The sequence below is a fragment of the Lissotriton helveticus genome, chromosome 2_2 (assembly GCF_964261635.1).
Source record: "Lissotriton helveticus chromosome 2_2, aLisHel1.1, whole genome shotgun sequence".
NCBI lineage: Eukaryota > Metazoa > Chordata > Amphibia > Caudata > Salamandridae > Lissotriton > Lissotriton helveticus.
The window spans coordinates 225,498,943-225,571,031 of NC_136060.1; positions in this window are offsets into that span (position 1 = coordinate 225,498,943).

Consider the following 72,089-nt stretch of genomic DNA (forward strand, 5'->3'; position numbering starts at 1 on the left):
TGTACAAGAAAGACCCGATGATGTGGAATCTCCCTCTCAACCTATGCCTACGATAGAAGTACTGTACTCTACTCTTAAGCAAATGCAGGGGAAGGCTAGACTGGAGAGCCGGAGATCGCTACAAGCCACAAAAAAATTGCAGGGCGCTATGCGTAAAGTAAACATGGTGTGCTCTGAAACGGCAGCAAGGGTCACCCAGATGGAGGAAAGAACTGTCGGTTTAGAGGAGGATGTTGCCAAGCTACAAGCCTTTAAGGAGTCACAGGAAAAACAATCACTGGATATATGTTGGGAGTTGGAAGACTTTGTAAACAGGCAGTGTAGAAATAATGTACGGCTACTAGGCCTTGCTAAATATGTTGAAGGGGAAAATATAATGGCCTTTGTTATATCTTTGCTAAGGGGCGCCTTCCCGGATGTTGCCCAATGGAACTGGAATATGGAGGTGCAGCGGGCACACTGCTTCCCAATGTTTCAGAAGAAAGCCAATGTCGCCAGACAAGGGGAACGACCTAGAGCAATTTTGATATACATAGGAAATGTTCTCCTTAGACAGGCCATAATTGACAGAGCAAGGCCAGATTCCAACAATCATATGAAGTGCACTCTTTCTTCGCCCGCCCCAATTTCTGCCATGCTACGGTAAAGCGGAGTTGGAGATTAAGTCAATTGATAACACCATTTCAGGGGATGGGCTGTGAGGCATTTCTGCTTTTCCCTGCTCGGCTGAAGGTCATCTCAAACGGGAGGGTTCAGATGTTTTATTTTCAGAAATCAAGGCACAGAAGCACCTAACAGAATTGAAGGACGGTACAGGGAAAGGGGCAGTAGGACAAGCGCTGCGAGGGGGTGAACCTGCTGACAGGTGATTCTGAACTTGAATTCCAACACTGTGGTGGGGGTCTGGGTCGCCGACTAACCAAGAAACGGCACTAGTTGGTCTAAGCCAAGCTGAGTTAATTGCTTAATTGTTTGCTATACATGGTTATGCTTATATCTATTCTGAGGAAGCTATGTGGTGTGGTATGTGGAAGAGAAACAGCAGCGACTCAGCTGTCATACATAGGTCTGCTTGACCTATCTGCCTGTATGGGTTGTGGGGAGGGGGGGTTGTCTCTTTCTAGGGGTGGGCGTGGGTAAGGGCACAGCACAGTATTGCATAGTACAGCACATGAGGGAATTTTGGTATTAGGTTATCTAAGAAGGATGAACATGAACTCTGATGGATTCAGTGTGGTTAAATCAAAGAAATATTGGGGCTGCAGGTTAGAAGGAAACTTGTTTGGATAAATGAATCACCGAATTGCTTCAATAAATATTTGCGGGCTAAATGATCAGGGTAAAAGGTTACGGGCTACAATTTTATTTAAATCATTGCGGATAGATATTCTATGCATCCAAGAGACACACATAGAGGGTGCTAGCGGTAAATTAATGGAACAGTTAGATATCAACTTATGGTTAATACCCAGCATGGGACTCGAACAAGAGGGGGTCGCTATTCTTACTCGAATAAGGGACATCTCATTCAAAAGGAAATTGACTGATAAGTGGGGGTGTTGTGCCATGGTAGAATGCTTGATGGGAGGCTAAACCTTTACAGTCTGCTCAGTATATGGGTCTACTGGGGACGACCTGGAGATATTGGAATGCCTGGATTCCGAGTTAGCAACATGGTCTACCCCAGTAATATTGTGCAGGCACTTCAACATAAGTGGGCTGGGTGGGCTGGGGGTTAGTGAAGGCGGTGGGTATACAGGACACAAAAATAAGGTCAACAAGATTCTAACTAACCTAATAAGGAATAACGGATTAACTGACATCTGGCCTTATCTAAAGCCTGAGAATTCTGGCAGTATGTTTTATTCGGACCCTCATAAGACGCTTTTTAGATTGGATTACCTTTTTTTTGTCACAATGTCTGTTCGCAAGGGTTAGGATAGAGAAACATCCCCAGGTGCTCTCAGATCATTACCTGCTAGTGCTTACGGTTGGCTTTACTGGGGGGGGGGGAGAGGCCCAGTCGGGTTTGGACCTTTGAAAGAGGGCTGTTTCAAGAGCAAGAATATATATCTCATATGAAAGACTGGATCAGGGAATTTTGGGAGTTCAATAGAGACAGCACGTGTGTTGGTGTAGTGTGGGACGCATTCAAAGCGGAGGTCAGAGGTGAGTACTTGAGCTATAGTTTGCGTCGGCAGAAGAGGGAGGCCCAGCAAGCGGAAGCAGTATGTAGGATCCTGATCGGGATTGAGGAGGAGCTGGCAACCGCTATACATATGAGTAATCCAATCGAGGATATATTGTCCCGGCTGGCTTTTGCTAAAGCAGAAAAAGGAGAACAAGCAATTGACAAAGCAGCTAAAAGATTCTTGGCTAAAAAGGCACAGTGCTACGAACTTATTGAAAGGGTGGGGCACACTCTTGCTCTTAGGTTGAGGCAAAAGAATACGGCATGGGAAATTTTAGAAAATAGCAGATGATAGTGGGAAAGTAACTGCTGACACCTCCAGAATACGGGAATTGTTCCAACATTTTTATCAGCATCTATATAGTGATGAATCCAAGGGGAAGCAGAATGCAATTCAAGAATATCTAAGTAGAATCCCTCTACAAGGTATGGATTCGGCAGACAGTGAATCCCTGGAGACCATATGTTTCAGGATTAGATTTATAACGCAGTGAGAAATCTCCCTTTTGATAAAGCTGCTGGACCAGACCACATTCCGTTAGAGTTTTATAAGATCTTCTGGTATATGGTGGGATGTGAGATGATGAAGCTCACGTGTCAGGCACATGAGGGTGAAGGGGTGACCCTAATCGTGGGCTGGGGCGGATATTGTAGTTTTTAAAAAAAAAAAGGAAAGGCAGCAAGGGAACCTGGGTCTTATCGGCCAATAGCACTCATGAATAGCGATGTAAAGATCTTCTCCAAAGCCATGAAGACCTAATTATACTGCATTATCAGGAAAATAATCCACCCCTGTCAGCATGGATTTATCGCAGGGAGGGGAACAACACAACATATCCAGCAAGTAATTACCCTATTTGATGCAATGGAGGTCTCAGGGGACCCTATGGCATTGATGCTTTTGGATGCAGAGAAGGCATTCGATAGAGTCTCCTGGGACTACCTCTGGGAAGCTCTCAGATGGTTTGGCATTGGGAGGGGATTTATTAAAGCTTTTGGGACCCTCTACAGGGCTCCAATGGCCCGGCAAAGAATAAATGGGGGATATTCAGCATCATTTGTGATTAAACGCGGTACAAGGCAGGGTTGCTCCTGCTCCCCTCTTCTTTTTGCTATATACATCGATCCTCTCTTGCGATTGCTTGAGTCTAATAATAGAATCAAGCCTGTGATTAGTCAAGGGTTGGAAACAAAAATTCTGGCATATGTGGACGATGTTGCCATTATTACCTCTTGTACGTCAACTGCTCTAGTTGCTGTGGAGAAGGTAGCCCTTGACTTTGGGAAGTTTGCTGTATATGCCTAAACAGACAAAAGACGCAGATTTTTAGGAATGGAAAGATTTATCTGGATGATGCCCGGGGGACGGAAACAGCTGTTTATTTGGGCATTAGTATAACATCTGAGCCGGGGAAGTTAGTCGTAATGAATATTGAGTCAGTTATTAGGAAGGCTAGGTCAGACTTTGATAGATTTAATGATTTACACATGTCTCTTGTGGGACGGTGTAATGTAGTAAAAAGGATGTTTTTGCCCAAAATACTTTACCTGTTCCAGCCATTACCCTTAGAATTTGAAAAAACATTGGTTTGTGGTACTCGAGGGTATAGTCAACAGGTTCATCTGGGCTCATGAACTAGGAGGGCATTTAGGCTTATGTCATTGCCCAGTAATAGAGGAGGCTTTGCCATTCCCAATTTTAAAGTTTATTATTGGGCTGTGGCCCTTCAATACATGAGCAATCTAATGGGCAGGTGTATAGCGATTCCTGGGATGAAGCTGGGTTACCAGATGTGTATAAGCTATTGCTAGGCGGCGAGGCGGCTAACTGTTTTATGAAAATGAGTGAGCCCAGTTACTTTAAGAGAACAAGCTTTAAGACTCTAATGGCAGCTTATAAAATCTGGAACGCGCTTAAGAAGAAAACAGGCATAGGGAGATTACACAGCTACACCCAGCTATATAAAAAAACTTGTGCTTCCTGGAATTTTCTCAGACACAACTAAGGCAGAATGGACGAGGTAGGGTGTCTGGACAGTAGGGGATTTAATTTGGCTGGACGGAATGCGTCAGTTCAGCGATATCCAGTCCGAGTTTGGAATTGATAGCCAAACTTCTTTAAATATTTGCAGGTGTGAAGCTATCACTGTGGGAAGGTGGTACAAAAGGGGGTGGTGATGGACAGAGCATCTGATCCAATCAAACACTCACACCCAGTCAAAAGATCTGGGTGTAATCCACCACCATTCTTTAGCCCACTCTGCCACCCCAGTTCAGACATGGCCATATGCAAATCAGTCTGACCCTGTGCCTCATGGGAACAGTCCAGCCCGAACTGCCAAGTCATGCCTTCCCTGGACCGGAAACAAGCTTCCTAGGACCGGTTTCTGGCATTTCAGCCGTCTTCAGCCAGGCTTGCTTGAATCCAGTGGAAAAGTGAGCAAGGGACTCACGTCTGAGCTTACCCTGCCAACTTATGGCGAACAAAGCGTACAAAAGAGAGAGGGTTTGCCAGGATGCTTGTTTCCGGTCCAGGAAAGACATGGCTTGGCAGCTCGGGCTGGACTGTTCCCATGAGGCACAGGGTCAGACTGATTTGCATATGGCCATGTCTGAACTGGGGTGGCAGAGTGAGCTAAAGAATGGTGATGGATTAAATCCAGATCAGTTGACTGGGGTGAATGTTTGATTTGCTCAAACGCTCTATCCATAATCCCCTTTTGTATCGCTTTGTTTCCCATAAGTTGGCAGGGTATGCTCCGACGTTAGTCCCTTGCTCACTTTGCCACTGGATTCAAGAAAGTCTGGCTGATGATGATTATGAATCCGAAACCGGTCCCAGGATGTTTGTTTCCGGTCCAGGAAAGACTTGGCTTGGCAGTTCGGGCTGGACTGTTCCCATGAGGCACAGGGTCAGACTGATTTGCATATGGCCATGTCTGAACTGGGGTGACAGAGTGAGACAAAGAATGGAGATGGATTAAAGCCAGATCAGTTGACTGGGGGTGAGTGTTTGATTTGCTCAAATGCTCCGTCCATCAACCCCTTTTGTATCACTTTGTTCGCCATAAGTTGGCAGGGTATGCTTAGACGTGAGTCCCTTGCTCACTTTGGCACTGGATTCAAGATAGCCTGGCTGATGAGGATTATGAATCCGAAACCGGTCCCAGGATACTTGTTTCCGGTCCAGGAAAGACATGGCTTGGCAGGTCGGGCTGGTCTGTTCCCATGAGGCACAGGGTCAAATTAATTTGCATATGGCCATGTCTGAACTTGGGTGGCAGAGTGAGCTAAAGAATGGTGATGGATTAAACCCAGATTAATTGACTGGGGGTGAGTGTTTGATTTGCTCAAACGCTGTGTCCATCATCCCCTTTTGTATCGCTTTGTTCGCAATAAGTTGGCAGGGTATGCTCAGACGTGAGTCCTTTGCTCACTTTGCCACTGGATTCAAGATAGCCTGGCTGATGAGGATTATGAATCAGAAACCGGTCCCAGGATGCTTGTTTCTGCTCCAGGAAAGACATGGCTTGGCAGTTCGGGCTGGTCTGTTCCCATGAGGCACAGGGTCAGACTAATTTGCATATGGCCATGTCTGAACTTGGGTGGCAGAGTGAGCTAAAGAATGGTGATGGATTAAACCCAGATTAATTGACTGGGGGTGAGTGTTTGATTTGCTCAAACGCTGTGTCCATCATCCCCTTTTGTATCGCTTTGTTCGCAATAAGTTGGCAGGGTATGCTCAGACGTGAGTCCTTTGCTCACTTTGCCACTGGATTCAAGATAGCCTGGCTGATGAGGATTATGAATCCGAAACCGGTCCCAGGATGCTTGTTTCCGGTCCAGGAAAGACATAGCTTGGCAGTTTGGGCTGGACTGTTCCCATGAGGCACAGGGTCAGACTGATTTGCATATGGCCATGTCTGAACTGGGGTGGCAGAGTGAGCTAAAGAATGGTGATGGATTAAACCCAGATCAGTTCACTGGGGGTGAGTGTCTGATTTGCTCAAACGCTCCGTCCATCATCCCCTTTTGTATCGCTTTGTTCGCCATAACTTGGCAGGGTATGCTCAGACATGAGTCCCTTACTCACTTTGCCACTGGATTTAAGATAGCCTGGCTGATGCGGATTATGAATCCGAAACCGGTCCCAGGATCTTGTTTTCGGTCCAGGAAAGACATGGCTTAGCAGTTAGGGCTGGACTGTTCCCATGAGGCACAGGGTCAGACTGATTTGCATATGGCCATGTCTGCACTGGGGTTGCAGAGTGAGCTGAAGAATGGTGATGGATTAAACCCAGAACAGTTGACTGGGGGTGAGTGTTTGATTTGCTCAAGCGCTCCGTCCATCATCCCCTTTTGTATCACTTTGTTCGCCATAAGTTGGCAGGGTATGCTCAGACGTGTGTCCCTTTCTCACTTTGCTACTGGATTCAAGATAGCCTGGCTGATGAGGATTATGAATCCAAAACCGGTCCCAGGATGCTTGTTTCCTTTCCAGGAAAGACATGGCTTGGCAGTTGGGGCTGGACTGTTTGCATGAGGCACAGGGTCAGACTGATTTGCATATGGCCATGTCTGAACTGGGGTGGCAGAGTGAGCTAAAGAATGGTGATGGATTAAACCCAGATCAGTTGACTGGGGGTGAGTGTTTGAATTGCTCAAACGCTCCGTCCATCATCCCCTTTTGTATCGCTTTGTTCGCCATAAGTTGGCAGGGTATGCTCAGACGTGAGTCCCTTGCTCACTTTGGCACTGGATTCAAGATAACCTGGCTGATGAGGATTATGAACCCGAAACTGGTCCCAGGATGCCTATGTCCGGTCCAGGAATGACAAGGCTTGGCAGGTCGGGCTGGACTGTTCCCATGAGGCACAGGGTCAGACTGATTTGCATATGGCCATGTCTGAACTGGGGTGGCAGAGTGAGCTAAAGAATGGTAATGGATTAACCCAGATCAGTTGACTGGGGGGTGAGTGTTTGATTTGCTCAAACGCTCCGTCCATCATCCCCTTTTGTATCGCTTTGTTCTCCATAAGTTGGCAGGGTATGCTCAGACGTGAGTCCCTTGCTCACTTTGCCACTGGATTCAAGATAGCCTGGCTGATGAGGATTATGAATCCGAAACCGGTCCCAGGATGCTTGTTTCCGGTCCAGGAAAGACATGGCTTGGCAGTTTGGGCTGGACTGTTCCCATGAGGCACAGGGTCAGACTGATGTGCATATGGCCATGTCTGAACTGGGGTGGCAGAGTGAGCTAAAGAATGGTGATGGATTAAACCCAGATCAGTCAACTGGGGGTGAGTGTTTGATTTGCTCAAACGCTCCGTCCATCATCCCCTTTTGTATCGCTCTGTGGGAAGGTGGGCGGGATGAGTGGTTTTAGTAAAGTGAAAATTTTAGACGTTATCAGAGAAGAGAAGGACTGTACTATAAAGAGATTGTATGCTGAACTGACAGTATATAAATAGGACGATAGGGAAAAACAGGCGAGGAAATGTGTTGAGCGACTGGGTATAGAACCGGAGAGCTTTATGGACTCATTGTAATTGGGACAAACAGTGGTAAGCTCAGCATTATAAGAAATTTTTTTCACTCTACTAAACCCCTGCTAAGATCGCCCAATGGGGGGGCAGGTGGGAGTTAGATGCCCCTGGTGTTATTCAACTGAGGCTTACTTAACCCATATTTTTGCGTCCTGTCCAAGTCTAGGGACCCTATTAAATCACATCGAGACATTTCTGAATCAAACCTTAGAAGTAAAAGCTATTCTAACTCCGGCAGTAATAGTTCTAGGGGTTGGTAACAATGGAGAGCGAGATGCGGATTATCGATTTTTATTCCTGGCTATGGCGGTGGTCTGGATTTGTATAGCCTCATCCCGGCTGGACCCAGTAGCCCCAACATTTCAGCAATGGCTTGCCAGGCTGTTGGCTATGATTAAATTAGAAAGAGGTATTTATGAGAGAAAGGGGCAAAAAGCAGAGATCGGCTGGCAGGCGTATATGGGCTCCTATTCTAAGATGGAAGGAGGCTCAGGCAACTGGCTGTCCACAAATTATTAACTCTGGGGTGTCATCTTTGTCCTGGTTCGGCTGAACGGCTTTCATTCTTATATTGATTAATTTGATGTTTACGCCTGCTTTTTTTAAGATGGAAATGTTTATTTTTTTAATTCATATTTTTTATTTTGAAAAGGTATTTCCTATGTTCTTCAATATCATCTATGTATATAGCTCAAATGTTCTGGTAAATATGATTGATCTAGGTGGTCTCTTGAATAGCCCTCATGTGTAAAAGATGTGTAAAGGATTCACTTATTAGAGTGCTGTTATATAAAAATGCATAATACAAATATTTTTTTTAAAAAAGAAAACAAGTACAGCGCTAATGAAACCACTGGCCAATGAGGTCAGACTTTATCTTTCCATATCAACCGGCTCATCCGGTCAGTGGGTATGCTACTTTTGAATCCTGGGTGCCCCTCAAATCCTTGGGGAATATAGCATGGTCACTGTATGGATAGAACCTTCCTCCCTCCTAGCCTGTCTCTTGGCACCTGTGTTTGCCAAGAGACAGGGTAGAATGTCCTGGCCATCACCCCTACAGAAGCAGTGGGTCATCCGAGCAAAATGATTCTGAGCTAAATCCAGCTGGTTCCTTTCCCAAGCTGTCAATTCTCCTGAAAGGACTTGGGAAGGGCATGGATGACAACTCGGCTTACATTAAACACAATGACCCACCGATCCATCTCCACCCAGTGAACATACTCATTTTCAACACATGTATCCCTGACAAAGGCAAAAAGAAACGAGGTAACAGAGACTGCACAAACCTAAGCAGGAGGTAGACAGTAGGAAACGACTCCCTTCTGGTACTAGTGCATATTAACCAATGAATTGTTACTAATTGTGAATTTTTTTTATATTTAACTATCTTCCCACCGTACTCCCCTACAAACACAACAACACACCAATATTGCTGAAAAATTCTAATAAGCTCAAAAACAACATGTTAAACATTTTACAAACTGAATAAAACAACTACATAAAATGCACACACTTAAAACTAACATATTAATACTTTGAACATACAAAATCTGTAGACAATCCAAAATAATGCAAAATCAATAATATATACAACTCTATTAAATAGACTTTAAAAACACTTACAAATATATGTTCTTACCTGTGATGTTCTCTGCCAACATATTCCTGTAACCATGTTATATATTGATGATGTTTGTATTTCACAATATATTTGAGATAATAATAATCATGTGTCTTATTTGTTCAGGTATTGTTTTAAACAAGGCATTAAGGTTGCACGTGTCATCCTTCCAAAGACTGAAACATGTTCTCTTGTGCCTGGACACTGTAATCAGGGAAATTTGCAAATCCGGTTATTCCATAAAAAATTGACGAGAGGGGTATGCACTACAGAACATGTCCAGGAGTCACGGAAAATACTTTATTATGAATGCAGGGTCATCTGATCCATGGAAGTGTATAGGGATTGAGAATTTGCTGGAACCTCTTTTCCAATAAAAGCGTTTTTATTCATTTATTTGTTGGATTTCGTTTTCTCAGCGAGTAAAGTGCATTTAAAGGCAGCCCATGGTCATAGATTCATTGTCTGATATAATTCTCCACAGTTTAACGAACATCAAGAACTTGGAATTAGGATTTGAATGTGGACATTATCATTAAGGATTGAAAGTGATCTCTATAAATATTAGAAGAAAGAAATACAGACTTGGCAAGTGGACACATCCAAAAGAAGGCGTACTGAAGGATGTAGTTGACGTAATGCAAAATCTTTATAGAGGGGCTATTAGATTCAGAAACATACTGTCTGTTACATGCTATTGAAATTTGGAAATGTAGAAGAATTATAGAAGAATATATTTCTGGATTTTACAGAGACAGATTTTAAACCACAGATTCTAAATATTCCTATAACAAGGTTCTGAAATGGAAATTTTCTGACACAAAACTAGCTGTTGTCTAAAGAATGTAATCACTCATGGACAAAAAATATAGAACTGGAGGGGAATTCCACCAATGAAATTGAAGATTGGTTTACTGAGATGTGTAAGCTGGCAGCATCAGAGAGGGCTTGTAAAAAACAAGGGTTCCCTGGGCAAAAGATAAATATAACCCCTAGGTCAGGGAAGGACAGTGTGAGAGTAACAACCCAGGCGATTAATGGGAACTTGTCCACATAATAGTGATAAGACACAGCACCACTTCCGTAAAAGAAGGAGACAGTTTTTATTTAACAATGTTAAAAAATGCGTGGAACAAAATCACAACAAAAAACTTTGAATGAATGAAATTGTGTTGTTGGTATATAATTAACTTCATTGTCATTTTTGTTATTGTTTGTATGACGAGACACTCATTATTTTTCACCCTGTGATTATTGTATAGTTCGATTGAAATTGTGTTGTTGGTATATAATTAACTTCATTGTCATTTTTGTTATTGTTTGTATGATTTTGCATGTAATCCATGCTTTTTAAAGTTTTATGTTGTGATTTTGTTCCACGCATTTTTTAACATTGTTAAATAAAAACTGTCTCCTTCTTTTACGGAAGTGGTGCTGTGTCTTATCACTATTATGTGGACAAGTTCCCATTATTCGCCTGGGTTGTTACTCTCACACAGCATCAGAGAGGGTCAATGTTGAAAAATGGCCCTCTCTGAAGGGACACCCCAAACGTTTTGCCTTCCTCCTCTTCTCTTTTTCTGACTTTTATTTGTTGGTTTAAAGACTCTAGGCATTTTGCCACTGCTGACCGGTGCTAAAGTGCATGTGCTCTCACGTCTAACCATGATGGTGTATAACTGATTGACATATTTGTTATACTGGTAAGTTCCTTGTAAAGTGGTATATTATATACCCAGGGCTGTACTTCAAATGCTACTAGTGGGCCTGAAGCACTAATTGTGTCACCCACCTAAATAGCCTTTTAAACTTGTCTCTGACCTGCCACTGTAGTGCCTGTGTGTACAGTTTACTGCCACTTCTGCTTGGCATTTAAAAGTGCTTACCAAGCTTCAAACTCCCCTTTTATTATACCTAAGCCACCCCTAAGGTACGCACTAGGTAGCCCTAAGGGCAGGGTGCTGTGTAAATGAAAGGAAGGACATGTACTGGTATGTTTTGCATGTCCTGGTACTGACAAACAGACTATTTAATGTTTTTCTATTGTGAGGCTTACTCCTCTCATAGGCTAGCATTGGGAGTCCTGTAATACAATGTTAAGCTGTGATTCCTGCTCCAAGAAGAGTAGCTTTTTCATGTTTCATATGTTTGGAGTGGTAATGACAAATCCTCCTTACTGGTGAAGTTGGATTTAACATTACTGTTTTAGAAATGCCACTTTAGAAAGTGGACATATCTTTGTGCTTAAAATTCTGTGTGCTGTACAGCCTGTTTCCAATACCATGTTCTGGGTTTTGTGACAGCTACACGTTGAACATTCCCCCTAGACAGCCACAAACACAGAAAGGTGAAGCTCTTCTGCATTCTGAGCACTCATCTGCATTCATATGCATTCTGATGTGTCTTTCTGGGCAGGGAGGAATGAGGAGGAGATGACGCCTTCACTTCAAAAGGTAGTGTTCGGTCCACACACAAAGCACTGATTTACCCCCAAGGTCAGCCTGGCAGACAGGACTGGGCTGAAAGGCATTGTGTGCACTTCAGACAGCAGGCTTTGACGTCACCTCCACTTCAAATGTACATTTGCGTATTTGTACTGGGTCCCTGACCCACAAAAATCAGATACTTCTGGATTTTGAACTGAACCTCTGTCAGAAAGACTGATGTGCTGCTTAAAGGACTCAACTGTACTGCTTTTCTGGAGGGCTCCTTTTCTGCTAGTTGACCTGTCCCCTGCTGCTCCCTGATTCTGGAGAAGGAGAGCTGAACTCTGCCGTCCAAGTGATCTCCAAGGACTTGCTAGCTTTCCTCTTGTTTTCTGAAGTCTCAGGGATACAAAAGACTTCCTGCAATTCTGCTGGTGCTGTTGAACTCTGGCTTCTGTAAGAACTACCCGTGCCTGAGGTGCCCTCTCCTAGTTCTGGGCCTCAGAAGTGAGTTTGGCAGTTGGTTTGCTACTCAACTGATGCATCATTCACCTTTGCGCCAATCAGAACTGACACATCGCCCTTCGATGCTGATGCAGAGGCTGTTAGATGACAGCGGTTCTCCTGCCTGGAGGCACGACGACAATGGTCCGCACGGCTCGAAAACTATGCATTACCTTCATCCCAGCTAGGCTCAATGATGCAGCTACACGACTGCGTGGAAAAGATCAACGCATTGATCCCTCAGCATCGACGGTTTGCTCCATCCAGGGTACTTTCTCAGTGGGCCTTGCGTGGGTCCTGTAGCTGGCATGCCCTCTGTCGTGGCAGGTCTGTACTTTGGATTTGCACCTGTGCCTCAGAACCTCAAGTAACCTCTTGAGAGCTAGTGACTTCTAAGCACAGTTTTTGCATTTAATCTTAAAAAATTCATATCTCGACTTCTACTGATTTGTTTGTTGTTTTGGTTTTATTTTGCTCAGATAAATAGTCTCTATTTTTCTCAACATGTGTGAATGTTTTTATTGTGGCATATTCCTTATGTTACTATGTGTGCGTTGCACAAATAATTTACACATTGCCTCCTATATATGCCTGACTGCTCTGTGCCAAGCTACCTGAGGGAGAGCACAGGTTATCTTTTAGAGTGGGTCTAGCTTTCCCTGACTTCATGCCTGGCCTGGGTGCATTCCTCAACCAAACAGGAGTCCCACTTCAAACTGTCACCTTTTAACTGAAAAAAACAGACTACATTCTAAAAGCATTATCTTGAACTGCAAACATGATTCTATGTTTTGATATGTGACATGATTGATTTTGCAACATTTTCATATGTTGTATCCTTTTAGTGAATAAAGAAATACGATTTATTTTCATATTTTAGATATGCTTTCACAGTCATAAAATGTTGTATGGATAACATTGCAAAGCAATCTATGATTGTTCTTACATTTAATTGAAAATATACTAGTGAAACTTGCTATGGTTTCAATATTTGTCATCCCAATGAATGCTCTTCTAAAATTTCTTACGAGCCGTAACATGTTATGATGCTTTTAACTCCCCTAGTAACCACATATTGCTGATGTTTCAATTGAAAATATACAACCACATTTTGATTTCTAAATGATGATATAATGGTTTTCTAAATCTTTGCTTTCAATTATTTTATATTCTTCCACATATCCCACCATATTCACATATCCCTTGCTTGAATTTTAAATTGTTACCTACTTGGGTCCTCATTACGAATGGTCCGTTAATTTTTCTGACAATTCTGGTTACTGGTTGCAATGGGATCTCTGGGGGATGTCAAAACTCTGAAGGTCCATTTTGGAATGGGCACTAATCCAGACAACTGGATTAAAGACATCTGATTCCCCTGGGTCTCCTCATTTTTGTCCAGATTTTCAATCTAAGATTTAATCTGCTTTAAGAAGCCGGAATCTCAGGGCAAACAGTGTCTACAGTGTTTCTTCATTACTTGTAATCCATATTGGCATGGTAACTCCTGCTGTTAGCCTCTTCAAATATTAGAATAACTCACAATAAGGCCCTTACTCTGTAATTAATGATGCACAAATACATTTCAGTTGGTATCAGCACATGTGAATATGTCAAAATATATTTGCTTATGGTAATGATCGAGTCAAATGCCCTAGTTCAGTAATTGAAAATCACACATGAAAATTGATGAGAATACCCTGTGCTTTCAATATATAGAATAACATAGAACCAGCACACATTTTAGGCAAGATGCTGACTTCTAACGGCCGAGGAACGCTGGCAGCCATCCTCTGCAGCGTCGCATTTTCCCTCGATATATGACCTCAAACGAATCGTGCAGAGTGAAAGAAAAGGACCGGTTAATTAATGCCCGGACTCTGACGATCGAGTTTCTCACAGACAAGATTTTAATCTGTTCGGGTGTCTGGTCTATTTTCCACATTCTAGAGACACTTAGGCCAGATGTGAGGCAATGTATAAAAGGGAATCTGTTGATTCTATTTGAACCACGCAGATCATCGGATCTCCGTTTTTATTTAAAGGGGAACATAAATACCATTTTAGAAGATACAAGGTCGATTCAAGACATAGGACAAGAGAAGTGAGTTTTTTTCTGACCCACCCCTTTCTCTCATACGCAACGAAGGGACTACGCCTAGTATCATTAGATGTCTAATGATCTTTTATAAAAAACGAAGCCACATTTTTGAACTACACAGGTGGTCGTGTGGATTGTATCGGTTAGGCCTAGAACCAGCCAAGCATTAATCATAGGCAGCAACTCAACTTTTTAGTGCCAGGTCCTTTGCAACAGCTATCTATCATTTGTGAAGGAATTAAAAGTGGATATCAGCAAGTATAAGAGAGAGAAAAGATAAAAAGTTAAAAAAATATATTTGTGGTTCCTGAGGAAGGCGTTTTTTGAAACGCCGAAACGCGCGTCGAAAGTATTGTTTGCCACTGTTTTTTTCTCTTATTTTAATGTTATGTAACAACTAATGAACTTTGTTTATATTAATTTGTGGGTGTTAATTTGATGAAAGTATTGATTGTCATTCTCTGCCCTTCGTAATTTATTATTATGTTATAATATTTGGTCCTCATATGTAAACTTGATGTAATTTGTATATTATGTTTGTTTTTAACTTGAAAATTTATTAAAAAGAACAGAATTTTATACTGAAATATATCGACAGATTTCTTCTTGCAGTCACCTTTCACTTTATTAGGATTGTGCTTTGTTATATACATACGACTAAATATAATGTGCAAGACATAACTTACATGCAATCTACCAACAAATAACATATTGCATACACCAGTTTCAGTAGGGCCTTCTGCATCCTCCACACACTAATAAGGCTTTAAAGTTCACAAAACCAGCCAAAGGGTCTGATTATGATGTCCATTGGATCAGAACCGATGGCCTGTCACTTGTTATCCGACTGACATCTGCCCCTGCATTCCGCCCGCAGCATTATGATGTGCTAGTCGGAGGCAGCATACGGAGGGACCAACTGCTGCAGTTCTGACAAGCTCAAGGAGCCCATAGGCCGTGGTCAAAACATATTCCCTACAATAAGGGTGGTGCCTTCTCAGACACCCCCATACGGATTACAATGTCCCTTTTGGTCTGCCTTTCTATCATGGTCCGAACTCCATAGGAAGGCAAATTGAAATGGACTTTGGGGATACCTTACAGGACCCGACCCTCCTCGGCCTCCAATAAGAGGATTGGAGGACACCACATGTGCCCCCCCAAACATCCACAAGGTGCATGGATGTTTGCAAACATCCATTTTCCTATTGCGGATTGTGCAACAGCCCTTTTGCTCCCAGTGCAAAAGCTGCATTAGGTACATGAATGTTTACGACCATGCATCCAAATTCATCAGATGGAACCGCCGACTGCTTGTCAGTCGGTTTCCATTCCAACTCGATGCAGGTCAGACTCTCGTTTGACCTGCATCGTAATTACTGCCAAAGTCATCACTCCTCCAGTGAACATGAGCCACTCTTACTTCAACAGAAACTCACAGCCAAAGTCAGATAAAATTGTATTCTCTCAACTGCTCAATAAAAATATAATTGACCAAACTAAAATCCTCTACTCCTTCATGTACATGAGAAATCAAAGACAGCAATCATGTTATCACCTAATAAATAAAGTAATGCTAAAAAATGCACATCAGTGAGGATTTTTTTTAGAGTTGAAAGGTTCTTCAGTGAATATAAAGACCTCATGTATGCCTGCAGACAACATGTTCTTCAAAGAGAAACTCAACAAGTTTCAATGACACAATAACAACACTTAGCAAACCACAACCCCTTTAACAACACATAATAAACCCACATTATTTAACTTAGTGGTGCTCTCAAATGTAGATGTCTCTGGCATCCATATTGTCATCAAGTTTTCTCCTCAAAATCAGCCAATATCTTCAGAATGCTAAAGTAAATCATCAAATCATCAAAAATAACATTATTCGGTTCAAATGGACCATAAAAGTATAGCATACATACAAAAAACTTAAAATGATCATGCCTAGTTCATGCAATATTGTGACTCCTGACTCTAAAACTCTGGGGCAGATTTATGAAGGCCTTGCGCCGCCGGTGCGTCATTTTTAACATGGGAAAAAGTGACGCACCGGCGGCGCAAGGCCTTCATAAATCTGCCCTTCTGTATTTAGTTTTTTTAAAAACACATACTTTTCTTTTAAAATTCATACCATTTCACTTATTGTAAATGCAATTCTAATGTAATTAAGTACAGCAGTGCAAATAGTAGTAGTAGACAAAGAGCGTAGAAAATGAAAACCCTCCTGATAGGTACAACAGCGGATCTCTCTTAGGATTGGAGTAAGGAACCATGTTCTAGGCTCTTTACAAAGTGTGCAAAACAGCACAAAGTGCAAGGTGCTTTGTTGTGCAAGATTATTGCAAGGACAAGAAATGAGATTCTTGCACCATCCCACCTGTTTTGGAAAGGCCACAAGAAAGTGCAATGTGCAAAGATGAAATCTAGTCATGCGAAAGTGTGAGTGGATGGCAAAAGATAACTAAAATTGCTGTCGTAAAGGGGATTGAACTAAATGGCTTTGCAAGCCTGATTGCCCTCGACACTTATTCAACTCAGCACGATAAGCTTCTTTTATAATCGCTTTCATATTTGTATGAATACTAGCAGGGTTATCGTAATAATGCCTCAAACCTATCTCGCTAAATTTCTCTTTGACAAAACGGAGCCATGGAATTGCCAGGGCATTCACAAGGGTCATGCAATGCTTAATAATTTCCCTTGAGTGGGAGCACTTTTTGGGGTCATCAGCAATCTTTTTCTAAACTTATTTTCTAAGATTTGTAGTTGGGTGCTTTTCTGGTGTCCCCACACACCTGCCCCGTAGGTTGCAACAGAAAGTCATTTTGATTTATATAAAGTGATTATTTCCGCTACCGGCTTGTGGCCCAGCTTACAAGCGAAGCAAAATAAACCCTCTACTACTCGGCAAGTATGCTTTACCCTTGCTGTAACAAGATGGTCCTAGTTCAATTTCTTGTTAAAGACATTCCCAAAATATGTAAAATTGGACACCTTCTCAATGGTCTTGCACTTTACAAAACATTTTCTTGTTTAAGTTTGACTGGGGACACACACCATAATAAAAGATATACTAACATTTATTTTCAGGTCCAGTGCTAAAATAAAATCAGTAAAAACATTCAAAGATTTTTGGAGGTTATTGGCGGTTAAGGCCATTCGGACGGTGTTGTCCGCATATGATAACAAAGGGTCTGGACTACCTCCAATTCTAGGGAAGTCTAGTGCCTGCTCTAATAGGGAGGGCTCTAGGCCATTTGTGTATAGAAGGAAGAGAAAAGGAGCCATAATGCATCCCTGGAAAACTCCCTCAGTAGAAACAATAGCCCCAATCCTCTCTCCCCTCAGGCCAAGTTGTATAGCAAATAGTAGTGGACGCATGCAGCCTACGAAAGAGGGTAATGAGAGATTCCTCAAAGCCCATTTTTTCCCCCAGTATGTTGACGGTAATGTCAATTAGGGAAATTGTCCTATAAAAGGCCGGGTCGTCCTTGCTTCCCTTTTTGTACACAGGTAACACAATGGCCTCCTTCCAGGAAGATGGGATGGGGCCAATTATTGCTGCTCTGAAAACACTTGTCGGCAGAGGTGCCCACAGTTGAGGACTGTTTTTAAACAGATCTAAGGGTATTCCGTCATGACCTGGGGCTTTCAGGCAAATCCCCTTAGCCAGGACAACCTTGACCTCACTCACTGTCAGAGAGGAGCTGAGTTGGTATGCAGTGATTGGGTCAATCGGGACTACTAGGCATGGCTCCTGTGGTGTAATAGCATTCTGGTTAAATATGTTTGAGAAATAAGATTCCCAAGCTTTCTCCGATATCATTGAGTCCATACCCCTGCCGCTTTTTGAAAATAGGGGCCGATTTATAACCTCCCAAAAACCCTTGTACCTTTCAGTGTGCTAGCTCTCTCTAAATCTTTCCTAGCTAACCTTCTCAGCTCTTCTTTCCTCCAGGTGATTATACTTTTATAGGCCTGCCTGGTCTCTTTAATCAAGGTTCTGTCATGTGGGGTGGCCTGCAGTGCCATCTTCAAATCTCTTTGTGCCCTAGAGCAGTCTGCAATGAACCACTTTGTCTCCTGGGCTTCCCTTCTGACTATTGACTTTGACAGGCTTTTGGAAATGTCCCTAGTGATTAATTGGAAATCCTGTCTGACCGTGTCTGGGGGAGAGTCTTGATGTAAACATTTCAGAACAGGACTTAAGTTAGCTTTAACAATATTCTCCTCAAATTGGGGAGGATTTATTTTGCTCCATTTCAATCTCACCCCTTGATTTGCGTTAACTGGAGGGGAAGCTCATCACCTTTCTTCTCCTGAGCTATTACGCAAAGGGCGGCGATAAAGGGATAAAGGGATTGTGGTCACTCACATTATTGAGGTCCACCTTAAAATCCACCTTAAAGCTATCAATGCGGAAAGCACATTTTCTAGACATTAACATGAAGTCAATAGCGCTTTCCTTTCCTCCACCCATATAAGTGGGGTAATGTATTTGGGGGCTGCTAACCAGGGTATCAACCAAATATAGATCATTTATCATAATAACCCTCAGTGTCCAGTAGCCCACACACTCGGCGCGGGCTATACCAGCATAAAGTGCAGTTAAAGTCCCTCACCCAGTAAGTGCACAAAGGCTTTATCACAAAAATGGAAGAGGGACGATGAATCTAAGTGATGGTGAGTGAATGTAGGGAAAACACACTGGGTTGATAAAACAGCCCTCACACACAGCAAGTTGTGTCATGCTTCATCATAGGGCTGCTAAGACACCTCAACGCAGACCAACACTGGAGGTGGAGCAATAGAGAGGGGGGAGACAATACAACGTAAAAAGTGGGATCACATGTGAATTTGAATGCACAAAGGCTGCCACTTCCCCGCATTCTTATCAATTTCATCCCTAAGAGTAACGATGATATCACAGCTGTTTTGGTCAAAGATGTTATAATACCAGTTAATCAACAATATCTTGACTTCAAACAGGTTTGCAATTAAAATAGGTTGCTAGCAAGAAGAATCAATAACGGCCTCTGCATTGAAAGACCCATATTTAACAGAAATCAATGTCACCAACCCTCCTTTTTCCCTCCATGCTGGTGAGGCAATTGCGTGGACATTAAAATAGCAGTAACCGTCTAGCTCGATATTCTCCCTATGCCATGTTTCCTGAACACAAATGATATCAAATGCTTTGCCATACTCTAGCCAACCCTCATCCTCTAATTTTAGGTAAATACCTGCGACATTCCTAGGAAGAATTCTGAGTGGGCGGGTTTTGTGGACCCTTGTCACTGTGTCCTCCTGGTTACTTATAGTGGTAAGCCTATCGGGAATGGGTTCAAAATCATGTCCCCCCAATTGAATTTAGGAGGTGGTGTAAATGGGTTAATTCCAGTATCAATATCATGTATATTAGTGTCAGTGATGGTTGTGTTTTGTAAAGGCGAACCCTCAGAATTTACATTCAATCCAGTCCCTATTAACCTGGCCACTACATTATTGTCACTCCCTAATGTTCCGACAGTTCATCCCGTTTTATCTGAGTTACTTGTTTAAAGGGGTAGTCAATCTATATCTGTTAACCCAGAGAGGACCTCGAAGGGGTTAGAGTGAAGTCATGTGGCGGACTGGGGAAGGAGGTATCTATTAAAAAGTTTTGGCCTTAGCTCATGACTCGTAGATGCCCCTTGATAGCGAAGGTAAAAAAAGCCCAGGAGGCGGGCCTATATCTGCTCTGCAGAGGAGTCTCTGAGATGGCACAATGCGAGGTCAGCGCACCTCCTATCATTAAAATTCAACACAACACAATCGCCCTCTCTGTTTTGAGATGTTGCTAGCAACCAACTCACCAGCCTTGCCATGATTATATGTTTATGCCAATTTATCTGGGTCTGGATTTAACTGGTGCACCAATGGGCGGATTTGTTAATAAGACTCTGACAGCTTTCGTGTTGTCCAGGTGAAGGATATGGGACCCCTGTCAAAATCAGGGTTTAAGGTGTGCATTCCAGGGGCAGGTTTAAAATGATGGTCTCACCCTGCCTGCTTAGCAGACTGGGGGGGTGCCAGTTGTAGGCCTTTTTCCTCTCAATAGGTTGTCCCAGCTATACCGAACAGGGTTTGGAGAATTGGTAATCCTTTGTTCCCCATTAGAGGACCACTCGTGGTCAGGTGCCGTAACTTGCGGCATCATTGGATGGCTGGTGCAATTATCCATGTCCGGAGGAATATCGTTGCATGTAACCATTGGCCCATTTATTGCAGCCCACGCACCCTCGGGAAGACTAAGGGGAGCATTCACTCCTCTTTCTCCAATACCCATAGCTAAAGGACACCCTCCACTTTGTTTACTTTGCATGACTGGGTTCCCTGAGCCCAGCACTAATTGTCCAAGCTGCTCCTCTATGCTATCCAGGTGTGACAAAATAGGTTCCAAAGAGTCTGACACAATTTTACCTATTCGGAATATCACCATGTCCATATCAGTGGGATACCTAGTATTCCCCCCTTCCCCACGAGGTCTCCCAACAGTTCCAGGAGGATTTTGCTTTGTTGTCTTGACCCCTGACAATTGGCCAATAGCGCGGTGCTCAGACCCAGTTGGGTCAGTGGGCTCCTTTTTCCCCAACCAACGCTCTGGTCCCCCCAGTTCCCCGTAGGTGGACATGTGACAGCTTCCACAGCCTCTGACGCTGCATCTGAAACGCTCAGGATGATAATAGCAGGTGAAAGTGAAGGTGGAGGTTGTACCTTGGATTCAGAGGGCGTAGCTGGTATTGTCATGTTGGGAATCTCTGTGGAAATAGCAGTCTGAGCTGTCTGCATGGTTGAAACAGCAGAAGGAGGTGGGACTTGTGGAGTTAATGAAAGTCTGCGTTCATCAAGTTCAATTTCCTTGTTATTGGCCCCCACAGCTTTCTGCAGGAAGCCATATAGGGTGGCGTCTGTGCTTTTGGCAGCAACTATAGGTTTCTTTCTCCGCATCACAGAGAAATATTAGATGCAAAAGAGTCACCAAACTTTAAAAGCAAGAGGGGAAAAATAAATCTTTTACGATGTCACAACACCTCCTTGCAGGGAATCTTGCTGCAACATTCGCTGATGGTGCCTAGAGGGGTGCCTAGACCAGCCTCCTCCAGCCACGGACGGGTGCAGACGGGCTCGCCCTTTTCCCTTAATTATTTAGCTAACTGCCTATTTATACTCCACCTGCAATTTATGAGAAAGAAAATAGGAAAAGCTCCCACGTCCAAATACAACATTAAATGTAATGGAAATCATTTTCTACTTGACTATCAATGAAACTCTAGAACACACTGTAGCACAGAGATCCCGCAAATCATGTATTAACATCTTTCTCATTGCAGACATTGGCAATGCCCTGGATCCTTTGGCTCTCCGATGCCTTTTATCAAATCAGTCCCTCAAGCACTCATGATAATCTTGTCCACACATATTTGATTCACTGTCACCAATCTTCTTTGATTCTCATCCTATTTTTCTGAGATTCATTGACATTACGCTACCTGGTAATGGGGAACCTCCAATGGCAAATGAAGCACTGCTTAAAATATCCTTGTATTACCCATGAGCTCCCACTGGTGCAAGAATATATAAAAGAAATAGAAGAAAAAAGCTAAAACAATAACTGGATGAGCCTTAAACAAGTTCAAAATAAGGAGCATATATTTACTACTTGCCCCAACAAATTCAAACAAATCAGTAATGAGAAAGTGGAGAAACTGTGCTTGACTATTTCAATTGAAGCTAAAGTGACCTCCCTTTTAAAGTAGGCTCCTATGAAACTCATCAAAAATAAATAGAAGTTGTGAGTGCACATGGCTAGATAAGAATATTGGGTTGTAACTAATGAACAAACATAGAGGGTTCCCTATGCAGACAACTGCATGTCCGATTTAGAGATGTTTGCCTGGCATGAGCTCTCTACCTTTAGTGCAGTCACCTGTGCAGCAGGTGCACTGAAGGCAGGGGACATTGTATAACAGGTGCCATATTTGTTGCATCCACTTAGTAAAAGATCATGTTTTTCAAATCATACATGGCATGGCACCTTTACTGTGACCTGATGGCCCAGTAGCAGATGGACTATCAGGTCAAAGGCTTACGATCGCAAAGCCAACAGATATTCCGGTGCCATACTCTTTTGTAGTTCCCCCCACTCTAATAAGATGAGGAAATGCAAGTTTTGCTGATGGGGGAATCTATCATTTTTGGGGATACCCCAAATGCTGTATCTTAAATGACTCCCTTAGCTGAGGACATTTAGATCCTGGCCGCTGGCACACCAGGTCAGTAGAGGCTATATCTTCCACTCTCTTGTTGGTGGTCAGACCATCTTTTTAGGGAACCCAACTTTCCTGGTGGGGCTCTCTAAGCCTTAAGATGCAGTGTTTTTTGCACTCATCTGGAAAATGTTTTGTGGATTTCTAGAACAAACCCCCAAAGTGTAAGTTTGTTCTTGAAAAACAAAATTAAAACGATGGTCCTAATGCACTGTTTTGTTTCTGATATTGGGGACATTTATTAATTTTTCTGCTCACGTTCAGGATTGTCATGCTTTGCATGGTGATCCCAAACAGGGCAGTCTAGGGATTGTTGCAGGGTTTCTGTACTCACACAGAACTGTGCACAGAGGAGTGGAACCTCGGCAAATTAGGGTGTCCCAAAACTTACCTTAGCAACCAACTCACCCCTTACCGAGCTAGCTACAGTGTCTCATTGGACATATCAAACTCCCAATGTTTAGACAAACCAGAACATGAACTTACAGTACCTCAGGGTACGTGGGACTCATGAACACTCTTTCGTTATATTATCATTACAAACCAGAACATGGAGTAAAGAAGACACATGTGCATTTGAAATGTTTATTTACTAATGCCGTCTTCTCAGGCGCAGTATCTTAGATAATACAAGTATACTTATTATCAGTATCAAAATTATCAGCATAGTTACTAAGACATAAAAAGCGAATGGTGACAGCATGTTAACATGCTGTAATGAATAAGAGTTAACAACACTTATATCTCACCCTCCCTAACACATATATTATATTATTAGCTAAGAAGGTCTCTTTGGGTTGTTTTAGGGCGGGCCCATACCTTAGTGTCCTAGCATGAAGGAATCACATCAGCATACACCAGCTCTCTCTGCATGTGCACCGCATCAAGTGTGTTAACAATTCTCGTGCAAAGCAATATCAATCCCGCCTCAAGCCCAAGTTGGCAAAGGCTGCACTTGTGTTATGACTATGAAGGCGTGGAGATCAGACCTCATAACAATTCCATATCGTGTTGCTCCTGAAACTTCAGCACTCTCCGTGCAGACATGGTTTATTAAACAAAACTGATATCAGAGCAATAACATATTATTCTCACATACACCACGGCAAACCACTAGGTTGAAAGCTAAGTCAACAATTAAGGGTCGTGTGCAGAAGTTGCAAGAAAGGAAAAATGGCGTTTAAATCTCAAATGTACCTATGCTAACTTAACACGATATAAGGATATATAGGAGCTATACAACACCCCCCCATGATCCGAGAACGGACTAAATAAGATAACAGAAGTGCCATCACATGAGAGCAGAATCCAATTATAAACGAGCATGAATAAAAATTCAATTTATAAAAACTAATGCTAAAAAATAGCCCACAAGTATACTGTGGCTCAAGCCAATAGGCAAGCAAAAATAAAATGTCTTGACCAAAAGTCAATAAAATCAAGGAAATGCTATCAATCAGCATGTCAATTTGAGGCAGTGTCTATGATAAGACTGTATATGAAAAGTAAGCCGCAACAGCCTCCAGGAGGAAGTCACTGTCCTCATCCGAAAACAGTTCAGCCATCCAATTTAAAAGATGAAAGGAACATACGTGATCTTCCAGCACCGGATCCTCTATAACCATCAGAGGACAGCTCGGTGGGTTTTCAAGAAAACTTTGTTCCAAGAAATTTCGCGCTGCCGACAACACATCCCAGGGACCCATTAGTCCATGTGCCACCGCCAAGGCCATAATCCTTTCGTCAGAACAAACCAACTCGTGAGCAATGATAGGACTCATCAGTTGATCAAAATCGACGTCAGAAGATATTGGTCCGCAGAGACACAAATCAATGGCCCAAAGGAAATCACAGGTCAGGCAGCGAAATACAGGCTGGACACAGGTGAAATAGGAGAACCGAAAAGATAATCCAAACGCCGTGCTTAGAGTCGCCAACGGCAGTGTGCCATAATAATCAAGCATGCGGTTGCGAAACCGCGTCAGTAGCAGCTGAGCGTGGTCTTGCACAGGAAGGGCATCCATATTTAAAAAGGCAGAAAACCACCAATGCGCCAGCCGCTAATGCAAGTAAAAACGGGAACCCTCCAAATAAGGATGAAAAAATAGAATGGAAGAAGGCAGGGATGACTCCAAAAATCTTCTCAAAGGAAGTCACGAGACCACCGCTAACAACTTTAAAAAAATGTGCTAGGCCCGTTGTGGAGGATGCGTTAAAGATAGAACGGACCATGGCTCCGAAATGCAAAGGCAAATCAGTATTGAAAAGAGCCTGAACCTCCGTACGGGTGTTAGCAATGTGAAGCACGAAAGTTTCACGGGCCGAGCTCAAGGCCACCTCTTTCTGGGACAATAGAGCTCTTATTCTAGCCATGCCGCTGAATTCTGCTCCCAAGGTCGGTATCTGTGGCCAAATGGAAGACTCCCTATGTTCACGTGTGGGAGGATAAAGAACATTTCTGCAGCAAATAACTCGCTCACTAACTGTTACTATGAAAGCTATACCTTTAATTAAACCACAACAGTTTTCATTATTGAGCATTAAATAACTACCATTCTCTAACAATTTAAACGTGGGGATGATAGCAGGAACTGGCGTGCCCTGTAAAACGCAAGCCATATTCGGTCGGTCCCTGTTACACGAACCGTGTAACTGTATGTGTCTGCACATTAAAGAATGATCTGGCGTCTCAGTACACTCATCCCCTGTTAGATAAACTTCTTGTTCATCCTTGAAACATCTGTATGTGTATGGGAGTGACCAGACCTCATGAAGAAAACCGCTACCTAAGGGTTCAAAACGACCTATTGGCACATATTTCATACAATTTGAAAACTTATATAAAGCAAAAGGCAGTGTTATTAAACCGTGGATAAGCCACGTAGCAGTAGTGGCTTCTGCCACAGAAAAAGGTAAAGATTCCAACCTTTCAATATGGAGCATAGAAAAGGAAGCATCACGCATTGAAAGCAAGCGTTGTTTGTCTGTCAAATTAAACGGTTAAAATAAAGAGGAAACGTTCATGTATCCCCAGGGAACTTTACCCATTTTCAGAGTCTGAAGTGTCCATGCAAACTGCATGATTGACCGTAATTGATTTTGACCATGGTATAATACTGACACTTCATCATGCACAATATCAACAACAGACGACACAATATTATCTAATGTGTAAATTCTAGAGGAAAGCACGTTAATGCTATTGTCAACAACTGCAAGCACTTTCTCAAGATTCGCCTGATCAATAGCCCTAAGGCGTGAAGCGGCCTCAATCTGTGAGAGTTTCCAAATTTCATTGTAAACCCCATATAACCACCTTTTCGACCTGCCACTAGCTGGGCCTTTAATGAAATCATTCAAATCCACGTCTGCATTCAGTTTGGAAAGGTGATACTTAACCGCAGGTAAAGTTGAATGTTTCAGCCAAGCTTGACACAACTTGCCCACAGAGTAAGAGGTGACAGTATGACTCAAATCAAACCGGGGATCAGATCTAACAGTCTTAAAACCGTCAGATATATTCAAAAATCTTTTTGGGCAAGAATCTGCACTACGGTGCCAAAACAGCCAACCCCTGGGATTCATACTGGAAATGTTAAAGGAGGAATTAAGAAGCAGAGCCTGTATATCTTTAATGGACAATTGAGTAAAATTACTCCAATTCTCATATTCCTCCAACTCCGGGAAAGACGGGGTGTTTAACCTTTTAGATGTAGCCAATCCAAAGCATGTGGTCTGGGAAATGGTTTCATTTAAAAACAACATATGATTTGGGATGAGACATGCACGGTGCAAAGCCTCAGTGCCTCGTACCTGCCAGGCCCTTGAACCCCAAACTGATTTAAGGTCTATTGTTTCCTTCCATAACTCATAGCCCCCAGTAACTAATTGATCTAGGAAGGCCTTCGAGTACAACAATTATGTATCGGTAAGTCTAACCTTGGACAGTGGCTGGTTGTGAACTTTAAAATAAAAGGACTCGGGATTGGACTGGTTAAAGTCAGTGAAATAAGTATACTTTTTAAGAAACGTTTCTGAACTCCCTTGTGTAGGAGCTGGGCAATGTTCCCACTGAGTAAAATTAACAGCCTCCCTTCGGGAAGATGTTTTGTGTAAGAAGTGATTGCCATAATGTTGGTAACAGAACAATTCACCATAATTAGCAGATTCTAAATATAAATCCTCAGCATCAAAAGCAGCATAGTATTTCAAATCAGAAAACAAACTTTCCACAGCATTAACATCCCAATCATCAGAACGAATGTTTTGTTTCACCACATCCCCCATATTAACTCTTAGTACATTAGGAACATTAACGACTTCCGTTGGGCCATGAATCTGAAAACGAACTGCATCCCACGCGATTCCATCCAGAACAGGCCATGCTGTGATGTTAACCAAAGTCAAGTCTCTTTTTAATCTGTGTGTAGAATGTGAAGAGGAAAGTGGGTCCAATGTTCCATTTAAATGAGTAATGCAAGTTCTCTCCTCGACATAGTGTCCATTCATAATCCGAAAAAAATAAAACACAAAACCAATTGACATAAAAAGGTAAACCGAAAAAAGGACCAGCCAAATGTATATCCAAGGAGGAATCAAAAAATGTTTTTTAAACAGGCTAGCATATACCGCAATTTGAGAGGGTTTTTTCGAGGCAAGGGAAGCAGAGTCAAATGAAAATCTGGATTCCGTGGCTAAACGAGCTTGCAGGTCAGGTATGGACAAATCAGTGGGGTATGTATAGTCTGTCTCATCCATGTTAGTTCCGGGCAAATTATTTAATAATGGACTGGAAACGGCAGGTAATTCGATGGCCACTTCAGGTTCAATATTAGAGGCAGTGGGCATAATTGAATTTCTCACAATGGAAGGACAGGAAACAGCCGGTGTCATGCTAAGAAGAATCGGCCACTCTGTGTATCTTGACATTGTCAATAGAAATAAACCTGTTTTCCTTACGACCTGGAAGTGGTGGTAAAATGACTGTTCTTGTGCCCTTCACTCCAAGCACTGGGACTGGAGCTCGATAGGAGGGACCAAACTCTTTCTTGTTGTCGATCTTCTCTCGAACCAGTTCTCCAACTTGGGGTAGCCAGCCAACTACCGGGATCTGCAACGCATCATCCGGTGTGGAGGGCAAATGTTCCTTTGCAAGAGTGTCTCTGGTCTTTTGTAGATTCTGCAAAACATTGCAATGTTCATCTGCGTCAAAGGAAGTGGCGCGAACCACAGAGTCTAGACCGTCAAGGTCAGGGACGTACATCTTGATGCCAAAGAGCATTTCGTATGGGGTCCGCCCACCCAGAGACCTTCTAGGGAGATTATTAAGAGCACGCTGCACGCCATAGAGGTGAGCCAGCCAGTTTCTGCCAGTGCCTATAACTCGGGCTGTCAAAGATTGCTTTAAATCACGGTTCATTCGTTCAACTACACTATTACCCTCAGGTCTGTAGGGTGACGAAAACTTGACTTGGACCCCCATCGAAGTCATGGCATCCTTATACGCCTTAGAGGCGAAAGCCGGACCCTGATCCGAATGGAAGGTACCACAGGCAAAAATCCCTATAAAGATACGCAAATCTCTAATGACAGTCCGTGAATCAGCGCTGCGATGTGGCCATACCCACACAAAGCGTGTGCATGAGTCAACTGCTACTAAGATGTACTTATACGCAGTATCAGATGAAAAAGGACCGCAGTGATCTAAATAAACACAGCCTAGTGGCTTATTAGAAATGTACAACTGAGTCTGTGGCGGACGCGTAGCAGTTGAAGGTTTAATCTGCTGGCATATGTCACAAAGAAGGACATAATCACGCGTCTGTTTGTACAGTCCCCGCCACCAGAAACGTTGTTGTAGTTGCGTTACAGTGGCTGAGACGCCCGCATGCGCAGACGCCACACCTCCATGAGCCGCTGTAATCAAGTCTGTTCTGCGATCCGAGTTGGGAATCAGCCGTTCCCCAACATCAGGAATTGTCACAAAAGGAACCTTTTCGGGACTTAAGTGGTATTTATACTTCGAAGGGAATCCAGCAGGATGTTTACTTCCCTTCTCAGAGGCAGCAATCGCTGCCAAGATGTCGCTATCAATCTTGGTTTTAGACCTAGTAACTGCTGCAACTAAGTATGTAGATACTGCTGATTTCGCTGCTTCATCAGCAAGCGAGTTGCCAACAGCGTGAACTCCTACGCGCTGATGACCGAGAGTATGAATCACATAAACGAGTGGCAACATAGCCTTAAGCTCTGCCACTCGAACCCAGATCATTTTATGTTTTATTGTGCTACCCTTGGAATCATGAAAATCATTTTGAATCCAAAAGAACAAGTTTTCATTGTAAGACTGGACACAGTAGTAAGAATCACTTACAATTAGAGTAGTAACACTTGGATCTGCGTACTCCAACGCTAGTAAAAGAGCACGAAGCTCTGCCAATTGTGCGGTGCAGTCTCCCAGGGGCAACGTGTGCACTTCCCTGGAAATGAACTCATCATTCAACATAGCACCGACCACAATGGCGCATGCGGAAACGTAGGCATGTTTAGAGCCATGCGCAACCTGCGCCGACCCATCAGTGTAAATGATGCAATGGAAGTCCTCCAAAGGTCGCATAGCCAGAGGAGCAGGATGAACGAATTCATACTGCAAGTACTCCTGCGACCGTAAGGAAGCGTCAAAAATAAACATGACATCCGTGGATGACAATGACGCAGCCCACTGAATCCACCGAGGGTGCAAAGCCTTTGAATTCGGTACACTGGCTTTCGTGACTGCCTCCAAGTGAGGACAGGGTGTTACCACTAGCATGCGTTTCCCCTGAGACAGTGCTCGTTCTTTTAGAATTGCCATCTGTACAGCAGTTAAAACCTTTTCCACTGTGGGAAACCGCATCTCAGCCGAAGTGTACAAGTGTGACTTGTAAGCAATAGGTACCGTGTCACCTTCATTAAAAGTGAGGTACGTGAAACCCACCGTCCCAGGAATTATTCTTATTACCAGGTTGGTGTGGTTATCACGAGTCAGTAAATATTTAGAAGCGAGCAGATCAGCCTGCAAGGATTGCAAAATGGCTGAATGCTCAGGCAGCCAGCATGATTTCGAGAAAGTTGGTTGTATCAAAGCATACAAAGGCTTGATACGCTGGGCATATTCCGGAATGTAAGTCCTGCCGAAATTCAAAAAGCCCAGTAAAGACTGTAATTTTTTCAGTGTTGTTGGAGCGCGCAATTGTGCGCACTTCTCTAAGAAGTGAGGAGCCAAACCTCTACCTTCATTGTTGAGCTCATAGCCCAAAAACAACACTGTGTGTTCAGCAATGTGCGATTTTGCAAAGTTAAATTTGTAACCCATGTCTGCGAAGTTGCAAACAACAGAATTTACACGACACAGATGCTCCCAAATATCGTCGTCTGTGAGATATATGTCATCCACATACGAAAAAGCATCAGGGTCGAGTGCCTCCAGAATAGAGACAATTCGAGCGGTAAATATACCAGGACTATTCTTGTAGCCCATTGGAAGACGCCGGAATTGCTTTTGGACTCCAGCGCTCGTAAAACTGGTCCATTGGGAGCTAAAGCTGTCCAATCTGTGGGCATAAAAACCATTGGATATGTCAAGCGTTGTCTTGAAACGCTTACGCACGAGACTATCCACTAGGGCAGAGCCGTGGGTATTCTGTACAGCACAGTTACGGCAATGCGAGTTTAAATGCCGGTAATCCAAAACCAAACGATATGATCCGTCAGGTTTGTTCACAGTAAAAAGGGGATTATTCATCGGTGACACACACGTTTCAATAACTCCCTGATATTCCAATTGTTCAAGGATTTCCGCGACGGAAGATTTTGCTTCACGCCGAATGGGATATTGAGGTTGAGGCTGCGGCTGAGACCGCAACGGAATTTCGTGGCAAGGCGACAATCTATCCCAACCACATTGGTTACGGTACAGAGCCGGCGCGAGAGCCCGAGCCCACTCTTCTGCAAAATGCTGCGCATGCTCTTTCGAGACAGTGTTTGCGAAACTGGGTAGGATCACCTCCTCCCCTCGCGGCGCCGCGAGCACAAAAGGTGGGGGCCAGTCAGCCTCCGAAAGTAAAATATCATATGTAGAAGACAGATTCTCCCAAAATACACCTTTAACGGTACGCTGTATGTCACCTTCAATTAACAGGACAATTTCATATAGTCTTTCAGGGGGAGCAAGTCTCGTATCCGCTGTTTCTATCACAACGTAGACATCAGTCGCTGTCACCCTCAGTAGTGGACGCAGCGCCTCTCTGACTATGGTTATCTCCGCCGCGCTGTCCAGCAAGGTCAGAGCCCACGTCAGATTCCGAAGCCGCGTTCTCACTATCTGTGGCATATCGATGCGCTGTTAAGGCTGCGACTTTCTTTTTCGCAAACTGCGGACGCCTAGGCGTAGAATCCTCCTGCTTCACTGCGCCGTCCGTCTGGCGAGACTGACCACGTCCTTGTTGGCCACCACGTCCACGTCCACCCCCTCCTCCTCCACCGGTCTTCGGGGCCGATGTGTCCTGAAAGGAACGAGGAGAGCGTTGATCAGAACCCTGAAAACGATCAGGCGATTTAATCATCGCGCGGTCGCGCAAATCATAAACTTTTTCGGGTGGCGCAGGAGCTTGTATTGCAGGAAAAGTACCCTGAGTCTGCGTTGTCTGCTTCCCCTGTGTCTGTTTTTTAGGCCAATTCGGTTTCTTGGACTTGGGCTGGGCATCTGTCACTGCAGATTGTCCCTGTGGTTGTTTTTTCTCCTTTACTGGAAAATATTTTAGACCTCTACTTGTGCGGCCAATCGTTTTATAAGCGGCCACTACAATCTTTGCTAACTGGCGGGGTTTGTCGGCATCGGGCAGAGCAGCCAAAGCATTCGACACCTGAAAGTTAACTGCATCTCCTTTAACATTGGAGAGAATGAGATCACTTACAATCTCAAAAGAACCACACAGGCGCATACCCAATTCAACCGCTGCCTCTGGACCGTGATCATTCTGAACACGTCTAATGATTTCAGGCAGGGCAGTCATAGACGGGGTGCCGAAGCACCTTGTATAAACTGCCGCAAATGTTTTTCCCCAGCTTTCACAGTCAGCAAGTTCAGGAGTAATATCCTTCGGTAGAGTAATCGTTAACATTCTATGTTTATCAGCAGGAGTAGAATTCGGAAAAACCGCCTCCAGTTGATCAAACTTCTCTGCTAGCCAGAATGGGAAGTCATCGTTGTCAACAGGACGCGCACCAAAAACCGAATTTACCATCACTGGATTGAGACGCATTCCGCCTCGTTCCATGGGAGCGGCCGCACCCCCCTGGGGACCACCAGGAAGATGTCGACCGATGTATTGCACTAAAGCACGAATCACGGAAATGGAAACTACATGTAGCCTGCGAATTTCTGCCAGGGTACAAGCCCCGTGATTCGGGTGCGGGGTAAAGCCACCCAACGCAGGCCAATTAGTACCTGGAATTGAGAGTGGACCTAACCTCGCAGGGGACAAAGAGTGGGGGAGGGCGCCATCAAACCAAACTCGATGCTGCCAATGATCAATAGGTATTTCCAATCCCCTGTACGGCGTATATTCAGCCGGGACATCCGAGGCGGTGTAGGAGTGGAACAAACCAGAATTAGCGTCCACAGCCGGAAACGTAACCCAAGAGTAAAACAACTCATAAGGAAACGCCGGATCTGCACATACCACGAAAATCACAGCCATCCCATCTACTGGGACCTGGTACGTCTGAAGATGGTTGCGTACCGCTACGCGACTATGCTGTGCAATAGCCACCGCTGCCGCCATTACAGAATTGGAAACAAGAAAAAACAAAGAATACTTTGTAGCACAACTGGGTAGGAATTCAAAGAAACCGTTTAGGTAAGAATCAAGCTTGAATAAAGACCTATTTCAAAAAATAGGTAGGTTTCACCAACACCCCGTTTTCCGGAAACGGACGTGAAGGGGTTAAGGCATGAACGATAAACTACTCGAGTGTCATGATATAAGACCACCGAAACCGTTGGGCGCCATGTTGCAGGGTTTCTGTACTCACACAGAACTGTGCACAGAGGAGTGGAACCTCGGCAAATTAGGGTGTCCCAAAACTTACCTTAGCAACCAACTCACCCCTTACCGAGCTAGCTACAGTGTCTCATTGGACATATCAAACTCCCAATGTTTAGACAAACCAGAACATGAACTTACAGTACCTCAGGGTACGTGGGACTCATGAACACTCTTTCGTTATATTATCATTACAAACCAGAACATGGAGTAAAGAAGACACATGTGCATTTGAAATGTTTATTTACTAATGCCGTCTTCTCAGGCGCAGTATCTTAGATAATACAAGTATACTTATTATCAGTATCAAAATTATCAGCATAGTTACTAAGACATAAAAAGCGAATGGTGACAGCATGTTAACATGCTGTAATGAATAAGAGTTAACAACACTTATATCTCACCCTCCCTAACACATATATTATATTATTAGCTAAGAAGGTCTCTTTGGGTTGTTTTAGGGCGGGCCCATACCTTAGTGTCCTAGCATGAAGGAATCACATCAGCATACACCAGCTCTCTCTGCATGTGCACCGCATCAAGTGTGTTAACAATTCTCGTGCAAAGCAATATCAATCCCGCCTCAAGCCCAAGTTGGCAAAGGCTGCACTTGTGTTATGACTATGAAGGCGTGGAGATCAGACCTCATAACAATTCCATATCGTGTTGCTCCTGAAACTTCAGCACTCTCCGTGCAGACATGGTTTATTAAACAAAACTGATATCAGAGCAATAACATATTATTCTCACATACACCACGGCAAACCACTAGGTTGAAAGCTAAGTCAACAATTAAGGGTCGTGTGCAGAAGTTGCAAGAAAGGAAAAATGGCGTTTAAATCTCAAATGTACCTATGCTAACTTAACACGATATAAGGATATATAGGAGCTATACAACAGGATGTTCACCTCATCCTGAAGAGGGCAGAGCCACCTTCATTATGAGCTGGCAGCCCAGACAATCTGGCAGGTCAGAGGGGTTAGCTAGAAGAGCCAGCAGAATCTCTGGTGTAAACCTGCGCTTCACTCACCTTTAATTGAGGTGAGTGAACTGCCAGTTCGGTGGGGCATGCACCGTAATGGATCTGACCTTCTCTATCAAACTTTACTGGTGTCCCCAAGATTCTTATTTTTATCAAGACCATTAACCAGACAAATAGGTTCCAATACATAATTTAAAAGGACATCTGTGAGATTGGGTAAGCTATCTCGGAGACCAGAGTGAAGAAGAAAATATATAAAGTTTACAAAAACACTAGAGACTCTGAGCAAGATGGTGCTCTGTTGCTCTGTTGATCAGCCATCGGCTATGCGGCCTGGAGTCCAGCTTCTGCTTCGAGAGCTGCTGCACCTCTCGCTGTGAGGACACCGGCATTCTTTCCACGGCCAAGAACCGAGTTGCAGCCGCTTGTTCTCACAAGATTATTTGGTGGCTGCTGCGGCTGCTTCAATTTTTCGATTTGGTGAGGCCCAGGAATACAGGCTAACTGATAATGCTAGGGTACCACAAAGGGGGACTATGGCAATGAGTGGGGGAAAGGGCACCAAGACGTGACCCCCGCTGACTAAAGGAACTGTTGGCATGGCTCCCGCGGCTCCGGCAGAATCATCTAATTAAGCTGGTTCTCTGGAGCTACCAGCTAGAAGTAAAAAGGACGATGGCGGAGGTGGTAAAAATGCAACACAGCACGGGACTATGGGAAGTGCATATACAAAAGGGGGAGGCTCCCAACTTTCTATTGCAATTTTTTTTCCCCTTCTTGCATTGCCATTTACAAGGGGAGGAAAGTGGACAATTCTTGCAGTGCTGGGGTAGCCATTGGGTGAGCCATTGAACCTCTAGGGCTTGTGACGGTGACCTCACTTATTACTGATATGCACCCCCTCCAGCACCTATTATGCCAATGACCTGGAACCACCATTAAGCCACAGTCTGGAAAGGAAGATGGATCTGCCTGCAGAGGTTTCAGTGCCCCCGATACAGGAGGCCTCTAAATCTAGTGTGACTGCATCCAACAGGGATAAGACCCTGGATTCAGCAGAATGACCTTTGAAGGACGCAGGCGGGAAGAAGATACCCCTTTTACCCCAATATGTGAAAGTGGTACTACCTCTGTGGGGTTGCAACAACGAGTAGCCCCCTCCCCTGAGTTAGCCGGAGAAATTCTTTTTTTTCATTAACTGACGGATCTGTCGCTTCTGCAGACGTAAAACTGTCTTCAAGTGATGATGCACTTTCAGATTCAAACTGTAGCTGCTCCATAAATGAGACAGGCACTACGCAATGTAGGAGGTCAGCCCAGAACTAGCAAAAAGGGAAGTGGAGCAGGAACCATAGTCATTAAAATGGGACTATTCTGACATGCAGCTTACTTTCTCCAATGGTGATGAGTCACTTAGAGAACCTAGCCAGGACAGAAGCAAGCCAAGAATGGACACGGAAGAACCCTCTCTGTCTACCATTTTTCACTCAATTAAATGTTTTAAGAAGAAGTGCGGAGCAACAATAGCCAGAAACTTCAGGGGGTATCAGGAAGCTGAACAAAACTTGCTCAGACATAGCTGAACGTGTCAACATGATAGAAAATCGTTCCAAGAGTCTTGAAGTAGACGTCAGTGCCTTAAAAACGCATTTTCAAGGGAGCTTGTATGACTGATGTGGAAGTTGGAGGATCAGGAGAACAGGCAGCGCCAGAACAATCTCCGACTTTTGGGGATTCCCGAAAGGGTTGAAGGGGATAACCCCGGAGAGTTCATGGTGAATCTCATAAAATGTGCATTCCCGACCATAAAAACTAGAATTGGGATCAAGAGATACAACAGGCACATCGATTTCCTTTCATGATTAAGAAACATCCATCAACTGAAGGGTGAAATCTAGAGTTAGCTTAGTCTTTTTTGGAAACTTTTTACTAAGACAGTTGATTTAGGAACAAATCAACAAAGTATTTGAAGGGGGTGTCGTTTTTTGTTAAACTGGACTTCTCTACTGCAACAGTCGAGCACAGGTGGCGCCTCTACCAAATGTTTGTCCCTTTACAATAGTTTGGGGCCCAAGTCTATTTAATGAATCCGGCAAAAATTAAAGTTAATCTAAATGGTCTTTCTCGTAGTTTTACTTCTGAAATCAAGGCTCAGGAATATCTCACGGAATTAGGTCCAAAGTGGGCAATGGCCACCTCTCTAGATGAATTTTAATTTGGTGTTGCAGGCTTCCTTTCCTAATAAATAAAATAAAAGGGGGGAAGGGGAGAAAAAAATCCAGGATAATATGAAACTAACCTTGCTTGGTCGAAAGATTGGATTCTTTCTTTGATTAACATGGTGGGGTTGGGTGGCGGGTCACTAGTTAGGCGTGCATCATTCAGGTGAGTCCTGATTGCTCGGTATTTGGAGGGGGTGGGAAAGATGTCGGGCGGGGTGGTTTGGTGAGGGTAGGGTGCATGGAGGAAGGGCTCACACAACAAAGAGGATATGCCTAAGTAGAAGTGCTTTTTTTTCCTTCTGTTTCTGGTTATGTTGTTGTGTATAATATTCTTGCTGCGGTAGGGATTAACCCCTATATGTAAGAATGCCAAAGATAGAGAATTTTAGGATTGGCACCCTTAATGTCTGCAGATTAAACAATCTGCAGAAAAGGCAGAAATGTTCACAGGGACTGTGACGAGCAAATTTAGTCTGTCTGCAAGAGACGCACATTAAAGTGGCACAGCTGGGTCTTTTAAACACATTGGGATATACCTTAATAGGTGTAACAATTTTAGTCTGAATAATTTACTTCAATGTATCCACACCAAGCTGGACCCCCATGGGAGATGGGTTCTAACTGATTGTAGGCCTTTATACATATCTTCGTTTATTTTATGCTCAGTTTATGGTAGCATCGCAGATGACCCAAGTGTTTTTGACTGACTCATTACCGAGCTGGCACACTGGCCTCTACCTATCATAATTTGCGGAGACCTGAATATTAATTTACCTTGTGACTGTGTCATGAATGGCTATCAGGTTTATTCTGATCAGAAACCCAACACTCTGCAGGATCTTAGAGCCATGGATTTGTCAACGTATGGTGTAGCCTGATTCCAATCAACTATGGGTATACTTACTATTCTGCACCACATCAGTCGCATGCCCGATTAGATTATTTTAGTGTGGCTCACTGGTTAGAGGCGGCAGACCTGTAAGCAGAGAACGGCCCGGGACCAGGGTTCAATTCCCGACACGGCAGGGTCTTGAACCAGGATCAACGGACTCGATAATTCTCGCCTCAGTGCCTACTCTAACCAGGGAACACACTCGGTCACTCTGGGCATTAATCTTGCCTCATCTCTACAACGGCCCCCCACAGACGCCGGGGATGCCTGGTTTCACCCTGGAGATACCCAGAAAGGGACCATCTCACAGGGAAAACCAGGGCGGGTTCCCCAGCGGTCTACAGCGCCAGGACACTCGGGTAGAGTAACAGTGCGCTTTACAAGTATCCCACATTTACATTTACAAACCTCAGCAAGAGGGCTTCTGCCTGGAACTTTGAGAGAGCCTTAGTATATAATAAGGTATACTCTGGCCACATGAAAGGGTGGCCACAGCACTGGCTCTGCACAAATAAGGGTGATGTGGGATGCATTAAAGGCATGCATGCAGGGTGAAACGTTTGAGTTCTCATTAAGGAAGAGCAAAGAAGACAAATATTTGCTTATTGGGAAGTCCAGTAAAAGAAAGAAGTGAATTCGGACCAGTTGGAGGTCGCGACTGGTGAGGTAGCAATTGGGGAAATTTTGGCTGAGTGTCAGGAATCAGACCACATGTTCCGTGATGTAGAACATAATGTAAGTGCTTAGTGCATGTCGAGTATAAAGAGTATCTCTCTTTATTGAGACTCCCTTAGTTGTACTCCTGAAATCAAGAGGCTGCATTTATATACACTTTGTTTGTTTCCTGTTCCTGACTTGTTCCCACGCCCCCTTTGTTCAATTATTGACTGACGTGTGTCCACTTGGCCCTGTCTTTCCAGAAATTGACGAGTATCCTGAATGCTTGTGTTTCCCGCCAACCTCGAGAAAGTCTTGCCACATTGTTTCTAGACTGCAGCGAGTTGACTCAATCCTGACCTTCCCTATTCCGACTCTGGAAGTTTGCTACATTGTTTTCAGCTATACACGAGAAAGATTAACTCGTTCTTTGCCGGCTGTCGTGGGATGCTTGCAACATTGTTTCCCACCAGACACGAGAAAGATTGACTTGCCGTTTCTTGCCGGCTGATGCGGGACGTTTTGATACATTGTACCCAGCTGCCAAAACGCCCAAGACTATCTTCGAGATGCGATCTTCTCCAGCCGCGTGTGAGTATTTTGGACTGCAGTTATCCCCGCTACCTAATACGCTCCTGATTTCTTGTTTTTTAAGCAGCCCGTATTGGACCTTAAATCTCCCCCTCATCCTCCAATTTCCCAAGGCTGCTCTGTCCTACTGGCAAACTGCTTCCATTTGTTTATTATAGATTTACTCAGCCACTACAAGTCCTTGCCCTTTTTGGATGACCTTTTTCACGTGTTGGTAAATAAGTAGAGTGCTGTTAACTCTACGCAATTGCTTCATTGCCGCTGAGAGATTTTTATTGGTAAGTGGAATCATATTTATACCGGACATGCACTATGATTGAATGTGGTAGCCTCTACTAGATTAAATAATATAGGGCCTGATTGAATTCTAATTCCCTTTCAGTTGCCGCTGCCCATGCATCATCTCTTGGAGTGACCTGTAATACCTACAAGGGGAAGAGCGAAAAGATCAGTGGCTATTTTCTTACCCTTATCTCCCCCTGAGCAGTGTTCTTAATTGAGAATGGTTCATATCTCATCAGGAGCTGTTTTGGGGGAGTGAGGGGAAATTCTCTTCATTCCCGTGGAATCTGACTTGTTCCAAGTTAGTGGGATTCTTGTACGTTACACTGAGAAATCAGCTTCCAAGTGGGCTGCCTCCAGAGAAAAGGCTTCTGAATTTAGAGAACAAACTGGTCATCATCTAGCCCTGAAAACTAGACAACAAATCACTAATAATGGGATATGGCCATTCAGAGATCCAATGGCGGGGGTGGTAACAGTCAGATAAAATTAGAGCAGCTCTCCTTCAGTACTATCAAGAATTGTATACCAAGTATCTTGACCCTATTTTTATGTCCAGATTGAGTTAGGAGGACCATGAACGTTTAGAAGGCCCACACTCTTGGGAGGTGATTGTCACTGCACTGACCAGTCTGCCGGACGGGAAAGCCCCCAGTTTAGACCTTGTACCGGTTACATTTTATAAGGTCTTTATAGATCAAATTAAAGAGATTTTAAAAACTATGTTAGAGCAAATTTTTTGTGGCACTCTTCCTCCTCGAACTTGGTCATCTGCAAAAATTATCATTTTCCCTAAAAAAGATAAACCCCTCCGGGAATTGGGTTTATATCGCTCTATTACTTCAATTAACAGGGACTCCAAAATCTATTCTAAAAATACTAGCCTCTCACCTATCGCAAGTAATTGACAGACTGGTTTCAAAATGGCAGCACAGGTTTACACCTGAAAGAGGCACTACTGATCATATAAGGAGGTCCATCACGCTGCTTGATGCGACGCAGGTTACAGGAGACCCGATAGCGCTGATTCTGCTCGATGTCAAAAAGGCCTTTGATACAGTCTCCTGGCTTTTCCTGTGCACCATGCAGAAAATGGGGGTTGGGCCTGGATTTATTCAGGCTATAAAGGCACTATACATTAAACCTACGGCTAGTGTATTAACAAATGGGGTGTTGATGGAGCAATTTCTAATATCACGGGGGTCTTGCCAAGGGTGTCCTTGCTCTCCTTTGCTCTTTGCAATGTATATTGACCTGTTTATCAAGAAGCTAGAAATATTCCCATTTATCCACCCAATACATTGGCATGGATACGATACTAAAATTATGGCTTATGCCGATGATATAGTGCTTGTAACTCCTGATCAGGCAAGGTTATTTGATGTGACTGAATTAGAGGCTCAATGCTTTGAGGATGTCTCGGTTATGCTCTAAATAAAGAAAATACAGATTATTTTGAGCAAGAAATTGAATGGGCTGACCCTAGGGTGGTAAATAAGGCTAGATATCTCGGGGTGAACATTTTGTCAAATATTGACTTGACTGTGGAAGAAAATGTAGTCCCTCTAGCTACCACGATGAAGATGTCATTGCACAGGCTGAATAATGTGCATCTTTCTCTAGTTGATAGATGTAATGTTTTAAAAATGATTGTTTTTCTGAAAATGTTCCACTTTTTTAGTGACATTCCTTTAGATTTTCGAACCAAATACTTAAGAAATGTGAAAATCCATTGCACAATTTATGTGGGCCTATTCTCAGCCCAGAAGATCGATAACTCTTTTCTCACTCCCAAAGGATAGAGGTGGATGGACGCTCCCTAATTTAAAGTTGTACTACTGGGCAACTATCTTGCAACACTGCCCCATACTGTTACAAGACCGTTCCTATGATCAAATATCGGAGTTTCCTTCTTCGTTCGAACTCCTGGTTGTTCCAGAAACTTGGGGCTGCTTGTGGCCGCAACTAAAATTAGATTATTTTAAAATTATGAGGATCAAGGCATGATGTGGAAAGACTGTACTTTGGATGTATATGCATTTAAAAATGGTAATAAAATCATTTTTTAAAACACTAGAGACAGCGTAAGGTGGCTCTCAATGACCAATGATTGATTCTGTTCTACGTTTACAGTCGGCAGACGCAGAAGCCAAATATAAGGGTTTAAATGTGAAATAGGTCAGACACTAATGGAGGTCTTGTAACTTTGAAATAATATGAGTGTGGCTCCAGTATGAAAAACTACCCCAAATGGAAAGAAAGGGAATGAGGAAAGCAAGATGAAGTGGGTAGATTTTACCTGAAACAACGTTTTTGAAGTCTATTGGAATAATACCTTACACCACTTTTGCAAAAGAGAAAGAGTATTTAATGCTGTGCTAGAGTGTAATAGTAAACAGTGGAAACCATTGACTTTAGAAATATGTTTTAAATTTAAACAAAGATCCAATCGGAGTTGCAGGACTAAAGAAATCTCAGATATTTAGGGAAAAAGACCAAACATAATGAACCCCACTATAGGCCTAACCATTTGAAGGAAATGGCCTGAGAGGTTATTTACTTTTCTTTGTTACCTAGAATAATGCATTCGCTTTCCTTTTGGTAATATTTAGATGTTTTATATCTTCAACTGAGGATACCTGTAGGTGTCGCTGACTATCATAGGCATCATACTTAGGCTCATGTTAAAGTGATGCTCTATCAGTACCAATTAACTGTGTTACAATTCCTATTCAAATAAAACTCACTAACTTAACTGACAGGCTTAAGACCTACCCTGCTTTTGGCGAAACAGACGGATGTTTGTCATTACCACGCATGCTTTCACAACGCATGCCTTTACCACGCAACTTTTACAACGCAAGTCGTTACAACGACTTGCGTTGGGGGGTGCTGGATAGTGAATAGTTTAATTTACTATTCCAACTCCAGTCCCCGTGGATAGTAGGGAAGGTTTTGGATAGTAAATTAACTATTCCCTATCCTAGAACGCCCCCCAGCGCAAGTCGTTGTAACGACTTTTGTTGTAAAAGTTGCGTGGTGTAAAGGTACTGCGTTGTAAAAGTTGCGTTGTAAACGCTGTTTACCAAACACACCATCTTCAAGAATAATTGTCATTTCAAGACCAAGGATAAGGTGTTGCCACATTACGGTAGGTAGGTAGTAACTGAACATACGCAAAATTTGAAAGGTATCCCATGTACCTACTATCTCAGTGTTCTTCCTTATAATGCACAGTGCAGGCGATGGTGATATCTCTCATGACAGTGAAACGACGGGCACTTTCTCCACGGATCACCATGAGAATGTATTGTTGTTCATGGGAAGGCCATTGTAGAGGGCACTCAATAAAGAACATGGCTCTCAAACATCATTGCTGCCAGCAGTCCTTCTTTTTGGGACTGCCAGTGGAACCTTTTATGTCCCAGGAAGAGAAACCCTATGTTTAAAACCCAAATGGTAGGAGAAAACATTTAGCACATGGATGACATTACTTATGTCAATCCTGAAACGGACCCTATCTTTGAGGGTTCATCATGTAATAATATATTATGTTCCAACAGATAAACCCTAAAGAAATATTTGGCATCTAAGTATGCTTTACACCAGGTATGTTATGGGGTGGATGTAATTCGCATAATTTGCTGTAGCATAAATATGTGAAAATACAGCAAAATTATGTGAGACTACACAAAATTATGCATGAAGTATAACTCTGCATTTAGCACCATTTCCTCGCGTGCAAATGAACCTGAGGATGTATTTTGCGCTACAAAAATAGAGATTTAAGCAACAGAACAGGAAGAGCTGCAGCCAGCAGCCACTCTCACTCTGTTACTGTGCACTTTGGTATGCATTTATGCCCCAAATGGCTCCAAATGATGGGCGCCATTGCGTAATTTCATAAAGTCACAGGAGTATTGCAAAATTACTGAAATTACTCTGATTACTCCTGCATAATAAAAAATGTTCCTAGGTATCTTTAATTTACAGTAAATGGAGGGCATACTGCATTCCCTTATTTTGCATCTAGGTGTCATGTACTCTAGGTATGTTTGAGGGTGGGTGTAATTTGCATAATTAGCAGCAGCGTAATGACGTGAAATTACATCAAAATTATGTGAAATTGCGCACAATTATGCAAGACGTGTAACCCTGCATATAGCACTATTTGCGCATTGCATCCTCACATGCAAAATGTACCAGAGGATTCATTCGTGCTAAGAAAATAGGGCTATGTGCAACAGGAACAACTACTTCCAGCAGCTGCTTGCACTCTGTTCCTATGGACTTTGGTAGGTATTTTTGCCCCAAATTACGCCATGGGGCACAATCGTGTATTTTTTGTAATTTTGTGTCACAAGAATCATGCAAAATGACTGAAATTACTCTGATTACTTATTTTCCCCAGCCCTAGGTATGTTCAATTTACAGTAAAAGGGGAGTAGACTGCATTCCCCTAAAACTTCTCACTCCTCTCTAGGTATACGAAGTTATACGTCAGAGATAGATAGATAAGAAATGAGGCCTAAGTTCCAGATCCATTCTGTTGCTACACAGCGTTTATATATACAGACCTAACCTTACAGTAGGGAATCTATCATGACAAAAGACAATTTCTAATCATATGATGAAGAAATGGTGGAAGACGGTTTAGCTGGACCCTCACTACTGGGGGGCAGGGTTGCAAGTATCCCTTAGATAATGTCACCTAAATGAAAGGGAAGTTCTGTGACCCCCTAAAAAGACAATATTAAATTAGGGCAGCCATCTAGGGCAATAATGACGGCGAATTTGGGGGAAAAGGTGACCTCTGATTATATGTGACAATTGAGCGGGATTTTCCTTCATCGGGTGGAAGTCTGAAAAGAAGGGTCACACTTTAAAGACTAGACGAATGGAAAAACAGTTAAACTACAAAAAGATATCAATAAGTTCAGCAATGAAACAAAACATCTCTTCACCAAAGATGACTACTGCAATCAGCACCAAGAGATGCAAACAAATAAGAAAGGGCCAGAAAATCATGCCATGCCCCATAAAAAGACATTCACAAGCGAAGATAGCAATGAGGAAGAACCTGACAAATTGGGGTCTCAATAGTACACCATTCCCAGGGACTCATCCGACAAATGGGACAATGTAACTACTACAATAGGAAACATTTCTATGAAGTAGCTGGGGTTGAGACTGAGGAAAGTCAAGGGGACAATACGAAAACCAAGAACAATGGACATTAAACTCACCCAGAATCACAGGCAGACCGTCACTCAGCAACCACAAGATCAAGACTAAACTTGGTTGGGAACCCATTTACAACTAAATCGACTGATACACAAGAAAGAAAATCATAGCAAGAGATTAGGTCATGTACCTACCCCGACAAACCATCCCTTTAAGGAAATAACACAATTTATTGACTTCTTCAGCAAGTTTAATTGAAGATTTCACCAAAATGCAAAAACTACAGCATCCAGAGGGAACAAAGGCGACACAGGCATTAGGAAATAAACTGAATGTCATGCTACACCTAAATATGATATTCCATGAAGTGGAAAATTTCATGAAGGCTGTTCACAAAGACCTCACACAATTCTAACAAAATCCAAACTTAGGGGGTTATTAGGATGGCGGCGGGCTTTGTCCGCCCGCCACCCAATCGGCTATCGGGACCGCCCGCCTAAAGGCCGGGGGTCCCGACATTGGTATTAGGATGCGCCCGCCACAGTGGCGGGCGCATTCCTCAATTTAACATTGTGGCGGGCGGTGCTCACTGCAACGCCCGCCACAATGTTAAAAAAAAATGCACGCATTTAAATGATCGAAGCGGCAGGCACCGCACGGTGCCTGCCGCATCGATCATGTAAATGGAACCCCCCCATGTGCCACCCCCCTTTGGCCTTCACTCTGGGGGCCCACAGGGCCCCCCCAGAGTGAACACCGCATGCCTTTCCGTGGCGGCATTGAGAAATGTACCTAGTAATATGGCGGGCAGTGTCTAACAGACACCGTCACCATATTACTCGTTTCCACCCCGGCTGCAAGGCGACCGGGGCGGAAAACAGGCGGAAGGTATTTTTCACCGCCACCATCCCCCCCGCCATCCTAATATGGCGGGGGGGATTTGGGCTTGCGTTGCCAGCTTGGCGGAGGCAATCCGCCCGACATCGTAATGGACCCCATAGTATTCAATAATATATCACAGCAGGAAGGAAATCAATTAAAGTGCCAGAAAACTGATTGAATATTCTAATTAAATAAATTAGTGTAAAGAATAGTAATGACTATCACCAAAAATATTTCAGACGTCTAGCAGATATCACACGTTATTCAATCCTTACTGCAGACCCCAAACCGAAATTTAAAAAAACAGACCTAACCTTGGTGACTACAAGAGAAATGGCTGGAAGACTCAGAACGGGACTTATTTGCTTTTTCCGAGTTGCGGGAAACTTTGAGCCTGACAAAGCTGAATTAAGATCCAACACCGTGGAACTGCTGGTCAGATTCTTTTCTGACTGAATTGTTTTCAAGTGGGTTCTGCTGAAACCCTGGAGCACTGCAGGAAAAGATTTCAAACATTTTCAAACGTTCTTCTGATACACAAATAACCACAGGAGTACTCTTTTAAGGCTCCCAGGATTTCTTAGGAGTCACTTAAAGAGTCATAGGGTGTGGGGCAGAGGCCCACGTCATGTTGCAACCCATGTCCAGTTGCCACTGGTCAGCTGGGCACTTTAGGGAAAAGGCCGCTTGCAGCTTGTTATGTCTCTCTACCCACTCAGATGGTCAGCCAATTGACCACTGGAGTCCACTTCTTTGTCCTGGGTACAAGTGAGAGCAGAACCAGCCCTGCAGGTCTACGTGCAAGTTTCAAGTAGGATGTGCAGTCTTTCTTCTGTTTTTCCACAGGTCTTGAAAGTGTTCTGAGGATGGTCCCTTAGGGTGCGACATTGATGCCACTGGCTAGTGGGAAGGGTGACTCCTGTCTCTTTCATAACCAATTGGGTAAACACTGCCAGGGGCAATCTTACCCACCTTTGCAGGAGGTTCTGTTAGCCCAATGAAAACAATCCCCGAGTGCACCTTATTTCCAATCTCCAATCTAGTGAAACCCTTCTCCACTTGTTCATAGTCTATGTGCCCACCAGTAGTTGAGGCCAGTGTAATGAGTAGGCCTGTTTTGGGGGCAACTCTCCTCTTATTGGGTTTGGTGCAAGCCTGAGTAGAGGGACAAAGTCTAGGCTTTTCCATGTGTCACCTTACATTTACTTTTGGCAGGGAGGTCCCTTTGAAGTTAATTACCTTTGAAGTTAATTAAGTTCCCGAGCCCACACCAACAGATCTTCCTGGTGGTTGTGAGAAATATTGGGAATGTTCTCACAAACACTAAAAACATCATATTAAGGTGATGCTATATTGAGGAAAACCTTATAAGTTGAGAACAAGATGACAATATTAGAAATTATTTTACAAAATAAACACCACAGATTCAATGCAACAAAACGTAAGTCAGAGATAACATTCTTGTAGTTATCAATAACAGTAGAGAATTGGTTGATTGAAGAGGAAAATAAATGCCAAGATAGTGACAATATCTTTACTAAAATATGACGATTTCCAACCCAACAACCTGATGGACAAATTACAATATAGACAATACCTTAGTGTTACAAATGGGTTACTGGGCTGTTAGCCCAGGTCAAGCAGCAACCACAATTCTAGTCAGGGTGAGGCATAAGTAAACCTCAAATTAACCTGTGGTCAACCCCCTGTTAGCTTAGCAATGGGCGGGAAACGTCCTTCCAACACTGTAATTAGCACACAGTGGCTTTACCACAAATTTTGTAGCACACAAATTTTGACCACACATATGCCTTTAACCCACATGGACAGTTTATTTAAGGTAAGTATATGGTTTGTGTGTGTGTGTGGTAACGGCATCGGGTGGTAATGGTGTTTTTAGGGTTTAGGCTGGGTAAGAGTATTGGGTGGTAAGGGTGTTTTTAGGGTTTGGGGTGAGTAAGGATACTGGGTAGTAAGGCAGTTATAGGGTTTAGGGGTGGGTATGCGTATTAGGTGGTAAGGGTGTTTTTAGGGTTTAAGGGTGGGTGAAAGGTATTAGATGATCGGGTATTTTGAGGGTTAAGTGGTAGTTAAAGGTATTAGGTGGTAAGGATATTTTTAAGGTTTAGGGTAGGCAGGGGTATTGTGCGGTAAGGGTATTGTTAAGTTTTAGCGAGTGGGTAAGGCTATTGGGTGGTAAGGTAATTTTAGGGATTACGAGTGGGTAAGGGTATTGTTTGGTATGGGTAATTAAAAAGGAGGGGTTTATGGGTTCTCCCACCAAAAATGTAATATCTTTCTCTCTCTCTCTCTCTCTCTCTCTCTCTCTCTCTCTCTCTCTATATATATATATATATATTACCTACTGGCGGTCGCCAGTAGGTATATATAGTTAGGATTTTTTCTCTATGGGATTTTTGAAAATTCTATGTCTAATAACTTTGGCGTTTGTGGACGGAATTGGCTGAAATTTTCAGGAAAATGGCACATTTTGTTTCTGAGCAGCCCCTGAAAATTGGGGGGGGTTCGTCCAGGGGGGGTCGAGAAAAAAGGGGGGTCCCAAAACGTGTTTTTAACATTGAGTTTTCCATAGGGCGGTTGGCCTCACTTTTAGCCCGAACGGCTGAATGGATTTGCACGAAACTTGGCAAAATTGTAGGGACTGGTAGCCCGATGTGCCTTTTGTAGGTCTCAATATATGTGCTACAGTGGATTTTGAGAAATTAACGTTTAAAAAAAGATATATATCTGTAACAGCGGACCGGGCAGCGCTCCAGTACGCGTACTTTTCGCGCAACGGAGCTTTGTGAAGCGAAGCTGATTGGTTCTCCGGCGTCTGTAAACATTCCAAACAGTCCGTAGCGGCCGCCATCTTGTCTCTCGGTAGGATCGAGAGACAAGAGGAGGCCAAAGCGAAGGGGCAAATGACCATAAGGGGGCATAGTAGATCCTCGCTGACCCCCTAGGTTTGATGTGGAGGTTTTAAAAGGGCCCCGCGGGGCAAAAAAAAAAAATAATAATAATAATCGAACGGCTGAATGGATTTGCACGAAACTTGGTAAAATATTAGGGACTGGTAGCCCGATGTGCCTTTGCTAGGTCTCAATATATGTGCTCCAGTGGATTTTGAGAAATTAACGTTCAAAAAAAGATATATATCTGTAACAGCGCTCCGCTTCGCGTAACGGAGGTTTGCGAAGCTGATTGGTTCTCCGGCGTCTGTAAACATTGCAAACAGTCCGTAGCGGCCGCCATCTTGTCTCTCGGTAGGATCGAGAGACAAGAGGAGGCCAAAGCGAAGGGGCAAATGACCATAAGGGGGCATAGTAGATCCTCCTTGACCTCTTAGGTTTGATGTGGAGGTTTTAAAAGGGCCCCGCGAGGCAAAAAAATAAATAATAATAATAATCGAACGGCTGAATGGATTTGCACGAAACTTGGCAAAATTGTAGGGACTGGTAGTCCGATGTGCCTTTGCTAGGTCTCAATATATGTGCTCCAGTGGATTTTGAGAAATTAACGTTAAAAAAAAGATATATATCTGTAACAGCGCTCCGCTTCGCGGAGATAAAATTATATCTGTATTACCTAGCTGTTGCTAACCCCAGTTAGCGACGGCTAGTAGGAGATAGCGACCATCTTGGGCCCCACTTTGCATGTGAGTGATATTTATCACTAATGACATGCAAAGTGGGCATGCCAAGATGTTAGCGACTGGAAACAGTCGCTAACATCGCTATCTCCTATTATCAACTTTTGGAAATATTCGCGATAAGCGCGAATATCTCCAAAAGCTAGCACCTGCCCTGAGCAGTTCTAAGGCATGTTATCCAATGGGAGGTGGATAACATGGCTAAGAGCATTAGCTCGGTAATGCATGAATATCGCGGAGTTTTCAGCGATATTAATGCATTGCGGTCGTTTTTTATCGTATTTCCGATAAACCTTGATAATAGCAAGGTTTATCTGCGATAATTTCTGACGATGCTTAGCGGTAAAAAAATCGTTGCTAAGCATCGTTAGGGATAAATATCGCTTAACTTTGGTAATATGCCCCAACGTCTGTTAACGTTCGATTCGAAGGAAATCAGGAAGTGTTGAAAAACATTGTCTGCGCCATCTTGCCTTTTTTCAAATGCCACACTTTTGTCGTGCACGGCAGTCATTTTAGATGCCTTGACCAGACCCACTCTGTGCACGCTGTCGATCCTTAGCATGACTCCCCACCCTCGCAAGCATCTCCCCCAGGCAGTGGTCACCCCCGCTCTCTGTCTTATGCATGGGTAATAAACCACCCGCCATCTGCGCTGCTCTTCCCTGAGAATCACACCCTGTGCCCGCCCGACACCTCCCTTTCGCCCTATTCACTACCGCACCCTCTGACACTCCTTTTCCTCTGTGTCCGATTGTCCAGGCCGGTCCTAGGGTATCAGCTAGCCCTGCAGATGTAGTTTATGGCCCCAGCTGTAAAGAATCACCCCTCTTCAAAGGAGTTATAGTAGATCAAGGCCCACACTCGATGAGATCCGTCACAGCAGACGCGTTCCTATTATCTGAAAACCATCCTGTATTGTGATTGGGGAGGGGACCGAGCCTGAAGCGGAAGATTCCAGGGATGACTCTTTGTACATCAAAGTTTTTACAATTATGTGTCACATTAAAAATATATAGCACTCCAACAAAGTAGTAAGATTATAAAACTTTAATAACTTATAAATATATACAAGAAAACAAAAACAGTAATAACATATAAACATTTTTAGGGAAAAACAACGAAGTAGCGGTCGGCTGTGCGAATAGTCCCAACGCAGCACAACGTCCAGATTTCTGGCGTGGGGCGTCGCGGGGGGTGGGTCATCAGTAGCAAACTGTTGTGCGAATAGTTCCAAGGCAGCAGAACGATGGCACCAAGGTGATGTCCAGTAAGTTGCCGCACTGGTTTTGGTATCCTACAATGCTGCTCCGAATAACGGCGTGGGGCGCCCCGGGGGAGGCGGCGTGAACGGACCTCTCCAGGTGGAGTGTCATCTGTTGTACTGGGGCGCCCCTTTACCGTTTCAGTTGCCATTCCGTCCGTTTTTGGTCCACTGTGTCAAAAGCCGCAATTCAGCTGAGTTGCGCCCACTCTTGCGGTGCAGCGATAGGCGGCTGTCACAGGACTCTCAAAATGGCGGCAGGCTCTTTCCTTTTTGGGCCTGGTCCACTGAAATGGCCCTGGGACACCTTGGAAATCGGACGCTTGTCTGCTAGGTCTTGGACCCCATTCTCGAAAGCGTCCCCTCCGCCTTGAGGATTTATCAAAAGTTTTGGGGGCCCCCGACTCCTGTAGGCTTCTGGTGGGGAGCGGTTGCCATGATTGCTCGCGGAATGACCACGACGGAGCTACGAGATGGTGGTGCTCTCATGCTGAAGCCAGCTTCAGTCTGAAACATCCAGAAACAAGGTGGGGCTTTCATCGTTTGGGAAAAAAAAAAAGTTTTCATCCAATGAAAAGTGTTGTTTTTAGGTCATATGATCAAGCCTTCCATCATTAGGAAACCAAAAGTAAAATGAACCAATGAAAAGTTTTATAAACAAGTCACATGACCTGTTATGCGGCATAGGGTATAAAATGCGGAGAAAATACGTTGGCACGTGAGGCGGCGTCAGTAGCGGACCGATGTGCGAATAGGCCGAAGGCAATACAACGCGCCAAGATCCGGATGGCACCGAGGTGGTGTCCAGCAAGTTGCAGCACTGGTGTGGCCATCCTACAATGCTGAAAGTCGGCGTGGGGCGCCCCGTTGGCCTGTGAGTTTGCGTCAGTAGCGGACCGATGTGCGAATAGGCCGAAGGCAGCACAACGCGCCAAGATCCGGATGGCACCGAGGTGGTGTCTAGTAAGTTGCCGCACTGGTGTGGCCATCCTACAATGTTGAAAGTCGGCGTGGGGCGCCCCGTTGGCCTGTGAGATGGCGGCAGTAGCGGACCGATGTGCGAATGGGGCCAAAGGCAGCGCAACAATATTTTCGGAATAGAAGACACCACAAGGCGCTGAGATGCCAAGATCCGGATGGCACCGAGGTGGTGTCTAGCAAGTTGTGGCACTGGTGTGGCCATCCTACAATGGTAAAAGTCGGCGTGGGGCGCCCTGTTGGCCTGTGAGATGGTGTCAGTAGCGGACTGATGTGCGAATGGGGCCAAAGGCAGCGCAACAATATTTTCTGACTGACACCACAAGGCGCTGAGATGCCAAGATCCGGATGGCACCGAGGTGATGTCTAAGTTGCGGACCGATGTGCGAATGGGGTCAAAGGCAGCGCAACAATATTTTCTGTATGGAAGATACCACTAGGCGTTGAGATGCCAAGATCCGGATGGCACCGAGGTGATGTCTAGCAAGTTGCTGTACTGGTGTGGCCATCCTACAATGGTAAAAGTCGGCGTGGGGCGCCCTGTTGGCTTGTGAGATGGTGTCAGTTGCAGACCGATGTGCGAATGGGGCCAAAGGCAGCGCAACAATATTTTCTGTATGGAAGATACCACTAGGCGTTGAGATGCCAAGATCCGGATGGCACCGAGGTGATGTCTAGCAAGTTGCTGTACTGGTGTGGTCATCCTACAATGCTGAAACTCGGCGTGGGGCGCCCTATTAGCCTGTGAGATGGCGTCAGTAGCGGACCGATGTGTGAATGGGGCAAAGGTAGCGCAAGAATATTTTCTGAATAGAAGACACCACAAGGCGCTGAGATGCCAAGATCCGGATGGCACCGAGGTGGTGTCTAGTAAGGTGCACTGGTGTGGTCATCCTACAATGCTGAAACTCGGCGTGGGGCGCCCCATTAGTCTGTGAGATGGCGTCAGTAGCGGACCGATGTGCGAATAGGCCGAAGGCAGCACAACGCGCCAAGATCCGGATGTCACCGTGGTGGTTTCATAGTTGAGAGGCACTTCATCTGCAGTGGGGCGCCGAGATCCGGATGGCACCGAGGTGATGTCTAGCAAGTTGCTGTACTGGTGTGGTCATCCTACAATGCTGAAACTCGGCGTGGGGCGCCCCATTAGCCTGTGAGATGGCGTCAGTAGCGGACCGATGTGCGAATAGGTCGAAGGCAGCACAACGCGCCAAGATCCGGATGTCACCGTGGTGGTTTCATAGTTGAGAGGCACTTCATCTGCAGTGGGGCGCCGAGATCCGGATGGCACCGAGGTGATGTCTAGCAAGTTGCTGTACTGGTGTGGTCATCCTACAATGCTGAAACTCGGCGTGGGGCGCCCCATTAGCCTGTGAGATGGCGTCAGTAGCGGACCGATGTGCGAATGGGCCCAAAGGCAGCGCAACAATATTTTCTGAAGAGAAGACACCAAAAGGCGCTGAGATTCCAAGATCCGGATGGCACCGAGGTGGTGTCTAGCAAGCTATGCAGTTGAGTTGTGTGCGCACTTGCGGCGAATAGGTCGAAGGCAGCATAACAATGTTTTCTGAATAGAAGACACCACAAGGCGTTGAGATTCGGTTACCACCGAGGTGATGTCTAGCAAGTTGCCGCACTGGTGTGGCCATCCTACAATACTGCTCCGAATAACGGCGTGGGGTGCCCGAAGGGGGGGGGGGGAGGCGGCGTGAACGGGCCTTCCTAGGTGGAGGCTCGTCTGCTGTAGTGGGGCGCCCCTTTACCGTTTCAGTTGCCATTCAGCTGAGTTTCGGCTGCTCTTGATGCTACAGCGACAGGCGGCTGCAACAGGACTCTCAAAATGGCGGCCTGTTCTTTGGATTTGGGCCTGGTCCACTAAAATGGCCCTGGGACACCTTAGAACTCGGACGCTCGATTTTTTTTTCCTTTCCTGTACATGCAAAAAAAGGTAAATGCCCGGTACGTTACACGCTTCATCTGCCACGATGAACTCTCCAGAGGAACCGAAAAAAAATATAGTTATGGTAACTATACCATGCATCGTCATATGGAGAGGTGGCACCAATTAATTATAGTGTTGCATAAAAGAGAGATTTGGAGGAGAACCCCTGACCTGCTAGTACATTCATCAAAGAAGTGGCACTGACAGCATCAGAGGCAAGGGAAACGGTCCCAAATATTTAGAAGAACTTTGGAAAGATTAAAATGACATGTTTAGATTGTGGCAAATTAATTTCATGTGGACAGATGAGTGTTACTCTAATAAATACAGCATATGAACATCATCATAGTCGATGGTTGGTAGAGACATTTTGACTATATCCTGGACCTGCCCGTCCTCGCCCAAAATGGCGCCGGAATAAATGGGACTCGTAACTCCTTGTTGTGTACTGGTTGCAGAACCTTGAAATCACGAGATACGTATGCAGTTTTGAAGCACATGGCGGGCGGGGACGAGAATTGATTGAATATTTCGACATCCCTATTGATATTAAGTTCTGATGTGTTATTGATTACTGTACTATTGAAAGTTCGAATTAACGTCACCCATGGTACTTGCCCGCAAATGTATATCTAGATAATTTTATTGTAACTGGCCCTGTCGTATTTTAATTATAAAATGTGCGTCCACCGATTCCGTAACTGTTAGACACCTTAGTTCTTGCAACCTAATGGCCCGCCCGTTACGTTCCTCTACAGTGTAAATGTCTACTCATCATATACGATTACAGTTTGCTCCGTGGCCGGCCCACGTGGTTATAGGCTCGTATTTGTATAATGAAATTTTCACAATAAAGGTTTTTAAAAGAAAACATGGTAGTAGTATATACATTGGTAAAGTTTTTAATAATAGTCACTGTTTTAGAATCATTAAAAGGCAAGTGAAATAAAGCAGACCAATTACATGAAGGGTAAAAGGTATAATACGAAGGAACGCAGTAAAGATAAATGGTCAAGGGCTGTTGTGTTTTCTATTCCTGCAACATAAAGTGATCGATAAGAATCTCATATTCAGGCGTATCGGCGACTAAGACAGCAGGTCGACCCTCTTTTGCTCAACGGCTCCGTCATGGGACGAAGAAACGCTCTTTTTCTCGAAAAAAGAATATATTTTACTTGCAGGACAGTTGTAAATTTTCCGGGAAAGTACATTAGCCTGGAACATTATAACATATATTTAAGAAAAAATAATGTTCGGAAGTAATAAAAAGCGTAATTTTTAGGTCATATGACCAAGCCTTTCATCATTAGAATAAGAAAAGTAAAATGAACCAATGAAAAGTTTTATTAACAAGTCACATGACTTGTTATGCTTACGTTACGCGCTGCGCGCCCCGGATGACTTCCGGATGCGCTAACGCGGCGCGTCATATGACGCATTACGCGACAACGCAGGTCCAGAACATAGTCAAAATGTCTCCACCAACCAGCGGTTGGAACACAACCCCTTTCAGCAGGCTAAATAGTTCTGTTAAATGACAACAGAAGGGACAGGCAACAAGAAACATCAGTCAAAGAGGGGAGGGCTAGTTCTTCTCTACCGGGTTACATTGGGGCGCTACCGGAACTGATCGAATTGGTAGTCTACAGTGTTTCTGGATGTTTCAGACTGAAGCTGGGGTTAGCATGAGAGCAGTACCATTTCGTAGCTCCGTCGTGGCCATTCCGCAACCAATCATGGCAGCCGCTCTTTATCGTTATTTTGGGCGGGGTGGGTGGCGGAGCCGAGCTGTTTTGCAGCCATCATTGTGTGGAGTTCAGTTCATTTCACTAGTTTTGTATTTGTCATGAGGGGTTGTTCCTAATGTTTCTATTTTAGCGAGGTCAAAAAGAGATCCCGTTAGTGGCCTACTGATTTTGCTCGATTCCTTTTCTTTTTTTTTACACGATTTTTCGTTATCTGCAAAGACTAAACAGAGTATTGCGGCTCTGTGTTTGTTTGTAAATAGAGAATGAACCAAAGAGAACCAATTCTAAAACAGTAAATACTTGGATAACAATCAATCAAATGGAGAGAGAAGCAGGCACGACGTATTACAACGGGGGCAAAGGCATGCGTTAACTACCCTTCACTATGTGCAAAGAGAGAGTACTCCTAATAGAAATGAGGGGGGGGCACCATTCAAAGCAGATCAGTGTGCATAAACACGAAAATGTTTTCACTTACCACGTACTTGACATTCGACAGCTTATGATATTTGCTATTAAAAAACCATTGAAATTCACTGAAAAAACCATAGGTTATAGACCATATATAGTTAGGAATTAGCATTTACAAAACCTTGAAAATTCACTGAAAAAACCATAGGTTATAGACCATATATAGTTAGGAATTAGCATTTAAAAAACCTTATTTTACTCACACAAAACCATTGAAATTCCATATATAGTTAGTTGCACTAACTATATATCGCACACCTGCAATCCACTGCTGATGATGTCACATATTACATCATTCATGACATGGTCAGTGACATCACTGATGACATCACTGATGACATCTCAAATGACATCACTGATGACATCACTGATGACATCTCATTTGACATCAATGACCACATCACTGATGATATCATTCATGTGACAATACAATGCATCTCCTCACATTTTAATATAACCTCTGTTTCACCCAGTGTTAAATACAGAGTATAATTTTTGAAACCATTGACACACCAATACTAGTTACTACATATGTACTCACTGATTCCTACGTCTACACACACATTCACTCATTCACCCATACAATCATTCATACATACAATCACTCATCTTTACAACACTATCATATGCACTCATACACCTATACAGACACTCACTCTCTGCCACTCATCCATGGAGTTACTCACACACCTAGTCAGTCCTGTAAAGAATCAATCACACTTCCATTTTTTTCTTGTCAATACAGTTAAACATAGAGCACCTTACATTTTCAAACATATACTAACACATACTTACTTTCTTATACAATCATTGATACAAGTACACATTGATCTGCACAGAGTCACACACCTCCCAGCCAGCCACACACACACTCAGTCTCCCATACAAATACTTGGACAATCAATCAATAACCCATATAGTTAATCATATAGCTACTGATCAACACATGCAGCAGTTTACAGAACAACAGACATAATGATGCACAAATTAAGACAGTTTAGTCACTAACCCATGCACTCAGTGAGACACATTTAATCACTCACTCATACATTCAGTCATGCACCTACTAAATCCTTCGTCCAGACAGTTATACATCTACTCATTCTTCAATATGTAAAACATATTTAAACGTTACAGAAACACACAGTCACTGGATGATGTCATCAGTGATATCATCAGTGATGTCATTTGAGATGTCATCAGTGATGTCATCAGTGATGTCACTGACCATGTCATGAATGATGTAATATGTGACATCATCAGCAGTGGATTGCAGGTGCGCGATATATAGTTAGTGCAACTAACTATATATGGAATTTCAATGGTTTTGTGTGAGTAAAATAAGGTTTTTTAAATGCTAATTCCTAACTATATATGGTCTATAACCTATAGTTTTTTCAGTGAATTTTCAAGGTTTTGTAAATGCTAATTCCTAACTATATATGGTCTATAACCTATGGTTTTTTCAGTGAATATATATATATACAGTAGTAAAGATGAGTTCAATTTCCTGAACAATGAGTTTCCTGTCATACCGATTCTGTATTTTCTTCCAAAAGTACACAAAGGAACATCACCAGTGCCAGGGAGACCAATTATCTTGGCGCACAAAAGCGTTTGTGAAAACATATCCAAATATGTTGACTACTTTCTGCAAGATCATGTCACCAACGTACCAACTTACTTGAGAGACACTAGTGACTTCCTTCTCAAAATCAGAAACATCCAGTGGTCATCAAAATGTGTCCTAATGTCTCTCGACATAACCTCACTCTACCCCAGCATACGTCATGCAGATGAACTAAACGCATGCCAACAATACTTGGCCAAGAGACCGATCCACTGCTACATAAAAGTGTATGTCTCTGATAATACACTACAGTCCACCTTTCACAGGAAAACCACAGCAGGTAACTCCACACTTCACGCCACCAGCTTCCCCCCAAAATATTTAATAGCAAGCATACCTTATGGGGAAATGCTGCGCTTGCGCAGAATCTGCAGCAACACCACAGACTTAATCAGATGCCAAAAAGATTCTCACATGAGATTCAAAGCCAGAGGCTACACTGAAAAGACCATTATTGCAGCCATTACCAAAGCCAATGCTTTCCCCAGAGAGCAGCTATTCCCAGGAACATCCACAGACAACACTAACAATAGGGACTCTCAACCAGAACTGACCTTCAGAAAGCTGGGTGACCACGCGCCTCAATATCACACATAACACAGAGGCACTGGCACTGAAGTCTATATTTAACAAACACTGGGGCATCATTAAAACTGATTCCACGCTAGGACCCATGGTAGCTCCTAGGCCTGATATCACCTACAGGAGAGCCAGCTCTATGCATGACGTGGTAGTCAGAAACAGCCCTGAAATGACCAATGTAACCAATTGGCTATCTAATGTCAAAGGGTTTTTCAAGCACAGTAGCTGTAGGGCATGTAGGTTTGGACTTAACACCACCTAAATCAAGGCGGAATTCAGGAATAAACCCATAGTCATTAAAAAAAGCTCACTTGCAGAACGGATTTTGCAGTTTACATGGTTACCTCTAGCTGCGGGTTCAGATATGTTGGGAGTACTACGCTCCATGTGCACCTACGGATCTTGCAACACATCAGAGCAATTGTCAACAGTGTCCTGACATATTCTGTCGCCAGGCACTTTAAAGAAACACACCAGAATAATTTGGACCAACTCAAATACTGTGTAATCAACTGTATCCTACCGCTCAGGCAAGGGGGCAACAGGGAGAAATTGTTAAGACAACTGGAATCTAGATATATAATTGAACTCAACACTAAGGCCCCGGCAGGACTGAATCTTAGTGAAAACTGATACAACTTCCTTTCATTTGAAGTTGCTCCAGGTATTTTTAGGATATCACTGCCCTTATGGATTTTAGAAGTCAGATGACTTCGAGTTGGTCGTCCATTTTTAAACCCATTTATTTTTACACTCTCACCACTAGGATCTCATTCTAAACAATTCACCAGTCTCGCCACTTTCCAGTGCGTCTTTGGGTTTAATATTCACATTTCACGGCACCTCCACACTTTTCCCCGTCCTCATACACATGTATTTAGATTTATTAATAGTGACCTCACTTTTTAGCACACTTTCGACTCACAGCATTAGCTACACAGGGGTTACTACACATCCCAATATAGACTTCGACATGCTGTGACAGACCAGTACAGTATAGTGTCCCTGCTTGAACTCCTGCTCTTAACGTGTACAGCTACATGACCTCCTAAGCACACCATAGTAGTATAGGTGTCAGTCTGGACACTCATGGAAAGGCAACACCAGATGCGCTGTTTCAACTGTTCCCCATTTAGTTATGACAGTACACTTGGTTCCAGGGATTTAATGCATGCCACATGGCATGTACACATGATACCCGGAAATCGTGCATAGGCTACTCCATTAATTTGAATTTTAATAGGATTCAACTACAATCACGCCTAGGGACAGATGTAATAACATAGCGCCTTTTTAACACACCAAATATGCCTCCAAAACGGCCCACATTTATTAGTTGACTCACCTACTCACAATACCGCGCACTGGAGTTACAAAATGAGGGACCTTCTGCACTGTTTCAAAGAGCACCAGTGTTTGTCTATGTCTGTTACCAATTCTTGCTTGGCATCCTTGTGCCTAGTCATTGGCCGATGATTAGGCAATTTTACTACATGTTGTAAAATGTGCAATTTTGTGCTATGACACCACAAGCATAGAAGAGTCACTTACAAGAGTATAAAAAAATGCCTATTTTCACAATGCGCTATGTGATCAAGACTACAGGCTTGTAGTCGAACGAGTCATCCTGACATGCTAAGGCAATAAACCAATCCATTATATCTTCAACTGGAGTCTGTGCCCTTGCTGGGCCCGTTGTGGTCGTTCTTTGGGATCCTGGTTTCATATATATACATATATATAAATATATATTCACTGAAAACACCATAGGTTTCAGGCACATTATAATTAGAAATTAGCATTCAAAAAACCTTTAAAATTCACTGAAAAAACCATAGATTTCAGGGATGTTATAGTTAGTTGGACATTTCACTCATAGAAAACCATAGAAATTCCCCTATTACAGTTAGTTGAGCTAACTATAACTCGCGCCCCCGCAATGCACTGCTGATGACGTCACATATTACATACTTCATGACATGGTCAGTGAAATCACTGATGACATCATTGATGACATCTCAAATTACATCACTGATGACATCATCCAGTGACTATGTGTTTCTGTAAAGTTTAAATATGTTTTTTATATATATATGCCAGGGTGTTTTGAAGAATGAATGGGTGTATAAGAGTCAGGATGGATGATTAGGTAGGTGTGTGACTGACTGTATAAGTGAGGGATTCATTGTGTTTTGCTTTTTGCATGTGTTAGCGACTGATACAGACATTCACACAATTTAGGTTGTCAGTTGGTGTGTAGCATTACCATGGTTTGGTTAGCAGCTAAATGAGGATCTATTTGAGCTATTGATTGCTTGTCTGAGTACCTGTATGGGTGCCTGAATGTCTGTGTCGGTGGGTGTGGGTGTGACTCTGTGCATAGATGTGTGAGTGGATAATTCACTGGGTATATGTGTTCAAGTCTGTATCTTTGAAGGGCTGTATGGCTCGGTGAGTGTGTGTATGAGTGTCTTGGTTAGTGAATGGATGCCTCAGTGGTACATGTGTGAGTAACTGCATATGTGTGTTCATGTCTGTATCTTTGAAGGGCTGTATGGCTCGGTGAGTGTTTGTATGAGTGTCTTGGTTAGTGAATGGATGCCTCAGTGGTACATGTGTGAGTAACAGCATATGTGAAAGGCAGTATATATGAATGTTGGACTGTATAAATGACTATATGGAAGAAAGAGTGATTGTGAGAGTGCCTGTATGAATCAGAGTGTGCTTGTATTAGTTATTGTATAAGAGTGTAAGTATGTGTTAGTATATGTTTAAATAAGTGATGTGGTATGTGTATAACTGTACAGGTGAGTAAATGAAAGTGTGATTGATTATTTCCATTACTGTCTAGGTGTGTGAATAACTCTATGAATGAGAGATGATGTGTGAGTGTCTGTATAGATATGTGACTGGATATGATAATGCTGTATTGATGGCTGACGGTATATATGGGTGACTGTATGGGTGAATGATTGGATGTGTGTGTAGACCTAGGAATTAGTCAGTGGATATGTTCTAACTGGTATTGGTGTGTTCACGGTTTCCAAAATTATAGTCTGTTTTTTAGAGTGGGTGTATCAAGTGTTATATTAGGGTCTGATGAGGTGCGATAGATTTTTACATGGAAGATGTCATCAGTGATGTCATCAGTGATGTCATTTGAGATGTCATCAGTGACGTCACTGACCATGTCATGAATGATGTAATATGTGACGTAATCAGCAGTGCATTGCGGGAACGCTAGTTGTAACAGGGGAATTTCTATGGTTTTCTATGAGTGAAATGTCCAACTAACTATAACATCCCTGAAACCTATGGTTTTTTCAGTGAATTTCTAGGTTTTTTAAATGCTAATTTCTAACTATTACGTGCCTGGAACCTATGTTTTTTTCAGTGAATTTCAAAGGTTTTTTAAAGGCTCATTTCTAACTGTAATGGGTCTGAAACCTATGGTTTTTTCAGTGAATTATAAAGGTTTTTTACATGCTAATTTAAAACTATAATGTTGATTAAGCCTATCTTTTTTCTGTGTTTTTTAATTATCGTCCCATACTCAACTTGGTGAAAACTGCAAATCCCACCACTCTTCCATCAATACCTTACGGCAACAAAATCACCACAACTAACGCTAATGATATGAAAAGTAGGCGTTCCCATGCAAAAAAAATACGAAAACATCACTTCCACATATTTTCAACGACCAGCCAAATCTGCAATGCGTTCCAAAAACCAGGGAACAAGCCGAGTTGGCAGTAACAAATTAACATCAACCTTTAACTGGTGTAAGGAGGTCGACTATCTACTCCGTGAATTGGACCCAACTCACAGCCACATCTAAAAATCAACACGTGATAGAGCTACTGATCATGCAGCTCTGACACCCAACAAGGCCACAACACCCAGCGCCACCACCAGCAGAACCCTCCCCCCGGACTAGCCCCACACTCCCAACGAGGCAGCGCAAAACAGGACAACGGACCTTCCCAAAACGCCATGCCCCATCAATAATAAAGCATACAATGCCAAGTGTAATGCCGATGTGCTGCACAGACCTCACTATGCAAAGCAAAAACCTCTCCATGTGGAGATATACTATTGATACTTGTAGTGTAGTGCACAGTGGACGCAAACATATTGCCTCAGGCAGGGGGGAAAATCTTGGTCATGTAGCTGTGTTGTCCCCCCCTGGAAGCGGACGCTGAGTGGGCTGCAACAACGTACGCCACTCCAGCGTAGCAATATGAATATATAGGCCAGGCCCTAGGTGTGGTTCACTTGAGGGAAGTCTATAAAGGTACGATAACCTGCACTCCTAAGTATGTACCTTATCTTGAAAAACGAATCAATTTAAATCAATTATATTGCAGTGCAGTCCCAAATCCTGGCCGACCCCTGCCAGGTAAAAATTATTTAAAAAAACAGAACCTGTTGTTTGAGACACACTATTCATTGGCCCACTATGGTGCCACTGCTGATATCTATTCACATTTTAACATATGTCAAAATTCTTTAACTCCATTTGCTCAATATATTAACACAACATGTTATTAAAACAACCCATAATCCACAGTCAAAAGTCAACTGGTTCAAAGTTCTTCATTTCTTGGGTTTAATTCTTCTTAATCCATGAAAATTCAAAGGTTCACAAAACGCAGTCCATTAATTATGGTGTAACAGAATCACCGGTATATTCAACACCCAATGCATTTCGTTATACACCTTCGTCAGGGGAAATGCTGTATTTAACAAAAACATTTGCTTGTAATTCAAAGAGTAACATAATTTATATGAAAGAAAAAGGGATAGACCAGCCCGGTCACAGAGTGCTTGTGGTCATGCCGTTATCATGCTCATGAAAAATGAAACTTATGAGATCCAAATAGTGCTCATCAGCAATCCTTAACCCCTCCTGTGAATGTTATTTGTCAAAACATGTGTTTAACGTAAAAAACGCCCATGTGTCAATGCCATGCATACTACATGCTTGTTTTACTACCTACTCCTGTCTCACATTTACTGCGAGATAGTGCCTCATATCTGCCAATTGTTAAAATAACTGTCTGGAATCAAAAACAACAAGAGCTCAAATTCACTTGTAGGAAGACCAACGAGTCTGTCAGAGCGGCAGCCCTCACCCTGGCACGTGGCGTCCACCATGACCACGGGCCTCCTCGACACAGGCCCTCTGCAAACCCAGCGGCACAGCACCGCAGACTTATGTCTGTACCGACTATTGCCTTCGATCTACACTGCGTACAACAGGGCTCACAATTCAGATGCAGTGGTGATTGCAGATGACGCAGTCCAGTTCGCAAGACACGTTGCTCCCAGTGCGGCCCGCCTTGACAACGCATCATCGCAGGCTGCGCACACTCTCTGTGCTTCACGTGCTACTAACTCACTGCACCATAAGTAATCGCCACGTGGCCTTATCAAGGCAGAATTCATTAGACAAAAGACATTGCTCCCAGTGCGGCCCGCCGGCACCACGTATCATCACAGGGTGTGCACACGCTGAGTTCTCCAGGTGCCACTAACTGCAGCTCAACTCAACGCCACATGGCTGTGCGCCCATCCTGACCGCTGCCTCCGCCCTACACTGGGGTTACATGGTTCACAATTCAATATTAGTAGCAACGCATATTGTGTAAGAGACTATAATGGGTTAAGAAGACCAAATGCTCCCAATCTGTGCTGCTCAAGTCAACGTCACCTGCCTGTGGGCCTTTGCTGACCACTGCCTCTGGCCTACACTGTGGAAAACCGGCAACACTTGGTGCCAACTAACCCTGTTCAACACAAGCCGATCCCACATGTGTAACTGGGTCCTGAGTCCTGAATGGCAGCGACGACAGCATCACTCACTTCGATCAGTGAGTGGTATTTGCATATGGAAGGCCGGCGACACGTGGTGCCACTGAACCTGCACTACGCTGGCCAGTGGGGCCACCAACGTATGCATTTGGCTGTGGACCCTTGCGCATCGCTACCTCTGGCCTACAATACGGTCAGTACGCCTCACAATCGAGATAGAGTCCTGATTCCACATACCCAGTCCAGTAGCCAAGACACATTGCTCCCAGTGCGGCCCGTCCACACCAAGCATCATCACAGCCTCATACAGTCTCAATGCTTCTGGTGCCACTAACCCTCTTTAACACAAGCCGATCCCACATGTGTAACTGTGTCCTGAGTCCTGAATGGCAGTGACCCCAAGTCTGTGGCAACGACCACAGCACCACACTCCCTTCAATCAGTGACGCATATTTCGATATGCAAGGCCGGCGACACAGAGTCCCACTAAACCTCTTTAACACAAGCCGTTCCCACATGTGTAACTGTGTCCTGAGTCCTGAATGACAGTTAGCACAACTTGGTGGCAGCGGCCACAGCATCAGACTCCCTTCAGTCTTATTTGTAGTTCTTTTCTTTAAATAATTTTTTTATATGTAAATCTATACATGACTAAGATTCCTCTTTGTCCAACCGCACAGGGACACTTCCGGGCCCAAGAAGGTTGTTCGGGGTATGAGGGTAATGTGGGAAGAGGGTGCGTTACCTGCTGATGGGGGGAGAGGCAGCGTTAAGGGGATATTTATCACAGAAAGAACTCCGATATTTTCACAAATGCCTCGGACAGATGCCGGCTGACGGACTGAATCACAAAATGATTATCCAATACTTAGGTAGTGTGAGTTATGAACAGTTCACACCCAGGCTCGCCGAGGGACAGCTGCGGCCCGTGCGCTCGACTCACAGATTCAGTACTACGAGCCGTCCACGTCATTGTAGCTATCCCTGACCTGTTCCGTCATACCCCACACCATTCCGATTAGGTTCCGACGTTGGCCCCACATGGCTACCTGTCGCAGGTGAACTCACTGTTGGTGTGCAGGTCAGTGGTCTAGTTCTCAACATCTCATGGCCACTCCCTGAGGGCAGGTTTGCACACACACTACACCCATCCGGCACATGCATCATGTGTCCACGCAAATATAATAGATCAACAACATCACATCCTTTATTGCCAGTGCTGACTAGATGGCGGATGCTCCACAGGTCTCAACCATAAAGAGTCTTTGAAAAGTTGCGCAGAAGGTTAGTCGCACCCTAATCTGTATAGCCATCAGGGGCCAACCATTCCCTTGGCGCGGACTTCAGATGCAGAGGGTTAGTGCCACCCGAAGCTCATATGGCCATCAGGGGCCTACCACCACGTGGCACAGACTTGAGTTCTGCAGGCTTAGCGGCACCAGAAGCTGATGTGGTCTCCGCCATTGATGACTCAGGACTCACCGACATGTGTGAGATCTGCCGAGCCGTGGAGAAGATGATGTGGTCACTGTCATTCATGACTTGGGACTCAGTGATATATGTGCGGAGTTTTAACAGGCACGTGGAGTGCCCACTGCTGCACACTCCGGTGGCACCAGGTAATTATTTGCTCATGGATGCACAGGGGCGGCAGTGTCTCTCTCTTGCTCTCTCTCTCTCTCTCTCTCTCTCTCTCTCTCTCTGTCTCTCTCTCTCTCTCTCTCTCACTTCCCTCTCTTCACTCTCCCTCTTCCTTTTTTTCCTTCTATCTCTTTAACTTTCTTTCTTCCTTCTCCCTTTCTCACTCCCTTTCTTTCCTTCCCTCTCTGGCTTTTTTCCTTCTGTTTCTCTGTGTCTCTCTCCTTTGATATGCGCATTACACACGTCCTTATTTTGTGCTTTATTTTCCAAGCTCTGTCGTCCACATTGATGGTCCCCACAGGAGTGTTCCACCTTGTTATTTTCTATTATTTTTGTAAAATTTTGTTTCTTAGTTCATCGTTCATATATATATGTTAAGAAAAAAATAAAGTTTAAAAATAGTTTATCGTTTACATATATATGTTTATAAAAAAAGAGAGTTTGAGAAAAAAAATTACTAACATTTTTGGTTGTTTTCTTAACTGCTGTGTGACTCTTTTTTGTTCTTATTACTGTTATTTGATGCTGTCCACCATAGTGTTACATTTTGGGACACTTATGGCGGGAATACTGGTGATGTCTGCAGTTTGCACCAACTTCTGAATAGTGTGTTAGATTTTTTCAACTTTACTTCCATTAAAGTGTTCATAACTAAATGCAGACTAGCCGTTCCCATGCAAAAAGACACAAGGTGCACCTTTACGATTTATTCTAAAAAGTAATATCCTGTATTGAATTGCACTGAGGTAGTGGCTGCACTAACAGTGTACATACAAAAACAATAAAGAAATCTCATTGTATTTATATTGTTTGGGAATAGTGCGTCAGGTTTTGGATCTTCACGGGATACACTGCCCAGTTCGTATACTGTTCTGCACACAAAACAAATCACATCACAACTTTCACACCAACTGCAATGCGAAACAAATTACGGCGATAAGCCACGTTAGCACCGGGGATTTTACACCTGCTTTCTGCTGGTGTTAAGCAGGACGACTACCTGCACCATGAAAGGGAACACAGCCAATAGCCACACCAGAACACCCACAGGTGTCAGAGAGTCAATGAGCATGATACAGGGATACCCATGAGGGCCATCATCTCAACAACTTCAGGACCGCCAACACCCCCCATACCCGCATCTGAGCGAGTGTGTCCCTGTGGTCATTGTGTTGGCATGATAGGCCTAGGCCCTGCAATATCACAATGTGCTGTCACCTCAGCGTTGGCAGTGAGCCTGGACATGTAGCTACTCACGCATCCTCCTGCATGCACAACCGGCATGTGCTGTTCCAGCGTACACAGGTCAGCGCAGGGGTGTACCTATCTGGAAAGAGGAACAGGGTGTCTATGACATGTCCATGTACAGGAAGTGTGTCTCTGTGTTCTGGTGTGGCCTGCCACAAGGGCCGCAGCAGTCGATGTTGTAAGATGGCATGCACCACCTTCAAAGAGCACTGTCATGGTGTAGTTGGAATGCAGCAGGACATGCGTGAATAGGCATTACATTGGTGTGCCGTTCGAGTGCGTGAGATACAACAGCGCACGATACAAAAGTGTAGGGGCTCATGGGAGGGAGGAGCTGCTATTAGGCAACGTAACACACAGTGAACTCGCCCATATGCCACATGCTGGGCATCTCATCCATGATGACCACGGTCACAGACATCCCACAACACCCACAACCAGCCTTTGTACACATCCTGTATAAATGCAGTGTGGTTTTCACTTCTATGTTGTTCACTGGTGTGATGTTGCCAGGTTGTGTGACTTGTTCTCCTTGTTAGTGTGTTTCATTTTGGTCATTGTTTGTCTATACTTGTGCTGTACTTAATTGTGCATGTGTGCCATTCTGCCCATCTCCCCCTGTTCCCCCATTCCCTGTTTCTTCATCTTCCTGGTGCTGTTGTGTCTATAATTGTGTTGCTCTACACATAAATACATGTAAAGAACAAATTAGAATAGTTTGTTGATTCTTTTTGGTTTCAAAACTTCTCTCTATTGGTTTCTTTTTAATTTTCCATATAAAGAGTTTTTCTAATATTCAACAACACATAGGTGGATTCCGGGCTGGTGGCAGCACCCCGGCGCCATTTGAAGAGAGACACTGCACAAAGCAGACCTGACAGAATCGCTTTTAAAACTTATGTTATGTTTGTTTCTGTATTACTTGTTGCTTTTCAAAATTTATTGTGGGTAAAGCGGTAATTTTACATTGATTTTACTAATAACGCTGGCGAGCGTTTTATGCTTCTAAATACGGGCAGGGTAGCTGATTACTAGCTTCACTTGCCTCTTACCTTGGTCAGCGGCCCCTCTGCCCCGTTCCATCGCGGCTCCTTGCCGATTGAGTGGAGGGCGGCTTACCTACCGCGGCTCCTGATGCCGGTCTGGTGGTGAGAACGGGCGCCATATTGGGTGGAGTCAGAGAGCACTGGGACCTGAGGCAGCGGTCCAGTCGCTCGAGGCTCCCTCCCATAAAACGATAGGGAGGCATTTCTCATTCGTGGATTCCGGGCTGGTGGCAGCACCCCGGCGCCATTTGAAGAGAGACACTGCACAAAGCAGACCTGACAGAATCGCTTTTAAAACTTATGTTTTGTTTGTTTCTGTATTACTTGTTGCTTTTCCAAATTTATTGTGGGTAAAGCGGTAATTTTACATTGATTTTACTAATAACGCTGGCGAGCGTTTTTTGCTTCTAAATACGGGCAGGGTAGCTGATTACTAGCTTCACTTGCCTCTTACCTTGCTCAGCGGCCCCTCTGCCCCGTTCCATCGCGGCTCCTTGCCGATTGAGTGGAGGGCGGCTTACCTACCGCGGCTCCTGATGCCGGTCTGGTGGTGAGAACGGGCGCCATATTGGGTGGAGTCAGAGAGCACTGGGACCTGAGGCAGCGGTCCAGTCGCTCGAGGCTCCCTCCCATAAAACGATAGGGAGGCATTTCTCATTCGTGGATTCCGGGCTGGTGGCAGCACCCCGGCGCCATTTGAAGAGAGACACTGCACAAAGCAGACCTGACAGAATCGCTTTTAAAACTTATGTTTTGTTTGTTTCTGTATTACTTGTTGCTTTTCCAAATATATTGTGGGTAAAGCGGTAATTTTACATTGATTTTACTAATAACGCTGGCGAGCGTTTTTTGCTTTTAAATACGGGCAGGGTAGCTGATTACTAGCTTCACTTGCCTCTTACCTTGCTCAGCGGCCCCTCTGCCCCGTTCCATCGCGGCTCCTTGCCGATTGAGTGGAGGGCGGCTTACCTACCGCGGCTCCTGATGCCGGTCTGGTGGTGAGAACGGGCGCCGTATTGGGTGGAGTCAGAAAGCACTGGGACCTGAGGCAGCGGTCCAGTCGCTCGAGGCTCCCTCCCATAAAACGATAGGGAGGCATTTCTCATTCGTGGATTCCGGGCTGGTGGCAGCACCCCGGCGCCATTTGAAGAGAGACACTGCACAAAGCAGACCTGACAGAATCGCTTTTAAAACTTATGTTTTGTTTGTTTCTGTATTACTTGTTGCTTTTCCAAATTTATTGTGGGTAAAGCGGTAATTTTACATTGATTTTACTAATAACGCTGGCGAGCGTTTTTTGCTTCTAAATACGGGCAGGGTAGCTGATTACTAGCTTCACTTGCCTCTTACCTTGGTCAGCGGCCCCTCTGCCCCGTTCCATCGCGGCTCCTTGCCGATTGAGTGGAGGGCGGCTTACCTACCGCGGCTCCTGATGCCGGTCTGGTGGTGAGAACGGGCGCCATATTGGGTGGAGTCAGAGAGCACTGGGACCTGAGGCAGCGGTCCAGTCGCTCGAGGCTCCCTCACATAAAACGTGATGTGCTGGAGGGAGCGCAGCGGACGAGCGCAGCGGGCGCGACGGAGGCGCGCCGGAGTCGCTCTAGAGTCAAGCTCGTCTGCGCTCGTCCGCGAGCGTCCGGGGCTAGGGGCAGAGGATTCTGCTGGTCCCTACAGGTATACTTCTGTTGAGTTACAAGAGTTAAGACCCATTTCCACCATGTGTCCCCCTGTACCTTTCAATACGTCAAAACGAACATCTCGTCTTGGCATCACCAACCCCGCTAATTTGGCCGCTGATCCCGCCGCCAAGTATGCGGTGCTGAAAACTATATCAAGTACTACCTGCAATTTTAGGTGCATTTATTTAAATACTCGCTCATTAATCAGACACCAGCTGGATATATTTCTGCTACTAACTGATATGAAACCGGATATGTTGTTATTAACTGAGACATGGCTCACCCCGGACTCCCTCCCAGACATTTTAGTTGCCCTGCCTGCAGACTATTACATTCTTTCTGCAATACGCCCGGCAGGTAAAGCTGGGGGAGGAGTAGCCATTATCGCTAACAAGAAACATCAACTTAGACAACTATCCTCTTTACCCTTACCTAATGTGGAAAATATAGTCGCTAAATTAGACACGGCCAATGGAACACTAGTATTGGTTTTACTATACCGGCCGCCCCAAACAATGGCCACATTTCCTTCTCTCTTAGCAGAGCAAATGGCTATGTTGGCCACGAACAACTCTAAACTACTTTTGGTAGGGGATTTGAACCTTTGGTTCGATAACATATCATTAGACCCCCAAGCAGCCGAGATGAAGGACCTTCTGAATGATATCAATTTGACACAACATATTGAAACTACAACCCATCAGAAGGGCCATAGTCTCGACCAAATCTGGTCCCTGAATCTACCGGTTTCTTTTATTGATATTAAACCCTGTAGCTGGTCTGATCACTTTAGCATTAGTTTCTCTTTTTGTGTTGATAAAATCATTCAATTTAAGCTGCAATCCAGTAACATTATGCGAAAATGGACTTCCTTGGATATGTCAGCTTTTTTAGAATTTTTAACGACCTCTCTACCTTTACAGAGTTCTAATGTGGAGATAGCAGATAACAGGCTCAGAGAATGGCTAAATAATGCCATTGACATTTATGTTCCTCTTACCCGCTTTTGCAATTCGCATGGAGCGGACGCACATAAATGGTTTACGCCGGAGCTAAAAAAACTAAAACTGGAAGTGAGGCAACATGAGAGAACTTGGCAAACTAATTATTGCCCTCAAGCAAGGGCCATCTACTGTTCAATCAGGAAAGCTTACCAAAAAACTCTACACAATCACAAGACTGTCTATTTTTCCACTAAAATTACAAATGCGACTAACAAGTCGAAAGAAATATTCAGGATTGTGACTGAATTATGCAACGATGACAGAACCTCGCCCCCAGTAGTTCCCTCACAAATACTCTGTAACTCCTTGAATGATTTTTTCAGGGAAAAGATATTATTGATTAAGGATGATATATCCAAACTTCCAGCTTGCGCCCCTTTGGATGATATTTTCTTTAATCCTTTAACACTACACTCTTTTCCTTTAATTGATAAAAACAATTTTTTAGACTTACTAACTAGAGTCAAGTCAGGATCCCCTGAGGATGTCTGCCCCTCTCAAATAATGAGAGAAATTGGCCGGAGAATTCCGGACAGTATGATTCCATTGCTTAACAACTCCCTTACCTCGGGGATAGTTCCCAACAGTTTCAAACAGGCCCTTTTGATTCCCCTGACAATAAAATCAGGTATTGATCCATCAGACCTTTCTAATTACCGGCCTATATCACTTCTGCCCTATTTATCTAAGATCTTGGAGGCTCATGTCACCAATAGCCTCTCAAATTTTGTGGAAGACTCTGGTTATTTACAACCTAACCAGGCAGGCTTTCGGCCTGGTCATTCCACTGAGGCAGTAATATTGGCCGTTCAAAATACTTTAAGGTCTAATGCCGATAAAGATCTACATCAGGCTTTGGTGCTTCTGGACTTGTCTGCGGCGTTCGACACGGTTGACTATACCATCTTGGTCAACCGTGTCGAACAGGCCGGCCTTCGGGACTCGGCATTGGCCTGGATGAAATCCTTTATATCCGAACGCACCCAGTCTGTCAGACTAGGATCTTTTACAGCCCCCAAAAATAATTCCTTCTGTGGGGTTCCTCAAGGTTCTTCCTTGTCCCCCCTATTATTTAACTTATATATGCGGCCTCTTTTGTTCTCTTTAAGAGAGCATAAAGTTACTGTATATAATTATGCAGATGATCTGCAGCTGGTTTTTGCATTAAACTCAACCAATGCTGCAGAGAATTTTCAAGCAACCATGACCTTTATTCAAAGTTGGATGTCCCTAAACCATCTTAAATTAAATCCAGGGAAAACTGAACTGATCTTGCCTGGGAAGAGCGAGATTAGTTGGAGCCCACATTTCTGGCCTTCTGACATGGGCTCTCCTCCAAAAAAATTCCTAACAGTAAAGAGCTTGGGAGTGACCATTAATGAGGACCTTACTTTAAAATCTCAGATTGGAACTGTAGTTTCTTCTGGTTTTTTCCAATTGAGGAAAATTAGAAAAATCGCACACCTCCTGACTGATTCGGCCTTAATTCAGGTAGTCAACGCCCTAGTTCTTTCTCATATTGACTTCTCAAACAGTCTTTATCTGGGTTTACCGATTGGTCAACTTAGAAGACTGAAACACTTGCAAAATCAAGCTTCCAGACTGATTTGCAAGGTGCCTAAATGGGAGTCAATTAGATCTGGCCTTGATAATTTACACTGGCTGCCTGTGGCACAGAGAGCAACATTTAAGGCTGGCTGTATTATTTTTAAGGCCTTGCAGGGCAAGGGCCCAATGTTTATCAGACAGCTTATCGGAAGATACAGTCCCCTACGTAATCTGAGATCAGCTCAAAAAGATTTACTTGAGGTTCCCCGTTTTAAGAAAAAACGACAGGGTGGCAGTTGTTTTCAGTTTTTTAGCTGCCTCTTTGTGGAACTCCCTCCCTTTGACCCTGAGACAAAGTAGCGACCTCCTCGCCTTTAGGAAGGCATTCAAGACTTACCTTTTCGCACAGGCCTATCTGAAATAGCGACTCTTTTTGGTACTTCTCTGTTATGTTTTTTTATCCTCTCTTCAGCGCCAAGAAGCTTTTGGGCGTACGCGCGCTTTACAAATTTTAAATAACATAACATAACATAGAGGTCAGAAGTGCAACATATTCTATCAACACACTTTCTAGAACATTCTACAACACATGCAGGTTAAATGTTCATCAATTTTTTCAAACTTAATGATATTTTTTGCAACATTTTCTTGAACATTTAATGGCACGTGCAGGTTAAAAGTTCACGATTGTTTTAAGTTCGAACAGTGCCTTCCAAATGCAAGTAGCAGGTGTGGTTGAGATGAGCAAATTTTATTCTATGATATGTACTACAAGTTGAAACTGCATTTTCTTAACCAATCACAAAGATGCTTTTCCACACAACGAATGTCCACCCTACTTTTAAAAAAGAATGATTTTCATCTCTCAATCACGTATAGTTATGTATGGCAATAAAAGTAGTTCCCTATCTTTAAACATATCTCTTATTCTGTGAAGTTACTGCATGAGATACAGACATCTTTCCATACCTTCCAGCCATACCTTAAACATGCTAGTGTGGATTGTAGGACAGAGCTATATTTTCTGGTGCAAGAGGTATGCAGAACACAAACGTATTGACTTAGACCTAGGTCTACAAAATGTGGACATTAAATGTTTTGCACAAAGAGGATTGAAGTGGCACCAATTGCTACCTGTGCTTAAAACCTCTTTGCATCTTCCCCACCCTGACCTCATGATTGTGAATTGTGGTGGAAATGACCTAGGCACATTGACTGGGGTAGGTTTGGAAATGCTTATGAAAGACACCTTTGGACAATTGATGTTACTTTTCCCTCAAACTGTCTTTGTATATTCCAATATATGCCAAAGACAGAAGTGGAAATGGTCAAAACAATTTTGTCCTCAGATTGAAAAATC